The sequence below is a fragment of the Nelumbo nucifera genome, chromosome 8 (genome assembly GCF_055504915.1).
Source record: "Nelumbo nucifera cultivar China Antique chromosome 8, China Antique-T2T, whole genome shotgun sequence".
Taxonomy (NCBI): Eukaryota; Viridiplantae; Streptophyta; class Magnoliopsida; order Proteales; family Nelumbonaceae; genus Nelumbo; species Nelumbo nucifera.
In genome coordinates this window covers 29,381,857-29,453,945 of record NC_142656.1, presented here as the reverse complement: position 1 = coordinate 29,453,945, position 72,089 = coordinate 29,381,857, and the positions used below count along the sequence as shown (strand labels likewise).

Below are 72,089 nucleotides of genomic sequence, written 5' to 3'. Positions count from 1 at the left end.
GCCAAGTAGGCGATCATAGTTGGCTCGTGGGCTTCGTATTCCCCTATAACTTGGTTGACCACGAGCTGGGAATCGCTCTAGATAACTATGTGTTTTGCCTTTACCTCTTGTGCCAGAGCTAGCCCGGCTATCAACGCCTTGTATTCTGCCTCGTTGTTTGATGCCACAAACTTGAAGCGTATCGCGTACTCCAGTTTCGTGCCACTCAGACCGTGGAGAACTACACCGGCTCCGCTGCCCTATTGATTGAGGAGCCATCCACGTGAAGGATCCAGGGCTTTTCATCCCAGTTCGCACTCAACCTAACTAGGAGAGATACCAAACTGGGTGCAACCTCATGGGGCTCGGACTCAATCGGCCTGGGAGCACCAAGCTCACCCAAACTGAGGGTCTCATGCTCAACCGAGCTGAGGGCCTCGGAGCTGAACGTGCATTCAGCAAAAAAATCCGCCAAGGCTTGAGCTTTGATAGCAGTTCATGGCTTGTACTGAAGGTCGTACTCACTAAGTTCGATGGCCCACTTCGTCAATCGACCGAAGACCTCGGGCCAGAGTAATACTTGCCTCAAGGGTTTGTCGGTGAGGACGATGATGGTATGGGCTTCGAAATACGGATGGAGTTTGTGAGCCGCATTGACCAGCGCATAGGCTAGATTTTCTATCTCCGGGTAACTTGTTTTTGCTCCCTACAATATTTTACTAACATAGTAAATGGGTTGTTGGACCCGATCTACTTCCTTTACCAGTACCGAATGGACCACTTCGTCGCTTGCCGAGAAGTACAATTCTAAAACATCGCCCTCTTTGGGTCGGGTCAATACTGGGATACTGGCGAGGTATCTCTTGAGCTCGTCAAATGCGAGCTGGCATTCCGGGTTCGACTCGAACCCTTTGCCCTTTATTGCCTTGAAGAAGGGTAGGCAACGATATGCTGACTTAGACATAAAACGACTTAGAGCGGCTATTCTGCAATTTAACCTCTGAATCTCTTTTACTTTTTGGGGTGGTCTCATATCTAGGATGGCTTTTATTTTATCTAGGTTGGCCTCAATACCGCGTCGGTTTATGATGTACCCAAGGAACTTACCCGAGGTGACATCGAAGACACACTTATTTGGGTTTAGTTTCATGCTAAATTGATGCAGAATTTGAAAGACAGAATGCAGATCTTGTATTAATTTATGAGAAATCTGTGTCTTGACGACCATGTCGTCTACATAACACTCTATTTTTGTGCAACAACTTATTCACAAGCCTTTGAAAGGTTGCCCCAGCATTTTTTAGTCCGAAGGGCATAACCTTGTAGTAGTACAGGCCGAACTCGGTTACGAAAGTGGTTTTTTCCTCATCGGCTGGGTCCATCCTGATTTGGTTGTACCCGAGTAGGCATCTAGGAAGCTTAGCAACTCGTGTCCCAAGGTCGCGTCCAGTAGGCGGTCAATCCTGGGGAGGGGGAAGCAATCCTTCGGGCAAGTTCGGTTCAGGTCGGTGTAGTCAACGCACATGCGCCACTTTTCGTTCACCTTTTTTACCAGATTGGGGTTGGCTACCCAGCTCGGGTAATGAACTTCCCTTATGAAGTCTGCTTTGAGGAGCTTCTTGACCTCCTCATCGACTGCCCTCCAGTGTTCTGGGGCTAAGTTGCGTTTCTTCTGTCTAATGGGCCTAACTATAGGGTCAGTATCGAGCTTGTGAGTTATGAGCTTAGGGTCTATGCCGGACATTTCTGTCGCGGACCAAGCAAAAACATCTAAGTTATTGAGTAATGTTAGACAGTTTTGTATGCCCTTAGCTTCAATCAGAATGATGTACTTTATGAGTTTATTGTAAATGAAAAAAAGTGCATATTTGATTCACGTTCCCTCAGTATGTTTCTGTGTAATACCCTTAAACTGGACACTTAATGAGACTCGTGTTAGTTTAGAATGTTCATAGCCAGTGGGTCGATCTGGGGAGACCTATCCTAATAAGGTTGACACTGTGGTGCCACCAAGTCGGTTGGGGTGGCCTGTCTCAGCTGCCAGGGTGAGACCCTAGGCACATACAGTGTAGGATTAATTGAATCTTTGAACTGGACCAGATTTTCAGTATTGCCCTGGACCTTGGAGATTAATGGGCAAAACTGGAAAGTTACACCCGACCCCTACACTCGATTATGATACTGCACTAGGTGCCGGATTGGGCTGTCTTTGATGTACCAATCAGTGAGATCCTTAGCGGGGGTCAAAACCTAGGTATGTTGGGATAGTCTGAGAATTCATCTGAGTGGGTGATCATAGTGATAGGATCAGCCCCTTTGTTGGACAAAGGTAAGGATCGGGGATGCACTCTCACTGATGGAAACCAAGACTGCCGGCAGCCAATTTCATTCGTTGAGATTTGTTTTGCAAAGTATATTTTATATGAGATATAAAAGTATATATATTATGGTTTCTAAAATGTTTGCAAGAAGGTTTTAATTCCCGGGATCCATATAAGCAGAGAGTGCAACAATGTTCCTTGCAGCCGAGGGAGAGGTCCTCTCTTGTCGGGCAGCATATGATCATTATGGGTTGAGAGGTTAAGTGTAAGACCATTGAGGATAATACCTGATGGGCTAATCTTGCATCTGCCCACAGTCCCTGGGTGTTACAAGGTGGCTTGGCCCAGGGACCACTTAGGGTAAGTATTGGGCCCATAGAGCCCATTTGATGGGTTTCAGGGGGTGCACTGTCCATAACAGTGTATTCGGCCAGGCCTTGTAACAAAGGCTGGGCCGGACCCATGTGGCTGATGTGTAGATCAATGCTTGGGTCCCATGCCGTACAAGGAAGCCCAACTGGGCAGTAGCTAGGAAGGTTAAGTGAGCACATAAGCTTAATGGGCCTAAAGCCCATTTCGAACTAGACTTATTTAACAAGTTAAATATGGGTGAATTTTGAGATGGATCAGCAGATAGGATAGGGTATTAACCCTATCCACTCAGAGAGTCCAGATCTGAATATGATTCAGATTTAGAAACCTCCTAATGAGATTAGGAGAAGGCTGATCTAATCTGCAGATAAGATAAGGGTTTATCCTTATCACCTAAAGAGAGGTCTAATCCAAATATGATTTGGATCAGCAGCTCCTAATTGGATTAGGAGTTGATCTTTTAGGGTTACAAAAGAAGGAGGGGGCGACAGCCTTTAGAAGAATCACATAATCAGATCATCTTCAGAGCTGAAATCACAAAAGAAAGATTTTTGCAATCCCTGCAAAGATCTTTCTTGCCGCCTCCTTCCTACAACTGCCAGACATCTAGTTCGATCTCCAGTTGTAGGAGAAGTCAAGATTCGATCTTGACATCAGTTCTTTGAAAAAGAATTGACAGGAAGTTGTGCTCATGTGCCATCCTGCTATTTCTTGCGAAGGACAGAGTTCTTGGAGAAGAACACTACTGATTCTGTTCCATCCTACACTGCGCCATCTTCAATGGGAGCAGTCTTTGGATCCTTCCTTGGGCGTGAACACCTTCGTTGGGAGATATTATTTCTCCGTATCAGGTATAATCCTCTCCTACTCCTTTTGGTTCAGATCTGGTTTAGTTTATGGTTCAAGATTGATCCTTGAAAATATGATTTTCTAAATAGGGAATGCGATTCCCAGTTGAAAGGGAGAGAAAAGTTTTTGAAATTCACCCCTTTATTCCGCAAGATTTGGGCATCCATATGATGGATCTCTCATCCCTTCAAGTAAGAAGCATACCGGTTTGGATCGCAAGGGTTCTTCCAGGGACACTCCGACCTGAAGTGATCTGGCGGGGTCTCCTGTCGAGACAGGGATGGGAACAGTTCCCTCCGTTGGCGCAGCTCGCTCCTCGTTCTGTTCCACTGGTCATTCCAGTTCGAGGTCGCCGGTTACCTTGGCCTTTCCCTTGAGGGCGGTGACATAGCAATTACGGGACTCGAGCTGGTCGCCTTGCACTACCCCGATGCCAAAGTCCGTTGGGAACTTCCTGGCTAAATAATAAGTGGACACCACGACTTTTAAAGCGTGGGTGATCGGCCGACCTACTATGGCAATATAGGGGGAGGGGGTCGCGACCACCAAGAAATCATGACTGAGTCTTACCGTGCTGGGCCATGTGCCGACTTCCACTGGTACTGTGACCTTTCCCAAGGGTCTGACCTCTTCTCCGCTGAAGTCGACCAGCGGGGTGTTCGTGGGCTTCAAGTCACTCTCTCGGAACTGGAGTTTGTCGAAGGCCGCTTTAAAAAGGATGTCCGCTGAACTGCCGGAGTCAACGAGTGCGTGCCGGACTTCGAAGTCATTGACCTTCATCTTTATGACAAGTGCATCATCATGGGGGTAGTGAACCCCGCACGCATCATCTTCGGTGAAGAATATGGGGTCTTCCATCCTAGGCCGCTTTGGGGGATTTTGTTCTTCTCTGGCGGCCTCCCAAGTTGATGCCCGGATTGCTGCCGAGGTGCACCCTGCTACGATCGATCCTCCAACGATCACGTGGATTGTTCCCCAAACTGGTCTTTCCTCCGGGAGGCTGCTTCTCCGGTTCTACTGGCCGGTTGCTGGACTCGGGAGCGTCCCTACTGTGCTCTCCCTGCCGACCTGTCTTATTATTGTTATTATTATTACTGTGCTGTACAAAATTTCGTAGGTACCCGCGACGGATAAGTTCCTCTATCTCGTCACGGAGATTATTACAATGTTTCGTTTTATGGCCGTGGTCCCTATGGAAACTACAGTACAAGTTTTTATTCCTCTCGTTCGGGTTTCAGGTTTCCCTTCAAACGAGGTGACCACTTCACATACGGGGGCGTCTTTGATCGTCATTAAGATCTCGGCCTGCTTCGCATTTAAGGGCGTGTAGCCCATCCGACCTGCTAAGGGAGCTCGGAACGGATGGCTTGGCTTCATCTCCCGAGCTGGGTCTTTCCTTCTCCGATCATTTGGGTTGGAGGGCTCGCCTTCCCTCTTCCGTTTTTCGATCCCGCTTTCAGTCCTTTGGTTGATCTCCTCCTCTATTCTTATGAATTTGTCTGCGAGCTTGAGGAATTCAGCCACGGTCACAGGCTAGTTAACTACCATGTGCCACTTGAACTCCTTGTGAGTCACTCCCCTCTTGGCTACCGTGAGCTGCATCGCAGGGTCTAGGCGCGGTATCTGCAAGCACGCGTCATTGAACCGCTTGATGTACCTCCGGATGGACTCTCCTTCCCTCTGGACTATTCCGAGGATGCTCTACTCGGTTCGAGGGCACCGCTTGCTAGTAACAAAGTGCACGGTGAAGACCTGCATGAACTGGGTCCAGCTTCTTATTGACCCGGGGGCCAGGTTCCTGTACCAGGTGTGGGCCACTCCCCTGAAGGTGGTAGTGAAGGCCACGCACATGGAGGATTCACTGGCCCTGGCCAGGTGCATTTGGGACTGGAAAGCATCGACATGGTCATTGTGGTCAAAGGACCCATCATACTTGTATAGAAGAGGGAGTTTGAAATCTTTGGGCATGGGGACTGCAAGGAGTTCTGTTTAGAGGGGGGAAGGGATTGAGAGAATAAGGGGGGCAATTTTTACCTCGTCCGAGGTTGTTTCTTCTTTACCTCGGAGCTCGGGCAGGATGTGGGTGGTAGTTCGACGACTTCATCGGCATCTTCGTTGCTGCTTAGAAGGCCTGGTATTGGCATTGCTTGCCTCAGTGTTGCCAAGCTCGATGGGCCAGGACTGTTGGTAGTTCGCGGCCAGGACGTCGAACTGGTTCTTTGCGAGCGGGAGCTCGAACTTGGAGTGCTGAGGTGCTGACTTGGTCGGCAAGGAAGTTCCTGATCCGCCAGTAAGCTGCGAAGCGGGGGTAATTAGTCTTTCCCTCCTGACCGAGGATGTGGTCTGACTCCTGGAGGGGTGTTGAAGTTGGGAAGCTTCGCCCCGGTGAAGGCGCCCGCCCTGAGGGGAGGGCTTGACCGGCTTGGCAGTAGGGTGCCGAGGTGGGAGCTGTGGTTGGTTCAGAGGCAATTGGGGGAACTGCTGTTGGTAATGACACTGAGAAATGTGGTGTGGTACTTGCTACTGATGAAGCTGGTGTTGCTGGAACTACTGCACTTGGGCTTGCATTGCCCGCATGCACTGCATCAAGTCATCAAGCCGATTCTGGCCAATCGCCAGAGGGACAGCGGCCGATTCGGCGAAGGTTGTCTCGATAGGGAGGGGAAGGGGAACATTTACAGGTGCCACCATGCTTGGTGCATTGAGGCTAGGCATTCCGTCCGTTGATAGGGGGACGGTGAACTGTCCAATGCATACAGTGGTGGGCTGAGGGTGTTCCCCTACAGCATTCAAGTCAGCGTTGTGCCTGTTGCTACTGGAAGAAGCCATGGAAGCTAAGGTTTCTTTGAGAGAGAGAGAGAGAGAGTTAAAGGTTAGGGGAGGCTTTTTGAAGTCTTCCCACAGACAGCACCAAATGATGATGCGCGATCTAGTCAAGTCCTAGTTGTCGATTATCTCACCTCCGACAAAACTGAAGGTGCCTGAAACAAGGAAGAAGCTGGAGACTTCCGGGGAGGAACCCGGTTGGAACACTCCAAAGCTCAAGTTAGTGCTCTTGAGAAGGCAAGGGGAAACAATGGATTTCAAGACTAGAAAGTACAAAATATCACATACCCCCTTCTTTGGTAGATGGGGGCCTTTTATAATCACCATGTACACTTACTTCCATACCTCTACTAGTTCGGGTATCATTACCTCCGCCAGATCGGGTATCATTTCTTCTTCCAGATCGGGTGTCATTTCCTCTGCTAGACGCCGGTTCGGGTGTCATAACCTCTGCCAGTCGCCAGTTCAGGTGTCATAACCTCTGCCAGTCGTCGGTTCGGGTGTCATAACCACCATTGTCTTCCTTGTCAGGGCCGTCCCTGCCCTGTCTAAGATGGTGGTGGCAGGTGGCCGTTGGAGGGCGACTGTCATGTGTCGGACCCCTAATCAGTCAACCATGCCGCCTCCGTGTACGGGCTTCCTGGGTGTTAGGTACGGTTGTTCAATCAGGCGACTTGGAGCCGAAGAGGTGTGCGAGGCGAAGTCTTGAGTTCAGATAGAAGTGTGGCCCGAACTGCCCCGGGGTGGGTCAGCTCGGGTTTTTGCCCTTTGCGCTCCTTGTAAGGCTCAGGACTTCCAAGGGAGAGCTCGGGTTCTTCCTTGGGGAGCTCCAGTCGTGGGTTCCTCTTTTTTTGGGGGAGCTCGGGACTCCTTTCCTCGGATTTCAGGTTGTGGGCCTGCTGCCGTGCCGAGCTGGTGCTTCTACCAGGTCACTCTCAGTTGCTTCCACGTGTCGCGAGGCCAAGGGGCCGGGCCAAATCTTCCTCCATCACTTCCGATTCTCTTTTTTCCTCCCACGACATTCACCTGTTAACAATATCAAATCAGAAATAGGTGGAGAAGAATTAGTTTAGAAGTGAATATAGATGAAATGGGTTAGAGTGGCTCCTTCTAGACTCCAGCGTATGTGAGGCCATTGCTGATTAAGGCTCCAATTCAAACGCTTGAATCAGCTTCGCTGACGCAGTCTCCTAAAAGTGGCAATGCCAGAAGATGCCAAGAGGAGTATTAAAAAATTAAGAAAAGATACCAGCACAACAATGGTAATAAAGCAATGGAAGCTCCTAAAAAAAGTTTCAGCATATACAACCAACGCTGGCTTGCACAATCACAGCCATTGTGATACCACCGTTGACAATGTAAACCCAATAGAATGCTTCTGCAATGGAAAGGCTAAAATTGCGTTAGAAGAATTTATTAATTCGCACGAGTCCAAAATCAACTTCACACGATAGAATCATATGCTTCAATAACAAACGTTTGAACATCGAGTGCGGGTTTGAAAGGTCCTTACCTAGAAGTGTAGGTTCCAATGGAGAAGAAAAAGGGATACCAACCTTGTTACAACACTTGCCCTCCCATCCTTCGTGTTATTAAAGTGTTGTCAACGGTCCGGGTCTACCCAAATAAAACTAGCCATTAATAAAGGATCCAGTTCCAAGATTATGTCAAAATAATTAATTGAGTCGGTTCCAGTTCTCACCCCTCCCGAATCGATTCAAGCCCAAAATCGATTATTTTGTTAGATATTTTGTTTTTTTATAGTTTTTCTCTTATCATAGGCATAAAGTGTCAAATCTGATATATAGATACATAAAGGTTTTAACTTTTAAACATATAAATAATTTTGGATTTTTCTATCAATTTTATTAGCGATATATGATTAAAGTTTAAAAATTTTAGGTTGCAATTTAAATAAGAAAAGTTGTTTTTTTTTATGTTTAAATGGTTTGGTTTTTAACTAATGTTTTTGTTTCAACCTAAATTTTAAGTTTAAATGGATGGTTTTGGGTCTATGATTTCTTCTCGAGTAATGATCGGTTTGGGAGTGCTTCTACCTAGACCAGACCCGGATCCCACCCGTTGACAACCCTATCTTGAATGGTGGCCATTTTTCGGTCATGCCACCACTCAAAGCATGATGAGAAACAATCAGCCACTTATCCTAAGGAATTAAAATAAAATGTAAGTCAATTAACCATGGGATGTGTCCTATACTTACATTGTTATTGGAAACCAGAAACAATGATAAGGTGCAAGACTTGGCAATCGCATCCCCAAAAGTAGCAACACCTCGAGCAATCCAAAACTACACATATAAGCCGAGCAAATCAGTAACCCACACACCCACAAGAAAACACATAATGAATAGAATGTATATCTGCGGGACAAGGAATATTTCTTGTGCTGCTACATTTCATTACTTAACATGTATTTTCTTTTTTCTTTTTTTTTTTTTGACAAGAGGTCACTTTCATTAAGAACCTAAAGGAGGGGGTGTGCATGAGAGTATGTACAAAAAAGAAGAGATCCCAAAAAATTACAATGGAAATGTGTTAGCACTATACAATGAAGCTCCTATCCACCCCTGATTTTCCTAAACAAGCAGTCATACTCAATTCCCTAGAAACCCATCCAAAAGAACAAAATGTTCTTGAGTTTCATTGAGCAGGTGGGACAGAATCCAAGGAACCCCTGCTTGGTTAGCAACCCTTCATGTAGCATTTCTTCAATCACCCTCCACCGTAAAGGGTGCAGAGTGAATAGTTCTAGCCATCCTTAAGTTGTTTAACCCATAAAAAGAGCTCTGACTTTAGCTTCAACCACGTCTGGAAGGCCAATAGGTCCACTATAAGCCCACAATACTATTACAGCAAAGTTGGTTATGAGAAAACCCTACCCGAATTGACCTGATGAACTGGCCTTGGTTAGCCTTAGTGGAAGCGGCCTTGAAGTAAACCCCAAAATTCTTTTGAGGATGAGAAGAAATGAACCCAAGCACTCATGGTTACAATGGCCATGGTCTCACTTGACCATTGAGTTATTTAAGTGATTTGATCATTTGTTTTCATTTTAGTATTGGAATTGTATAATAAATAATGTAAAAGTTACTATTTACAAAAATTTAAACTATAGTGGTAAGTTTTGAATCATATATTAATATATTATGATAATCTACTTATTAAATTATTCTATTTAATAAAAAAAGATAATATAAGTTTTAAACTATGTATTATATTTATTAAAAATCAAGTTTTTTTAAAGAACATGTTTCATTTTATCTCTTTTGAATGGGAAGAGTGAAGAAAGAATAGGTTCCATGGGTACTGGAACCGACCCCAGAATCGCCAAGGCTAGAACTTACCCTAGAACTGACCTTCACAGGGTATGTTCTAATTCCAAAAACCTAGAACTGACCCCTACAAAGTAGGTTCAAAGTTCCTACATGGAACCAAATTGAACTGACCCATGCTCAACCCTAGGACTAAGATTGTTTAAGGTTGTCATGTGGTCTTAGTCCAGCTAACTACATGAGAACTTCCTAAGGCTTGAAGTTGAACATATATCACCTAGATCTTAGAAGTTATTGGAGAGTTTTTTGCTGCTGCCTAGGGTATTGTGTAACCTTAGAGATTGCTCAATAAAAAAGAAGACTCAAAAAAATCAATTACGTGCTAGGTTTAAGGCTTAGACCTATTTTTGAAGTGGCACTTAAGGATTTTGGGTTGCTTTCTTATCCCTATAGAGATCAACAACCTTTAGGAGGTGGTTGAGTCACCCTAGGAGTTGTTTTTATCCTTAGAAATCAACCAATATTGCTTAGTAGTTAACTAGTTGTGAGAAAAACTACCTTAACCTCTACCATGGAGTCAACCAGGAGTGAATTAAAGGTCCAAGGGTAAGGATTTTTAGCGACTGGAAGCATTGTTTTAAAAGGCTCTTGAGGAGGGTCTAGGAAAAAAAGGCCTGGCCTCAATAGCCCCATACCTCAATAGCGAGGCTTATACCTTTGGGCCTTTGGCCTCAACTATTTGGCATGCTAATCTTGAATATGAATGTTTATATGGGGGTAGAAGAGAAATTTAAGACAAAAAAAGAATGCCTTGTTTTGTTTATATTGGTGTATTGAACAAATAAATAAACATAAAAATAACAAATAAGTGCAATAAATGTGTAAGAAAATAGCTTGCTTATTGTTCATACTTTATTCTTACCCACTTGACCATTTATCCCATACTTCATAATTCCATACTTCTAAAGCACTATTGGTTCACATCTTCAAACTTATTTTATTCCTCTAGTTTTATAATTTAGGAAAAAACTACATTCGTAAGATTCTAACCCATGCAAGGTTCAAAATATGTATACGATATACCCCACATCAAGCGTACCATATCACATCTTTGGGGTATTACTATCTCTTTTAAGGTGTGTTTAAAGAATTCCTTGTTTAATAATTAAATAACATAAACCTAAACTTGCTGTGAAATTTTGAAGAAAAATATATAAGAAAAGACGTGCATGGGTCAAAGTGTTGATACTTGATACACCCCTTTTAGCATATTGGGGTGCATTGATAATTTGAACAATGACCCCATGTCTAATATATAAAACAAGATACAAAAGATCTTAATTTTATATTGTTCATGTCTTTTTTATGGCTTATAGCATTTTTTTCTTGATGCTTATGCCTCAAAATGCCTTAACGCTTATGCCTCGTCCCAGTGAGACCAAACCGTCTCATCCATACCATTAGCCTTTTAAAACATTGGTTGGAAGTATGACAGACAACACCTTTCAAATCACTACATCATGTTTGATGGAACTAATTACTTGGAATGGGTACAGTCAACCATGATGGCCAACCATTGGAGGTAGAGGAAAACTAGTAGGGATGGCAATTTTCCCCATCCCCAGCGGGGACCCGACTTCCCCGATCTGATGGAGTCGGGGATGGGGATTGTTTAGGCAGTGCAGGGACGGGGATGGGGATTAATAAGAATCCCCAATCGGGGTTGGGGTCAAGGATGGGGATTGAGGTCCCCGCCCTGCCCCGACCCTGATTATGTATATATATATTTATTATTATATTATTTATATTATTTATATTATATATATTAAATATATATTATTATCTTTTTTATATTATATATATCAAAACATATTTAAAAATTATTTATAATTTAAAATATTTATTTTAAGTAAATTTATTTTTCAAATAAATACTGTTATTTGTAAAAAAAAATTCAAGGATTCGGGTCCCCGTGGGGAACCCATCCCCGTCGGGGATTAGGGATGGAGGACAAAATTTATCCCCAACGGTGATCGACGACGAGGACGGGGGTTACTTTTATAATCGAGGTCGGGGACGGGGATTATGATCTCCACCCCAAACCTGCCTTGTTGCCATTCCTAAAAACTAGGGTATGTAATTGGAGATACAAAAAAATAATGCCGACTCCTGTCAAGTGGGTTTAAGAAAATTATTTAGTGATGAATTGGTTGTGTTATTCCATACAACCTCACATTAGCAAAAATTTGTGGGTGAAAACAACTAAGGAAATGTAGGAAATTATGAAGGAGACTTACTCTTAGTCTTTGAATGTTGCTAAGACTTATGAGTTGAAGAGTGAAATAAACAATCTTAAATAGGGGAAAACTTGTATATGTTTAGTTCTCTAGAGGACTTTATGACATGAAATTGATTACTTAGAGACAATTAACTGGGAGAGCCAAAAGGATTCTGCAATACACAAGAAGTTAGTGGAGACAAATAGGGTGTCTGAGTCTCTTGTTACTCTATCTCAGGCCTATTATCTACTTTACAATGAGAAAGTAGGAGGAAGGTTATGTTACAAATTTCCACCTATGAAATTAGTCTTAGCAGTAGTAAAAGCGAAGTATGATGGTGATAAAGAGAAAGATATGAGGAAGGAGGACAAGAAGGGAATATTCAAGGTGTGTTAGTTGTTACCATTGATGGACCATCTTCTACAAGTACAAGATCCACATACCTAGATGTTCTTTGTCTGAACTGCCTTGACTCAATTGGAAAGTGAGGCAGATATTTTAGGACCATCTCAGCAGTCAACTACTCACTCAAGTACAAGGGCTGTTACCTACCATGCTTCTTCCCTAGGCAATACTAGAATTTTTTTTGGTTATAAATTTGACTACATCTGACCATACGAATAATTTATTATCTTTATTTACCACCTATTTCTCGTCCTCTAGCAGAGATAAAGTATTTATTACTGATAGTTCTCTTGTTCCTACTTTTGGCAAAGAAGACATTAGAGTGTCTGATGCCATGTCTTTATTCTTTGTTCTTCATGTCGTTAAGTTTAGTACTAATATGCTTTCAACTAGTAGTATTACTAAGAATTAGAATTGCTCATTGACCTTTTTTTCTTGATCATTGTGTTTTCTAGGATTTGGTGACAATGAAAGTGATTAGGACTGTCCGTGAAACGAACGGAATTAACCTACTTGAGCATCCACCAAGAAGGCATAAAGGAGTTGGGAGGTCTTTTATTTCTCAATCTATGAGTAAGATTATGCCTTGGCATAATTGGTTAGGTCATTTATATTTTGTGTCTTTGAAGATTGTTTCCTAAGTTGTACGAATCAGTCCAAGTGTCAAGTTTGAGATGGAAGAGTTATGAATTGGAAAAGAATTATGGATTAACTTATTTACGTAGTAATAAAGGAAATACTATTCCTTTCGGAATTATGCAGACCAATGTTTGAGAACCATATCATATTATTGCTAGGGGGAATAAAGATATTTCCTATTATTATAATTTTTTATGATTATTCCTATTTTCTTGGATTTATTTTATGCATTCTCAAGATGAAATCCTTACCATGACTAGTCTCTTTCATCAAATGGTTTTAAACTAGTTTGGAATTAGAATCAAAATTTTAGATCTAATAGTGCAAATGAGTATTTTGAAAAACCATTAGGGGCATTCTTTTCCTAGATTTTGAGACGGGCGAAAGTTCGTTAATGGGATTTTGATTCCCATTGACCAAAAAACCCATGTTCTTTTTTTAGATTTATGTGGGGACCAGGGAAAGTTTATTTTCTTGGGATACCCATCTCCTAGGTTGGTAATTAACTTTCCCACCTTGGGGAAAGTTGCCAACACTTGAATGGGACAAAAATGCCCCTTGTAATAATGGATTTTTATGACTAAAATGGTCATTGTCTTATTTGAATGAAAAATAAAAGAACATGGGTAAATGCACTTACCCAGGTAAGTGTTTCCTAGGAAAGATTTACCCAGATAAGTGTATTTACCTGGGTAAATAACTTACCAAAAAGCGAACAGGGCTTTAGTCTCATATCTCCTTGAGCATGGAATTATCCATCAAAATACTTATCCCTATACATCTCAACAAAATAGAGTAGGTGAAAGAAAGAATAGGCACATCTTCGAGGTTACTAGAAGTATTATGCCATCCATACAGTTGTCTATCTCATCAACATGGTTCCTTCATGAGTCTCAAACATGAAAGCACCTTTTAACCTATTGTATCCTAACAAAGACCAATTCACCATTCTACTTAAGAATTTTGGGTGCACTTGTTATATTTAAATCCTCAGGCCTAGTCATTCTAAATTTGATCCTAAGGTAGTTAAATGCATCTTTCTTAGGCATGCACAACTCAAAAGAGGTATTGCTATTATGATCTTGTCTTTGGGACTCGTTTTGTGTCTATGCATGTTATCTTTTTTGAGTATGTGCCTTATTATCACAGGATTTCAACTCATGGAAAGAGTAGTGAATATGGTATCTTTTCTCTAGAAGTCTCATTACCTATTCCATTCACAGAAAGGGACTGTAGTGAAGGGAATTATCACAAGTTCAGAGAGTTGAGGGTGTTTCTCAAACGACAGTGGAGGCAAGTCGGTTCCGGTCATGAGCAATCCAAGCTAGTTCTAGTCACCTCCATGATACCAAATTCTAGTATTATAGTCCCTCTATCCACTACTATCATCATTGAACCTTCGTCTCCCTTGGATGACCTTGACCTTCTTATTGTAGTTCACAAAGGGAAGCATTGTTGCACCTCATTTACTGCTCATTTGCATCTCATGGTTCCCTTCTTATAACCATCTTCCATCATCATGTAACTAATTTTTAGCTTCCATTACTGTTGTACCCATACCCAAAATAGTACAGGAAGCCCTGGTGGTACCTGAGTGAAAAGAAGTAATGAGAATAGAGATGGATGCTTTCTTTAAAAGCAACACATGAGAGCTTGTAAATCAACTAGAAGGAAAATAACTAGTTTAATGTAGATAGGTGTTTACAGTGAAGTACAATGCAGATGACATATTTGGAAAATACAAGGCCCGACTAGTGACAAAAGGTCTTACACAAACTTATGGGATTTATTATTTTATGATCTTTGCACTAGTAGCCAAGATGAATACTATTAGAGTCCTATTGTCTCTTGCTGCAAATTTCTCATGGCTACTATTCTAAATGGATGTTAAAAATGTATTTCTCAATGGTGATCTACAGGAATAAATATATATGGAACTATCCCTTGGGTTTTATAATACAAATGCTAAAAAGATGTAAGTTGAAAAAGGATCTATATGATTTAAAACAATCTCCAAGGGCATGGTTTGACATTTTTAGACTTTCCTTAGAGAAGTTTGGATATGTACAAGCTCAATCACATCAAAACCTTTCCATTAAGAAGGTTAGTCCTTCCTTGATTTTATTTGCAATATTTGCTGATGATATTGTGTGGTGACTGGTAATGACATTAGTGATATTGATTCATTTAAGCAGTTACTTAACAAGGAGTTTGAGGCAAAAGACATAGGTGACTTACATTATTTTTTGGGAATTGGAGTGGCTAAAACTAAACATGGTACTTTTGTTTCCCAAAGGAAATATGTCCTTGACCTTTTAGAGAAAATTGGGAAATTATGAGTTAAGTGTTAGGTAGGGTATGCCCTTAGCTCCAATCAGATTGATGTACATGAACATTTATTTGTAAATAAATAAAGTACATTGTTGTTTTATACTCATATTGGTATGTTTTTTGTGTATTACCCCCTTAAACTGGACACTTAAGAGACTCGTATTAGTTTAGAAAGTTCTCAGCCATTGGATAGACTTGGGGAATTTATCCTAACAATATTGACATTGGTGTGCTACCAAATAGTTGGAGCAACTTGTCTCAGCTATTAGGGTTAGAGCTCAAGCACAGCCAGTGGGTGTTTGCAAGAAGCACTGAGCCCAGACCAATTTCCAATTATTGTCTTGGACCTTGGAGATAGATGGGAAAAACTGGAAAGTTATACATAACCCCAGACTTGATTATGGTAATACATTAGGTGTTGGAATGAGTTGCCTTTGATATGCCAACTAGTGAAATGGGGTCAAATATCTAGGCATGTTGGGGCAGTTTGAGAAATCACCTGAGTAGGTGATCATAGTGATAGGATTGGCCCCTTTGTCGGGCAAAGTGAATCTCAGGGTTTACAAACTATCGGCAATGGATTTCAATTGTATTTGAAATCTGATTTTGCAAAATGTATTTATATGTTATACCACTATTTTATGAAAAATGTTTGCAAAAGGTTTTAATCCTACAATCCATCTGAGTAGAGAGTGTGACACTGCACCTTACAGTTAGGAGAGAGGTCCTTCCCTATCAGGCATTATTGTGATCATTATGGGCCAAGAGGTTAATTGTAAGAGACCATTATAGGGTTGCTTACCCGATGGGCTTTATCTCGCATAAGTCCATTATCATTGGGTCTTCATAGGGAGGCTGAATCCAATGATCATTTAGGTGTAAATGTTGGGCCCAGACTGAGCCAATGTTGATTGGCTCAAGGGTTTACTGCCTTGAACAGTGAATTCGGCCTAACCTCTTTCAAAGGTGGGGCCAAACCCTCATGGACTTGTGTGAAACCTTTGTGAGGTCCCATGCTATACAATATCAGGCCCACAGTGTCCATGCAATACCTAGGGACGTGAACCTTTGAAGAAAATGGGCCAAAGGCCCATTACTTATAAGATTACTTAAGTTGTCACATGGCAACTTGTGGATCAAAACTGGGCATGGTTCTGAGTATGGAGCACATATTCTCTTAAGAGGATAATGCTTATCTCTTAAAAGAGTCCAGATCCAAATCATATTTAGATAATCTCCTAATTAGATTTGGAGAGTGCTCCATATTAAAGGGGTTAAGAGGAAGAGGGCAAATAGAACTTGTTCTCTTCACTCTCTTGCTCTCTCCTCTTCTCTCTTCTCTCTTCTCTCTTCTCTCCTAGAAACCCTATCACTACCTAGCCTTTTCAAGAACTGATTTTTATTAGTTTTTCCTAAAAAAAAAGCGTTGGAGAAATCAGGCTCACACATCCCATTTGATCCGAGCAAGTTGGATAGTAGCTTTGTTGAAAACATTGTTGTTGAACCGGCTTCTCCCATACACTACGCCATCTTCAATTGGAGGTGATTTTGGGACTGATATTGGACGTGAACATTCATTCTGGGAACTACGATTTGTAGTCTCTATGTTAAGTATAATTTGCTTTCAATTTGGTTTCAAATATTATCCGGTTCAGTGCAAGATCAATCCGAAAAATTCAATTTTCAAAATCATTGGGAAATCAGTTCCCGTGATGGGTTAGAAAAATTTTTGAAATTTGCCCAGCTATCTAGCATGGTTCGGCCATCCATATGATGGATTCTAACCATTCCAACATTAATCCTACTCATACACGTATTGAGTAGAATCATAAGATTAGTGTAGAAGATGGTGAACCTCTTTGAGACAAAGCTATGTTTTAGCGGTTAGTTGGGAAACTACTTTATCATTGTTTGACAACTAGATATTTCTTATGTTATTAATGTTGTTAGTCACTACATTAATAACATCTACATTAATGTTATTAATGTTGAGAGTACGGGTGGAAACAAATCCTACCTTCCATAAGCTATATATGTAAGCTAGGCTCGTGAAAAGCTCAACTTGGGTTGGTTTAAACCAAGCTTCGAGCCAAGCTTGAGCATACATACATACATACATACATACTTACTTACATACTTACATTTATTAATTAATAAATAATTTTTAAAATCTTATTTTTATATGTATTATAATAAATAATTTTTATAATTCTTAACTTTTTGTATGTAAAATAAAAAATATATATTTTTATAGGAAGCTTGGCTCACAATCGAGCTCAAGTTAAGCTGAGCTCGAACATATGGGCTATTAAGCCAACTCAAATTTGATCTCAAGTCTCTAGCTCAAATCAAGCTCGAGTTTAACATTCATTTGGCAAGTCAAGATCAAATACCTAGATACTTGGCTTGACCATGCTCAAATCTGTGGGGGTGGGTCTTATTTTTCAACCAATGGATTATTTTTAATCTAACGGTTGGTGTGGTCCTTCTTTAGGTTAAAGAGGGTTTTGCATATAAAAGCTTTCTTTTGTATGTAGGGTTACTTTTTTTTTAGAGAAGTTTACTCTTTTTCTTGTTGGAGAAAGAAAAAATGAGAGGAAGAGAAAAATGGTGCTCTTGGTGTAAGAGTAGAGTTTTTCTTTTATTTTTGTTCTTTAGGTCGAGAGAGAAAAGGGAGAATAGGTGTACATGGGTTAAGGGTTGGTTTGGGTTGCAAACCACAAGGTACCCGTATTATTTCTCATTTTCTTTCATAGTGAAGAAAAATTTTTGTCTTTCCTGTAGATGTAGGTAGTAAAGCGAACCACGTAATTCTTTATGTTCTTGGTAGTGCTTATTTTTATTTGTTTTTGCTTGGATTTCATTATTTTTTATGCTATTGAATTTTTCTTGGTTGTTATTTCAAATACTTTGTGGTTTTATCCTATGGGTAAATATTGTGAAGCCCCAGCAAAGTGGTATCAGAGCTCTCAAGTTGGTGTTAACAAGGTGTTTGTGAAATTGCTCAAGAGATAGTAGTGTTCTCATTTTCTTTCATAGTGAATAGTAGTTTCCGTCTCTCTTGTGGATGTAGGTGGTAAGGCGAACCACATTATTCTTTGTGTTCTTGGTAGTGTTTAGTTTTATTTGTCTTTGCTTGGATTTTATTATTTTCTATTCTATTTTATTTTTCTTGGTTGCTATTTAAAATATATAATTTGTGGTTTTATACTGTGGGTGATTGTCGTGAGACCCTAACAAAGTGTTATCAGAGCTCTTAGGTTGGTGTTCACAATGTGTTTGTGAAATTGCTCAAAAGATAATGGTAATAAAAGGTACAGGTTTTCAATTCCAGATTGAAAAGTTTGATGGAAAAGGTAGCTTTAGCTTATGGCAAAGGAGGGTAAAGGACAACCTGGTTCAACAAGGCTTGGCTAGAGCATTGAAGGGAAAGGATAAGAAGCTAGAAAACATAAAAGATGTTGATTGGGAGGACATCGAGTTAAGGAGTGTTAGTACAATTTGATTGCTCTTGGCTGATAACGTTATGGAGGAAGATTCTCCATCAGAGTTGTGGGACAAGCTGGAGAAAATTTATTTAGGGAAAAGCTTAACCATAAAGTTATATCTAAAGCAACAGTTGTACGGGACGAAGATGGTAGAAGTTGGGAATCTCTTAGAACACCTAAATGTGCTCAATAGCATCTTGGATCAATTAGGGAATGTTGATGTCAAGGTGAAGCAAGAAAGCAAGGCTCTTTTTCTTCTTACCTTGCTTCTTGATTCGTATAAAAATTTGGTGACAACATTTCTTTATGGGAAAGATACAATGAAGTTGGAAGAAGTCACTACATCTCTTATATCCAATGAGGTTAGGAGGAAGCCCAAGTATGACAGTTGGTAGGATTTTGCATTGGTTACATAGGGAACAGATTGGAAAGAGAAGTCATCTAACAAGGGATTTGAGAGTGGTAGGTCTACATCCAAGGCCAGGGAAAAGGGAAAAGTATAGTGTTACAAGATGCAAGGAATTTGGTCGCATAATGAAAGATTGTCCCACACGAAAAAGGGATAGGGATGAATCAAGAAGTGTGAAAATTTCATCGAAAGAATATTTTGATATATTCCAAGAGAAAACAAGTGTTTTCTCCTTGAGTGATGGATCTATGTATAACATCACGAGTGTTGGGACAATGGAATCTAAATGATTGATGGAGTAGTTTGCACTTTGGGTGGTGTGGCATTTGTCCCAAAATGCTTAGGATCTAATATCACTGAGGCAGTTAGATTCCAATGGTTGTAAGGTCTTTGTTACAAGTGGATTCATGAAAATCATATGCAGCCGTATGGTCCTAATGAAGGGAGAAAAATGCAAAGGTTCGTATTATCTGAAAAGGATAGTGATTCCCATGGCCTTGATGGGATGTTGGAAACAAAGTGCACAAGGTAATGTGACCACACTAAGAGTATCTTTCGCAGATAGAATGGAGACAAGAGCTATAAGTTTCTAAAGTACAAATGATGGTGAGAGGAATATTCTTATTCAGAGAGAGGATTGATCGAGGTCCCTCTCTAGGAATGAATAGGATTGTTGGCTCGGGTGTAGTTACACATGTACATTGGCCATTTTTTTTTGAACCAAGTGGAATTAAGATAGAGTGGTTTAAGTAATGAGTAGGTGGTGTTTTATAGGGCCAATAGTGGTTTGTGGTATTTGTGAACAAGTGGAGGCGCAAACAGTAGATATCCAAGGTGGTTGAAAAATAAGCCAAGATGGAGATTTTTGAGGTTGTGTCTTATTTTTTCAATCATTGAATTATTTTTAATCTAACGGTTGTTGTGGTCCCTCTTTATTTTAAAGAGGGTTTTACATATAAAAAGCATTCTTTTGTATGTAGGGTTAGGTTTTTTGGAGAGAAGTTTACTCATTTTCTTATTGGTGAAAGAAAAATGGAGAGGAAAAAAAGAAAGAGGGTGCTCTTGGTGTAAGAGTGGAGTTTTTCTCTTGTTTTTGTTTTTTGAGTTAAGGGAAGAAAAGGAGAACAAGTGTACATGGGTCAAGGGTTGGTTTGGTTGCAAGCCACAAGGTATCTCCCGTGGATGTAGGCAGTAAGGTAGAACCACATAATTCTTTGTGTAATTGGTGGTGCTTATTTTTATTTGTCTTTGCTTGGATTTCGTTATTTTTGTTGTTATTAGATTTTTCTTGGTTGTAATTTCAAACACTTTGTAGTTTTACCCTATGGGAGATTGTTGTAAGGGCCCAACAGAATTCACCCTTAGTTGAGAGGATCCTTGCAAAGATATCCAAGCAAAGGTATACTTTATAAGAATAATGGTCATAAGATACACAAATGCTGATTGGGTCTGATGTGTTGGTGATAGAAGATCCACCTCTGGGTATTGTACCTTCCTTAGAGGAAACCTTGTTTCATGGAGAAGTAAAACACAAAATATTATTGACCATTCTAGTGCAAAGGCAAAGTACAAATCCATGGATAATGGTGTGTGTCTGAAGTATTGTGGATGAAATCCCTTCATGAGGAATCGGAAATTGAGTATGAAAAACCTTGATATTCTATCATGATAATCAAGCTACTATTAAGATTTCTCAATCCAATACAGCATCATAGAATCAATCACTTTGAGGTGGATCGACATTTCATTAGAAAAAGAGTAGCTTCTCAAGAAGTTTCCTTTCCTTATGTTACATGTGATATGCAACTTGTTGATCTCTTCATCAAAAGTGTTGTAAGGACCAAGTTGGATACATGTTTTTGCAAGTTTGGAATGATAAATATCTATTCCCAACTTGAGGGAGGGTGTAGGAACACAGAACACTAATTGTTTCTCTGTGGTCCCATCTTATATTCATGTTCTTTATGTTCTAGGAAGCAAGGGTATACTTATCTTTGTAATTGTTTATTATAAACATATAAATGCTAATGATGGGGCAGCAAGACCACAACTTACTACACCCCTTTTCATTATCTCCATCTGTTCTTTCTTTTCTCTTCTCTTTTTTGTTATCTCCCATTTTTTTCTCTTTTCGTGCTTATTTCTATTCAAAAACACAAGTGGACTGTCAACACCCACATCCAAATCTTATTATTAGAGATAATGAATTTGTAAAAGGTCCTTTCTAAAAGTCCAATAAGTTACTTTTCTTGTGTGCCAAATGCAACCTTTAACCTATAATGGGAACATAAAGGAATTAAATTTGTGAGCATTATATTAGGGGATTAATAGAAGAAACCAAAAGTGGGCCTACACAGTGTGTATTCTCTTAATTCAAAAAATGAAAAATAAAGTTGGCTATTGAAGAGGATGAATAGACGTTGTAATGAGTAGACCAAAAAGGATAAGGGTAGAAGTAGCAAGAAATGATTTAAGCACTAATAATTTAACAATGGATAAGACTTTAAATAGAGCAGAATGGCAAAATAGGATTCATGTAGTCGACCCCATATGGTTGGGATTAGGGATGAAAACATATTGGATTGGAGTAAAATTGGAGTATATTTGTATCTGATCTGATAATATAAATCCTATATCCAATTGATCTGATTGGATATCACAAAGGCTAATTCAAATTAGAATCCGCTAAGGATGTTGGATATTCGAATCTGATCCAATTTGATTTAACTACCCATAGGTATATAAAATTTAACAAATTAAAAAACACAAATATTTCTTCAACTATTTTTATCAACACACATATATATACAACAATAAAACTCGATGTGACTCATGAGCATGGTATTTATGGTGAAAGACCAACATGATTCGATACTAAGGCAGGATAATGGGATTGAGGGGCGAACTGCCACCCCAACATGCTTAATCGCACAAGGTACCTCAAAACATGGCAAACCGGGTAAGGCCTAGCAGGTACCTTGTGCGATTAAGCATGTTGGGGTGGCAGTTCGCCCCTCAATCCCATTATCCTGCCTTAGTATCGAATCAAGTTGGTCTTTCACCATAAATACCATGCTTAATGGCACAAGGTACCTCGAAACATGGCAAACCGGGTAAGGTCTAGTAGGTTGGGAACGAGATCTGCTCCTCCCACAAGGGGTGCCTCACAGGCACATCCACCGTGTATTGGGAACATCTCCCATGAATAATAACTTATAAGTACGAGAGATGTTCCCAATGCATGGTAGGATGTGCATGTGAGGTCGGTGTGTGGCGCCCTGTGTGAGGAGCAAATCTGGTCTCAGCGGGTTGGGGACAAGGGGTTGGTGGCGTACATTTATGAAGGAAATTAATGCAACGTGGTTGCATCAAGACGGGAATTGTTAGTCACTAAACTAGAATAACGTGTGGGACAAGAAGTAATGATTTTAGATAAGGGGGATCTCTAGAGGTGACTAGGCATAATGGAACCTGGAATCCACATTTCTCTCCAATGTGGGAAAGGAGTTCAAATCTATGCCCCACAACGTCCCACAGCACATCTCCGCCTTGTATTGAGAACATCTTCCGATGATGACATCATCATTTCTGATACATCATCAGAAGATGTTTCCAATACACGGCGGGGATGTGCTGTGGGAGGTTGTGGGGCACAAATGTGAACTCAAAGGAAAGGGGGGTGGTCTCGGTTATAAATACCCCCTAGTGGACACAATTAATATCATTAGAGATGGGTAGGTAAAAGGGAGGTAAGAGGAAACTCAAAGAAAATACTTAGTATTCTTGTCTTGAAGGAGCATGGGCCTCTCCCAAATCGAAGTTAGACAAGAGCCCAGTCCCCACGCAAAGGAGCAACTAAGGTGAGTTAGTAATGTAGAAGGACCAAGCCAAGTCGACATCTTCAGTTTTGGTTCCAACAGATCTCTCAAATCTTTCCACATGTATTGAAGTAGGATCTCCGACCCTAACAATCTGATAGGGGGTATTTGAATCCAACAAAATAAGACTTGATTTGAATTCAGATTGGGTCATGGTCTAGTCCATGTTGCCACAATTAGATAATAAACTTCAAAAATAAATAAAATGCAAAAAATATATATAATAAATTAAAAAATTTGGAAACATTTTTAGCATCATATATTCGACGTATTAAACAATAATAAGTATGACAGATAAGAAATGCTTTTATTAATGATGGAAATAAAACTATTTTCCTATTTCCTCATTAAATCTCATATCCAAGGTATATTCTCTCATTAAATCTTATATTTAAGATATATTTTTCTCATCATTAAATTCTACTAATTAAATCCACAATATTAATTTTAATGATATAAAAATAAATATTTTGAAAAAATAATTTAAAAACAAACATTTTCTTCCTTCCTAGTGGTGGGTAAGCAATTCAACCATTTGGGATCGAATGGATTAATAAATAATACCATAATTAAATAAAATAAATTAAAATATATAAAATATATAACACAAATAAAAGAATTAGGCATATCTCTAATGTTGTATATTCATTATACTAAACAAAAATAAGTATGAAATGAAATAAGTATTTTTGTTAATGATAATAAAATGTCAAATTTAAAATCAACCTAGAAATGAAATGATGTCATAGTCAAATGATAAAGTTTTTAAGAATAGAAAATACAAAGAATCACAAAAATAAAAAATAGAAAAAATTTTGGGCACATATCTAATATTATATATTTATAAAATATTAAATATTGGGTACATCTCTAATATTATACATTCATTATGTTGAACAAAAAAAAGTATTATACATAAGAAATAATTTTTTCAATGATGAAAATGCAATACAAAATTTAATATCAACTTAGAAATCAAACTATTTTCCTTTTGGGTGGTGGGTTATGGTTTGGGTCAAATGGATTAATCGATGATATGATAATAAAATAATAAAACTTTAAAAATAAAAAGTACAAGTAATCAAAACAACATATAAAAAATTATATATTAATTATGTCAACCAAAGTTTAAGTGTGATAAGTAAAAATAATTAAATAATATAGATGAAATATATAAATTAAAACTGACCCGAAAGTAAAGTTATTTTCTTATCTAAATGGTGGGTCAATGGTCCAACTTTTCGAAGAAACTCATGATGTCATAGTTGAATAATAAATATTTAAAAAATATAGAATACAAAAATGAAAATTACAGAATTTTGTCGAAAATATTTGGAAACATTCCTAATGTTGTATATTCATCATATTAAATAAAAATAATCATTAAAATAAATATCATTTTTATTTATGACAAAAATAAAACACAAAATTTAATAATAATGACAATAATAATAATAATAATAATTGTTATTGTAATTTAAAATTTCCACATACAATGCACGTGCACATTTACTACAAGCATTTAAGTTTATTTTTAATCATATTGTTACTTTTGTTAATTTTCAATTTATATCTTAACTATGATATATCTAAAATTCAAGTAATTAAAATGAAAACAAATTTCTCACTTGCAACGTCCTTGCTTAATTAAAACTGGTCTACCAATTAAGTGATACAACTTACAAACCCAACAGTATTACGAGACGTTTGATGTTTGCTTACCAAGAGTAGGGGTTTCAAAAGAGTGGAACAATAGCTGTGTATAAATACATTTTGTATATGCACTGTGCATATTTGTACTCTCACCAAACACAAAATTTATGACAAAATTTAATAATAATAATTGTTTTTGTAATTTAAAATTTCCACATACAATGCACGTGCACATTTATTACAAGCATTTAAGTTTATTTTTAATCATATTGTTACTTTTGTTAATTTTCAATTTCTATCTTAACTATAATATATCTAAAATTCAAGTAATTAAAATGAAAACAAATTTCTCACTTGCAACATCCATGCTTAATTAAAACTGGTCTACCAATTAAGTGATGCAACTTACAAACCCAACAGTACTACGGGACGTTTGATGTTTGCTTACCAAGAGTAGGGGTTTTAAAAGAGTGGAACAATAGCTGTATAAATACATTTTGTATATGCACTGTGCATATTTGTACTCTTACCAAACAGAACCTAAGGCTGTGTTTGGAACTGATGTAAAAGGTCATTGGTGTAAAAGTATATCAATGACAATTACATCAACCTGTAAAAAGTGACAGTTTTGATTTTCGAAAAGTATGATGAGAAAAGAAAAGTTTTACATCGATTTTATCAGTGTAGTATTTACATCAATACGATGTAAAATCTACTTTAGATGAAGTTTTACATCGATTTACGACATAAAACTCCACTCCATCCAAACACCGACAAAACTGAAACAGAGTGAAATTTTACGACGATCTTGATTTACACTCATTCCAAACGCCGACAAAATTGAACTGGCGTAAATATTTACATTAAATGGGAGCCTAAAGAATGAAAATGAAATGGAAGGTCCATTTATTTCAAATCTGCCTGAAATTGATATCTAAAATGTGTCACCCCTGTAGGGATTTCAAATCTGCTCAAATCAAGATCTGGAATTCACCTTTTTCTGGTAAACAGGGAATCCACTTCATTAAGACTTGGTAATCTCTAGAACAAACCCCTCATTTAACAACATAAATTGTATCCAACCCTCTTTGAATTCCTCTCCACCCACCCCCAATCAAGGTTCAAAGTATCGATACATATCGGCCCGTATTGGCCGATATGTATCATGCCAATGGCTTCCCAATACGCCCCTACAGGGGGTGTATCGGGGTTCTGACCAGTTCAGGGGGTGGAGGAGCCTTAAACCGGCCCCCCCTGAACCGGTTTTGAAAAAAATAATAAAAAAAAGGGTTGAAAACACTATCGATATCGCCCGGTACACCCCCACCGGCATATCGGGCATATCGATATTTTGAACCTTGCCCTCAATCCCAACAGCCTTGTGCAAAGTGTCTCCACCTCATTAATTCTCTCTCTCTCTAGGATGCATCATTAGGCATATGCCTTCAAACCTTTTAAACTTCTCCTGTAGTCGTCCTTTCCTTCTTATATCCTTCTAATAAACACAAATCAATAATTTGCGATGGCTTTTACTTTTCGAGCTTTTATAGTTCCATAAATGTATGTAGAACTCATTATTGTATCCTTGATTTTGCCAAGAACGGTCAAACCAGAGCGTGGATCTCTCGCAAAACAAGATTTATCACATGGGCCAGAAAACCCAATCAAAAGTAAACACATCGTCGTTGCCACATCTACTAATAGTAGAGATTATTGATGTGTTTAGTTATGATCAGATTTGATTGCCTATTTACATATCTTGTTTGCACCATACATGTGCAGTGAGATTCTAGTGATGAGATCCCTTCAAAAAGGAATGCTTTAGGAGTTCATGGAGAGGACTCGCAAGCTGTCTTCTTTAAATACCCGAACAAATGAACCCTCTTAAGTAAAACACCCCTCCCATAGACAACTGACTTAGCAGGACTTAGCAGGTAGTGATCCCACATAACCCAGGACCCCAGATTTCAATCTGGCGACAAAAGAACACCCTTCCTATGGAGGAACAAAAAATAGAACACTGTTAGTAATCCAAGTTCAATCACCACTTATGTAATGGAATTCAAATCCAAATTTAGACAATGGGATTCTGTTTGTAGCCCCAACTGAAGTAGAGTGAACATGCAAAATCGATAATTGCTCTTCCAATATCATGAACTCCACAACCTCAAGAATCAAGATATCCCACTCCAAATAAATTAAATAGAAAAAAAAAAATGAATGCATTTATTAAGCCTTGATATATCTATCTCAAAAGTGAAATAGACTTGCCCTCGAATCATAGACGTACAGAATGGTGAGGTACTTGCGTTCACTGTGGTTCGTTTATTGCTGTGTAGAAAGAAGTTTAAATACACGGAATGCACTAATAATGAACTCAATATAACATAATCCAAATAGCTAGTAATTCTGCAGACCATATACTACAAGCCCTTGGCAACAAATGCTTTACATGTATCCAGATTATAACAATCTAAGATACTGTTGTGTAGTAAACCGAGTTGATGACAAACTAGCAAGATCATTCTCCCCTGATCATTAGAGATTGATACGGCACCCTCCTTATCTCCACAAATGTTGAAAATTGATTGCTCATTGGTTGTTTCCATGGTTCACCATCCATCTGCATATAAGAATGTTTCCATTCGCCACCTCTAACTTCCAATCTAATTGCTGCAGCCTGAAACAAACCACTGAATTTATTTTAAAATGCTTCTTTTAACAATTACAGTTATCAACTAATATATTTATGAAATAATTAAATCATCAGTAAACCTTTAAGATCATAGAAATTGAACTCTCTAAGTGAATTCATAGGCAATTAGCAATGTGGAATAACAGCTTGGTTCTAGTGCAGCAGAAGAACCGATTGTCATTACATGACATAATATAATTCATTTCATGGTGAAAGAATTGTACCATTTTTAATGATAGAACAAAACCGTGAATCTCTCACATCCTAGTAATCATGCAGCAGTAGAACCAATACCTAGGTAGTTCAGGGCCTCAAGGGAAAATGTAAAGGTAAATCTATGAAAAATGACGAATACCTAGTATCAGATCTGAGGCACTAGTAATAAGGTCTAAGGGTGCTGAAGCTGGTTCTACCAGTGGTGAGATTTTAAAAGTGAATGGTAGAAATGTTGTTTTAAGGAATGCGCTATTCATTTTCTTATAGGTAACAATATTTTATTAAACTCAAAAACAACAAATAATGTACAAAGCTAAGAGCTCAAAGGCCCTACATATAGGTCAGACTAGCCGCTTATCCCAAATTTATGGCATTACAGTTAGGCCCAAAACATTTGTTCTCCTTATTTAGTCAAAGCATCTGCCATTGAATTTGCTGATCTTCACGCCAATTGAAAGGCTAGAACTGCTCCAGTACTCAGCCAATTTATCCCCTTGGTTACTTGTCCATGCTGCTATATTGTGTTGCTGTTGTTCCTCAACCATTTAATTACAACTTTAGAGTCTCCTTCCATAGTAATATCTTTCAAATTCAGCTGTCTTGTCACCCTCAATCCTTGCACAACAGTTAAACATCTTAACTCTTATTAAGTTGTACACCCAATAGGTCCTGCAAACAATGCTATTTAAAGTAATGCATTTTATTGGTAATGATGATCTTTATAAATTTTGGAAAAGAATGAGATATGGTACAAGATGTGCCAAGCACTCCCTTTAGAACTTCAGGCTAGCATCAGTTTACATGACCCCCCAAAATAACTTCCTTCTATTGATTCCATTGTCTAGTTAGTGCATCTGCTAAGCTATTAGTTGATTATATTGTCCATCTAAATATTGTTCTCACCTCCTTAGCCAAAACGTTGTGGTTCTCTTGTTGTGTCTGTAGATCCAAGAGCAAAATTTCATTATTATTAAACTCACATTCAAAAATACTCTTGAATCCACTTCAACTAAAAGATTTTTATAATCAAGTATAGCCACTCTCAGCCTTTGCACCTCTGACTTATTGAGTTGCCATGGCCAATAGGCCTAAGAATAGATGGCCACAACATTCCCTTATCTATCTCTAAACACTCCTGGCTATACCCAAACAACTTGGATTACATAAACAACAATCATCAAAATTTAACTTGACAATATGAGCTGCTGGTGAGCTCCAAAAAGGGTAAGATTTAAGTGCTTGATGCAGATGATAGTCCCACTATTTCCTAACTTCGGGTAGTATTATTTAGGCCCCATTCGTTTTTTACCAAGTCATTTGCCTGGGTATATGCACTTACTTTAGTACGTACCCAGGTAAATGCATTTGCCCATGTTTTTTTGATCAAAAGTGTTTCCAAGGTAAGTTAAACAATATACCATTTTTACCCATAAATTTTCACTATTAGAAGGGGCAATTTTATCCCATAATGTTTTGGAAACTTCCCTCCGGGTGGGAAAGTTACGTATCCACCTGGAAGATGGGTATCACTTACGGTAAGTGATACCCAAGTGATACCCATGGGACTGAAAAGCAAACATGGGATTGTTAGTCAACAGGAACAACTTCCCCATTGTCCAACTTTCTAACCCTCTATTTACTGAGAAATGAACAGGGCCTTAAAGAGAATGAAACATCTTCATGAATTTACCCAACAAGCCACATTAACCATCACACTCCCTATCATTACTTCTTTACAATGAGTTGAATCTTTGAATATTCTAGCATCTCTTTCCTACCAAATAGATCAGAAAAATGGCCAGACATGCACATCTCCACATCATTTCCTCCCTTCTCTTGGAGGGAGAGAAAATTGACTTTGAAAAGAAACTTTCGACATAAGAACTTGGACTACTCCAACAAAAAAATAGATCAAGATTAATTTTATGGTAAATTATTTAAACCACCCATGTAGTTTCTGACAGTTGCTTTAACATCACCTGACCATTGACCTCTGCAAAATCCCCCCTCAACATTTGGGTTAAACTATAATCCTGTTCAACATGACAGAACTAAGCACATTGAGGTTGATAGGCATTTCATAAGGGAAAGAGTCTCTTCAGGAGAAGTTTGTTTACCATTTATCACATTAGAAGAGCAGCTGGCTGATATCTTGACCAAGGGAGTTCCCAGGGGGAAATTGACACACTATATAAGCAAGCCGGGCATGATTGACATCTATGCTCAGCTTGAGGGGGAGTGTAAAGAGACTGGGCCAAATGAGCCCTAACAGCCTTTCGTGTGATATCCTTTATTTTATCTTTTATTTTATGTTGATGAGCCTCGCTTAATGGGCCTATTATTTGTTCTTATTTTATTTTCTTTATGTAACTGCCAAGCTAGCCGCCTACTCTCCTCACTACTTATCATAGCATATGCCTGTGAAAGAGTAACCTCATCCCTGGCCAAAATGTTTTGTCTGATAATATCAAACTCAGGGTTGAGTCCAGTGAGAAACTCAAACACCCTATTTCTCTCCACTAGTTTTCTATACATTTCAGCATCCTTTTTACTCTCCCATACCACTGTCTCCATAACATCAATTTCCTGCCATAGGGATTTTAGTATAGAGTAATAGATTGCCACACTCTTCTCCCCCTGTCTCAGGTTCTTCACATCACTTTTCAATTTGTATGCTATGGCTACATTCAGTTTCTGTGAATAGGTCTCAGTTACACTGTCCCATATCTCCTTAGCCGAAGACATCCAGAGATAGTGTTGGCCTATATAGGGCTGCATAGAGTTGACTAACCATCCTATAACAGTATAGTTCTCTTGCATCCATCTTTCAAATTCAGGGTCTGTCTCTTCGGGTTTCACCTTGCTGCCTGTGAGATACCCGAGTTTTCCTCTACTACAAACATAGATTTTTATAGACTGTGCCCAAGCAAGATAGTTCGTCCCATCTAGCTTAATTGTGGTAACACCAGTCAAAACAGAATCTACTGAAGCAAGTCCAGAAACTGGCACCTGCTTGAACTCACTTCCGTATGCCTCCATTAATCAAACAAAAATCAAAGAACATAAAATTTTGACTATGTAAACTTACTTGAAGTCAAACCAGAACTTGGGTGCTTGAAAAACTAGGGTTTTGCTCCATCCAGCAGATGGGAGGAAGAGACAAGACACTGCCGCACCCACCAGACTAACCCAAACTCTTCCAAACCCGAACTGCCCTCCTTTAGCAATCACAAGATACCTTCCAAGCACAGAGCGCCACACCCAAGCTTCACCTTTCCTGGTAACCTCGAAAATCTCTAGTCGGCTAGGGTTTTGGGCAGCAGCAAAACAGCATCACTTCTTGGCAAAATCTGGCCAGAACTAAACTCTCCAAATCCTTCTACCAACTAGACAAGTGATTCTCTATACTATAGAGAACCTATCTCTCCATACACTCTTGATTTTAGAGTGTACAGGAACAAAGAAAAAAGAAGGAAGAGGAACTGAACCTTCTCTGATACCAAGATGTAAATCAGTCATCTAATATCAGGATTAAACTTAGTGATTAGCAGAATAGAACAGATCTGAATAACTGTATGAGAGAGGAAGATGGCGAAGAGAAGAGGTAAGAGAAGAAGAAGTCGAATTAATCACCCTTCTCCTCTAACCCTATTTTATTAATCTCTAAAAAAATTGATGATGACAAGTATACCCTTAAGTGGGCGGCCAGCTTGGCAGTTACATAAAGAAAATAAAATAAGAACAAGTAACAGGCCCATTAAGTGAGGCCCTTCAACATAAAATAAAAGATAAAATAAAGGATATCACACGAAAGGCTGTTAGGGCCCATTCGGCCCAGTCTCTTTACAATACTTACTGGCCCCTTCCATTAATTTGAGTACACAGTATCAAATTACAAGTTTACCCTTATATCTCTATCTGGCAAAAAATGTACAACAGCAAGTCCAACGCCAACCCATGTTCAACTTGAAGCTCCTCCCTTTCCCTATCTTAACTTCTCCGGTTTCTTTATCTCATTATATCTATTCTTCTCCCCAAGAACTGTGCATAATTACCCACTCGTCCTTGAAAAAGTGAAGCAGAAAATCCTATTACCATCAATCGATATCAGATTGTTTGCTACTGGCAATGACAAGTCGGCCCCAACCCTGAAATGCATCATAACCATCATTACCTTCCTGAGCATCTTCCCCGACACCATATGCTCACTTCAACTGTGTCACCCCAGAGGATGGAACACATTGCGAAGAGTTACATAATCCAGACGACTTAACCAAGTCATTGACATCCCTGAGTATATCACTCTGCCATTCCCAGCCGAGTCCATCTTGAACAAGAGGTTGTAATCATAGGGACTCACAGATCCCTCACACTAATACATGCGAGTTAGATATAGTAAAAAGTGTCCAGTCTAGAGTTTGTAAGAATCAAAGTGAACTCAGCCAACCAAGGCATGGCCAACTCACTAAACACCAATCATAAAAGCTCCATTACAGCGGCCTGTCAATCAACGAGGAAATATTAGAATTTCTTCTTGAATCAGAAGGCTACCTAAGACGGGAAGGACAATTTCCCCCTGCTGAGAGACACAGAAGTCCATCCACACCCACAAACAATCCCTCATCATTGTGGCCGCACCCAAGCACCACATTTCCAACTTTGGTCCCTCAGAATATAACCCTTTCCACAGAGAAATATCCAACAGTGCACAATCCATCACTATATGATACCTGATAGAGGCATAGCTGCTTGTCACAGAGTGACATTGACTTGGGCATGTGGCATGAACCTTAACCAAATGAGAGCAGATAGAAGAGGTTTTGTGAAGATTCTAGAAGAGTTTCAAAAGCCCCAAGAGGATTCAAGAGATCCCTAGAGTTGTACCGCTACACCCTACTTGAGGAATACAAAAAGTTCTTTGAGTTCCCTATGCCAGTTGCCTTTGTATGTTCTTGTCCCTAACTTGCCTAAAAAGTTCCCAAGTTTGTGGGTTCAGTTGGTGCAAAGGTGCCATTGCAAGTGCCACATATTGACACTAGTAGAGAAGGCTAGGTCCATGAAATGCTGCTCACTACATCCCAATGCATATATTCTCTGAGAGAGATGATCTGCAGGAAACACCACCAAGTGAACGAAAATTTTTTTCTGATCAAACACTGGATCAGCCTGTGTAACATCCAGCAAGGAAGGCATTGAATCCAAACAATGTCACTGCCAGTATCAAGCACAATGTAGACATTCTTACGAGGCAATGCCAAGTTGCCAACACCTAACCATGTAAATATTCTTTGCTACCGTGAGAGAGGTTAGAGATGACTGAACTACTGAATCCATCATTGTGTGACAAAGTGGTGTTTCTACTAGTAACAGGCGGTGCAACAGCTGCCACCGAAATGCTGGATTATGCTTTATATTGGGGATTGAAAGGTTATATTTCTGGGGTATTGGTTCTTTTCGAATTCTTTTCGGGCAGGGTGATACTTGTTTTGATGTCATGTTCTCAGTGGTTCTTATTGCCAGCTCCTATAATCTATTTTTATTTTGATGAAAAAATTTCCATTACTGTTAAGAAAAAAGTTCAATAGTGGCACCTGAGCAATATGTTTTGCAGTGATGAGCTCAACCATAACAAATGAAGCATGCCATCCTTGCTTTAAGCCAAAGACCTCAAGAAGGCCATCATCCACGTGAGCTTCAACAAAGCCTCTCTGAAAAGTACACAAATTTCAGTCATCTAAAACACACACACAAACACAAAGACAGAGTAACACTATTTCTAGCCAATATCAATTCATGGAACTATATGGTAATAACAATAAAAGGATTATCTGTTCCCTAGTTGTCTAAGATACTAGTCATGGTTTAGAAATACTGTATTATATTGGTAATATAACTTTCCATTTATATAGTAGCTCTGTTTAAAACCAATGACTCTATCGATAATTTAGAATTCATTACAAGGAGCTTGCCCCTGTAAATTCTCAAATATTAGATCTAATGTTTAGTTTCTAACAAGGTTTAATATCAGTATTGGTGGAAATGTCAGTTATCCAAATGTAGGAAAAATGAAAGAAATGTCATAAATATTGGAAATATTTTAAAAATTATAGACATGGTGGAAACATTATGGAATGTAGAAATATGGAATAACAAAAGAAGCATTAGGGCTGGGCTTGGATTTTCAGTCCTCGGGCTGGGATCGGGCCCAAGAAGTTGGGTTTTTTTATTGGGATTATAGCAGTTAAGGGCAACTTTTGGCCCTTAATATCAATAAAAGTAATATATTTAAAAAAATTTCAAAAATGGGTTAACTTTTTAAAAATAACATCAGTTAAGGGCAAAAACACTGTTCATCTTCTTCTTCTTGTAATCCATTCACCAGCGCTGCCGCCGCCGCCTCTGTCTCCCACCCACCTCCGGCAACGTTGCCAGAGACAGGAGGAGGTGGGCGGAGGTGGGTGGAGGTGGCAGCGTTGGGCAGACTAATGACCACCAGCGCCGCCGCCTCTGCCTCCGCCCACCTCCGGCAACTCTGCTGAAGGCGGAGGCGGAGGTGGCGGAGGCGTTGCCAGAGGCAGCAGCGAGCGGCAGACAGTGACGCCGGTGAATGGATTGCAAGAGGAAGAAGATGAACAGTGTTTTTGCCCTTAATTGATATTATTTTTAAAAAATTAACCCATTTTTGAATTTTTTTTAAATATATTACTTTTATTGATATTAAGTGCTAAAAGTTGCCTTCAAATGTTATTATCCCTTTTTTATTTTTTGGGTTGGGCCCGTGCCTAGACCTTAGGTAGCCTGAACCCAACCCAACTACACACATTCATACATACAAATGTAGTTATGTACATAAATGTAAATTTTGCATACATATTATATGTATATATATATATATATACACACACACACACACATACATACATACAAATACATATTTGTATGTATATACATTTTTATACATATTTACCAATATACATACATATTTGCATTAATGCATACATACATGTATAATTTTAGGGAGGGTTCATTAACCAACCCGAGCCCGGCCCGGGCCCAAGCCCAAGCCCAACCGAGTGCATCAAATTACAATGCAGGCTCGGGCCTTAAGCCCAAGTTTTAGGGTCAGGACTGGGTTGACCATAAACCCGCCCGACTTGCACCCCTAAGAAGCATTGATACAGCTTTTCAATTATTATCTTATTCCAAACCATCAAACAATTGCAAGAAACTTGGGCTGCTAGAAAAATAATACGCTACAAAGCTTTCCCTGTAGATTTAAAGAGTTAAAACTACATAATAGGGAGTTCAAGCAAAACTTTAATCTACACAAGTGCAAATGATTATAATAAATTAACCAAATAATCTATTAGACAGACAAAAACTAAGGTTTAATGTTACATCCAAAATGAATTATGAGCTAGCTCAAATTGGTCATCATCATCATTAACTAAGAGCAAAAGAGCTAGCTTCAAAATAATAGATACATCTTATATCACCTTGATATTCTAGCTAAGAAATAGAATATGCAAAGTAAGATTCCAACAGTTCACTAGATATATACAAGATTCTTTTCTTTTTCTTTTTTTCTCTCTTGAACATGATATATAAGGTTGGAACAAGTTTGTTTTAATCTATTGAACAAATTTGTTTAAATACATGGAATGCACTAATAATGAACTCAATACAACATCATCCAAATAGCAAGTAATTTTGTAGACCATATACTACAAAGCCCTTGGACAAACTAGCTAGTAATTTTGACGACAAACTAGCAAGACCATTCTCCACTGATCATTAGAGCTTGATACATTACCCTCCTTATCTCCACAAATGTTGAAAATTGATTCCTCATTGGTTGTTTCCATGGTTCTCCCTCTATTGTACATTATTCTAGAGTTGTTCTAGAGCATTCTCGTAGAATATTCTAGAAGATATTATAAGGATCCTAGCAATTAGATGTATGCAAGGTTCAAAGTATCGGAAATACAAGGTGTATCCGAAAGACAATTTTAAGAGACGTATCGGGATACGCTTTGGATACGTATGATACGAATGAAAAATCAAGATACACATAAATATGGTAAAATATATTACTAACTATATTTACAAATTTTATATGATTGTAAATAAGTCATTTAAATGTAAAAAATCATAATTTAATGGTTTATATAAAGTGTGACATATCGGGACACAATTAGTAACCGTTGAAAAAATGATGGAATAACTAAAATGTCAATGTCAATGTCAATTTTCAAAAACCAATATATTAATCTTAATATTTATTAGTATATAAATTTTAATAATTAATTCTAGCATTTATTAATAAAAACTTGTCACTCATTAAGAAAAGTGAAAATTTACTTAAAACTAAAAATACATATAATCATAGCAAGCAAATATGTGTGGCTCATTGGCAAACTTGTGGTCGTTAAAATTTAAAATCAAGTAACCAAAATTCAAATCTTGCTATAGCTAAAATTTGAAATTTTTACACTAACAAAATGAAATTAATGATAGGGGATCATTAATTAAAGTTTAAAGGAATTAATGAGATAATTTGAATTAGGCGCTAAAATTCAAATTTAAATTTAAATTTGCCTTGGAGTAATTGACTAATTAATGAAAGAGAAATTAGACTTAAATAAACAAAATTAATGAGAGATTCGGTATTAAACATGGATTAACGAATAACGATACAGATCTTAACTGTATCGGACTGTTTTGGGTTTGTATCAGACAGTATCGAGCCCATATCGGCCGATACAGATCCAAAACAGATCGATACGGGCTCGTATCGGCCGATACGTACGAAAAGAAACAGAGCATATGATTTATACACGTTCCGCGTATCGGATTCTTGTTGAAACGATACGTATCAGCCGATACGGACTGATACGTTGCAATATTTTGAACCTGGGATGTATGGCACTTCTAACGACCAAATCCATTCAATTAAGGTAGGAAGGCTATACAAGGAGTATTCTCGTTTGGAGGAACATCCAAGAAGTGTTCAAGAGTCATATCCCTACACCCTACTTTTTTTTTATCAATAACTATGGATTGAATTAATATTAAAAATATGAGAAAATTACAGGGCAAGGGGGCTAAACAATCTTTTAGCTCCCAAGAACAACCATTAAACATCAAAAGAACAAAAATTACAAGACAACCCAAAAAATAGAATCTTTGTTCACCCCTTGTCTAGCTAGACCATCTGCCAAAGAGTTTGCACTTCTTTTTACCCATTTGTATTGGATTTCCATGTCCTTAGTCAGCCACTTGAATTTCCTCTTTCATTTCTGTAATTCCAAAGTCTAAGACTATCCTCTTTCAGCCAGTTTGCCACCACTTCAGAATCTCCTTCTATGATCAACTTGTTAATATGCATATCCTTGATTCTTTGTACCCCTTCAAGAGATGCAAGAATCTCAGCTCCCAAAGAATCTCCCACTCCAACTGGTCCAGAATACATTGCTAACAGCTTCCCTTGTTCATCTCTTATTACTCCTCCTATCCCGTATAGCCCTGGATTGCCCAAGCTGCTGCCATCAAAGTTCAGTTTAACAAAGTCATGGGGTGGGGGGATCCAACAAACATTTGAGGCCTTCCTCATTGGAACAAGTTATGCTATCTCCTTCCACTTTCTTTACAGCTCATCAACTGAGAATTCTGCGAACAGAGCCAAGGTTTTCAGCCAATGTATAACCCTAATGTGGATGGCCTCCAGCATTGCTTCTAAACTTCTCTCCTTATCTGTAAATATTCGTGAATCTCTCCTCCCAAATAGCCCAACAGACTGCAGCCCTCATACACCTCCACATAAACTTGGCCCTTTTTGTTGGCTAAAACGGCATAAATGTGAATAGGCTTTGTACATTCGAAGGGGGGGATCCACCTGCACCCAAACAAAGAAGTACACCACTCCCAAATGATGTTTGTGAACTGACAGGAGATTAGTAAGTGATATCCAGACTCACCATCAGCTTTACAAAGAACACCGGTGAGGACAAAAACAACCATTGGGTCTTTTTCTTTGAAGTAAATATGTTGTGTTAACTCTTTCCAGAAAGGCTTCCCGACAGAAACTTCCAACCTTAGGAGGTATAGAATGACACCACACCTTTTTAACAAGGAAAGACAAGCCAGAAGAAGAAGAATGTGTGAGAGCACTATAGAAAGAGGCACAAGTGAAAGAACCAAAGGGGGTGAGAGTCCAAATTCTACTATATGCCTTTGTTGGCTCTAGGAACACCCCTTCAAGAATGGATAACACTGATGAGATACCATCAAGCTCTGTGTCCCTGATATCTATTCGCAGGCCCAAGTTCCAGTCGACCCTAGAAATAGAATTAGAATGAACAATGAATGAAGACACCAGTTCATTTTTAAAAGTGGAAAGGGCAAAAAGGCTTGGGAATTGGTCTTTTAGGGAGGAGTCCCCAATCTAAACATGTTCCCAAAAATTAATGAGATTGCTTGAGTGCAAGTCATACCTGATCCATGGAGAAAACAAAGGTAGAATAACTTTCCAAGGAGATGCTCTTGTACTCCTTGCCAGAATCCAAGAGTCCCATCCATTTGCTGCAACCCCATGAATACTTCCCATATCTTCACCCAAAGTTTGTCCTTCTCCAATGAGAACCTCCAAAGCCATTTCCCCAGAAGAGTCAAGTTCCTATCCCTACACCCTACTTGAGTAATACAAAGAGTTCTTTGAGTTCCCTATGCCAGTTGCCTTTGTATGTTCATCTCTAACTTGCCTAAGATGTTCCCCAAGTGTGTGGGTTCAGTTGGTGCAGACTTGTTCTTAGAGCCATAGTGTTCTCAAGTAGGAAGGCTGATTTGTGAAGCAGGGAGGTGCTATCACAAGTGCCACATGCAGCGCTAGTAGAGAAGGCTAGGTTCACGAAATGCTGCTGACTACATCCTGATGCATCAATTGCAAATGTGTGGATCTTATCTTTTAAAAGATGTCTTGTATTAAGAAACATAAATGAACAATATTAGTAAAAAGGGGGTTCTAAGCTGTACCCTAGCCGCCTATGCAAAAAGAGCAAAATTTATCTGAGTTATGTCTTGGTTGAGGTGCACCAAGAACACAAGGGGCTGCACCAAGGCCTAGGCTAGGCGCAAGCCTTTGCGCCTTGAAATGTGCCTTGCCTGTACACCTAGGCAGACCTTTTAAGTTTTAATCACTGATCCAGGGAGGTGCTAGCAAATAGGTTGGTTCTACCTGGAACCGATTGGAACCAACCTCAAACTGGATTTCATAAGGCTGGTTCAAATAGGTTCTCGGGTAGGGTCTGGTTCCAAATTCTTGGAACTGGCCCCCACCCAAGCCGGCTCCAGGGATGGGGGTTTACCCTACCTGAACCAACCCAGAGAACCAGCCTTGATTGGCCTTGGTAGAACCAGCTTAATTAACCTTGGTAGAACTGAAATTACCCAACCTTAGAACCAAATCTGCCTTAAAATAAATTATAAAATACTTTGAGGATGTGAAAAACTGAACCCAAGCACTCATGGTTACAATGATCATAATCTCATTTAACCATTGCACTTGCATATGGTTTCGAATGATGGATTATGTATTAATTATGTTTTATTGTTCGGGTCAATTGTGAATTGTATTCTATTTACATTGAGATTGTATTTAACTAAATTGTGGAATGTGTATGAAGTTCAATTATGGATTAGTAATAACTATGTGATATAATTTAGGTTGTCTGTGGATTATGTTTAATTTTCTGAGATTGAGTGACCATATGGATTTGAAATATGGAATGTTTAAGATAGATGGTTATTGAAAGGGAAAAAATAGAAAACAGCATATTATTATTCTTTTAAAGAACAAGTTCCATGGGTAGACCCTAGAACCAACCTTGGAACCAATCTTGACAGGTAGGTTCTGGTTCCAAAAATCTGGAACCGAGCCCTATAAGGTAGGTTCTAGGTTCTGCCTTGGAATTGAACCAAACTAACCCATGCTCACTCGTAGATCCAGGATTTGTTAAGAAGTAATGTGGTAATTTTAAGTGGAGAGGAGTCAAATTTCAAAAGAAATTGCAAGTGTTTAAGGCTAAATTGAAAGAATGGAACAAGGAGCACTTGGGTAGGATAAAGGAGGAAATGATAAACAAAAGAAAAAAGATAAAAAGAGTTGGATAAAAAGGAGGTTCAAAGGCAATTTAGGATGGAAGAAGTGTTCAAATGCTCTTTGAGGAAGGAAATGGAAGGAATGTTGCTCAAGGAAGAGATCTCTTAGAGAAAAAAATAAAAATTTATGAAAGTGATGGGAATACAAGGTTTTTTCATTCAGTTGCCAATGGGAGAAGAAAAAAGAATTTTGTGGCATGATTGGATGTAGGAGGGTTAAGAACTAATCAAGAGGAAAAAACATTGGTGGATCACTTCAAATAAATATATTAAAATCCCTTGAATAAGAGAATGATAGTTGAAGGATTTGACTGGCCAAGTTTGGAACAGGAGTACATGGAGAAAGGAAGTTTCTCTATGGACAGAACAAAGCCTCTAGGACCTGATGAATTCACAATAGCTTTTTACTAGGACTGTTGGGCAACTGTAAAGGATGATTTAATTCTAATATTCAATGAATTCTTTGAGAAAGGAATTATTAATCATGGAATAAATGCAACTTTCATTAGTTTGGTCCCTAAAAAAATTGAGGCACTTCACTCAAAAGACTTTCGACCTATAAGTTTAGTAACAGTTTTATAATATTGTAGCTTAGGTCCTGCCTTTGTGACTTAAGGTGGTGCTTCCTTTTCACTTTCAAGGAGCTTTTATCCAAGATAGGCAGATCACAAACCAGATTTTCATGGGAAACGGTGTAGAGGAAAGGAGAAGATCTGGTAGGAGACCAATGTGTAGGTTGGATTTGGAGAAAGCATGTCGCCCTGTTGACTAGGATTGTTAATTGAGGTTTGAGGAGGGTTGGTTTTGGGGAGCAGTGGTGCAAATGCATAAATGGGTGCTTATAGACATGCCACTACTCCATCCTAGTGAATGGGGTAGTGAATATTGATGACTGACAAGAAATATCAAGTGAAGGTTCAATGGATTCCAAGATCAGTTAACACTTGGGCTGACAATTTAGCTAAGAAAGTGGTTAATAGAAACCAACTGTTTGGGGCAAAGTCATAATAATCTATGGGGAGGGATAGCTTACCATGCTCTCATTTCTGTATAAATTGATGTAAATTTTCTGTTTATATTAATGAAATTTAACTTCTTTGTTGCTGATAAAAAATTAAAAAAATGGCAACCTATGTCCTAGCACTCAAACAAGTGGAAGTTATGTAGCCAATTAGAAATCTGTTCCATTGTATCCACGGAAATGGATCATCATTGTTCATAAGCATTCACAAAATTAAAATTATGTTATCATGCTATTAATAACAATTTTTAGAATATTAGAGACCACAGATTAAACGTTACAAAGATTTCAGAATATTTTTGTCTTCTTTCCTTTGTTATTCTTTTCTTTTTTTCTGATTGGTAACCAGAAACTTTATTAATTTGTGGGAAAGAATGAAGTATAATACAAAATATGCAAGGCATCCCTCTTAGATAATTAGTGTAGCAAGTAACTAACCCTTTACAAGCATTTTACATATGACTCTCTGGGAAAATGACTCCTCAAAAACAGTGATCTTCCGTTAGCCTATACCTCTCTCAATCATTTTTCTATTTCATTCTTCCTTTAAAATGATTCTGGCTGTCTACTGAAGCTTGCAAACTTGCAGTACTGAAACTTGGACCCAGTTTTCCCATGTCCTTTCGATCAATAAAATGCAACATTTTAACCATTTGGACACCACTTATGTGTCAGTTTTCCATCATGTGATTGAAATTCATAGATCCTTGAATGGTAGAGTCCAGATCTGCTATACTTTTTTTCCTGCACTTTCGTTCAGTCAGTGACAGGTGTTCCATTACATGTGGGGTCTCATATGTTTACGTATTTACACGTGTAAGGGCACACCTGTCACAGACTGAATGGAAGTGCAGGAAAAAAAAGAGTGCAGCAGATCCTGACTCAAATGATATGATGTTTTGTAGTCAATAATCTATGATACAAAGCATATGTTTAACCTTGGTAGAGTAGAGCTTCACACATGGCACTCCCACTTTTCTTATTTGCTTGATTTCCTTGAGCAATTCTTTCACTCATATTTTGGTATTTTTATAATAATTAAGACCTGGAAATTAATTTTTGGCAACCAAAGCATTTAATTTTTGAGTTTATTTCAGAATAGTAAACCTTCAGCAACACTATTCTATGGAAAGGATATACATAAGATTTAAATCCACATGCATATAAAAAGTATACCTTTTCCATATACTCTGGCTTTGGCTTACCCCATGGATTCCTCCCACTTCCATAGTTATGAAGATTTAGAGCAACTATTGCCCGAACACTGCAAGAAAGGAAAAAAGTTCTGGTTCAGTTCAACAAGAGGGATGGGGTTTTTGGGGAGGAAGGAAGGAAGAAAATACAGATAAGTCCTGAAAGGACTGAGATATTGCAACAGTGGCAAAAAAAAAGTACAGACCTAACCTATGGCATTTTTTGGCACAAAGTGGCTGTCAATATTTAAATAGGATGGTGGAGCCATGTGTTTCTCAAGGAGATGAATATGACACTAGGATAGCAGGAATATTGGAAAGAATCTAAAGCCACGTTTGGGAGTGCTCCTATGGTCTTTTTGTGCTTCTCACATTAGGGAAGCCAACAGCCAGTCAAAAAATCATTTGGTGAAAAAACTTCAAAGGGCCTTTTACATTAAAAAAGATCTTTGAAAAAGCAGGAAAAAAACTCCATTTATCTTTTCATATTTGCAAATTGCAATAAGTTATCTTGAACAAAAAAAAAAAAAAAACTGGAGACCAGTCAAACACTAAAAAAGAACTTTTTCAAAATGCCCATTTCAAACAGTGGTTTCAGAAGCACCGTTTACACCAAAAAATACTCCCAAATGCAGCCTAAAGTGTATATGAAGAATGGTTCTCAACTACAAACCCTTTAGAAGGAGTAAGTGGTGAATGGGAATGGAGTTGCCACTAGTTATATAGTGGTTCTGGAGGATGTGAACACTTTATTTGAGGGACCATCTTTAGCACTTTGTCAAAGATTATTAGAAAATGTTAGAAACTTCATTTTTAGATTGCAGTGTTCCATAAAATTAAAAAACTTGACAATTCAAGCTATCCAGTTCATCAAATCCTATCATGTTCAACTGTGAGAATTCATACTAGTTCCTGTATGCTATGACTTTTCTCAGTTTGGAAATTTGCTTAAGATAAAATCAGATGGTAACTCATTGAGAGATTCCATCCAGAAGGCAAAGGACTGGATTTGATAACTAATAAAAGATGGTGCACATGACTTTTCAAGTAGTAGTTTGTATAACCAAGTACATAGATAAGCCTATAAGGTCAAAGGTTCTCTAGAAAAAGATGGATCTAATATGTGATTCTTGGACATGGAACTAATGAATCCCCCCCCCCAATTTTTCTATCTGGTATAACTTTCCCACCACCAGAAAGAGAATAAAGAAAAAGGAGAAAGAACAACCACTGAATACAGGCAATGGAGTACCAAAAGGCAAACATCTAAACAAAAGTACTTTCTAAATCAATTAAAAAACAGAACTTAAAACAAGACAAAATAGAAAGAAACAAAACGGCATGTACCTTGAAGGGACTCGAATCTGCTCCCATTCTGAGCAGTTGACCTTCTTAATATGCAGTCGTAATATATTCTTAAGCCCTCTGTATACAATAATTTTGTGAATAAATATTGACAAAAACAAAGCGAGAAAAGGTCAAGTTGAATAACTTAACAATGCCTGGGTGAAGTTGTAAAGTAAAAGCAAAGCTAGCAATGTAAATAGCTCATATTGACTAGATCCAAACTAAAAACAACTAGAAGCAAAATCAGGAAGCAGATGAGCCATCACAAAACAGACATGTTTTAAAAGTAGATAATGCAAAAACTATTAATAATTTCTTCCAAGAAATGCATCTGCATCCGTAGAAAGTAGAAGGATAAAGCATAGCAATGCATTTTACAACAGTAAAACAAAAAGCTGAAGAATCAATAATCAAGTATAGAGTGAAATATACACCCAAAAAAAAGAATAAAGTACACATCCAAACCTTAAAACTGAAAATCTGTGATACCATGCAACCTTGTACTTGCAGAAAAGACGGTGTGTACACGTACAGAAAGAAATTAAGAACAGTAATTCAACCACACCATGCCATTCATTGAACTACAGACTCTGCATAAGATGACATAAATCCTCTCCCCACATTCATTCCATAGGAAGCCCGCCTGACTCATTGAATCCAGCTAACAGCTTTCATCCTTATAGTTTTTTTAGATAACTGATTAACTGTAAAAACTTAAAGAGTTAGTACAAAGAGGTGTCTAGCCTTAGCTAACCACCAAACATTTTACAGTTACAACTCCTTTTGAAAGACTTGACCCAAATACAATTACCCCCTTTCTATCCCTTGCCATGCCAGTACATTGACAAAACCACGTGCCTATATTACTGTTCCATACACAAATGATAAAGTTTGACTCTTTTGTGGCAACAAGGAGGAAGAAAGAATATTAATTCTTTCCAATCCAAAAGAAATTCTAGAGGAATGGAAACGAGACATATACCAGAGCAGTTGACTACTGAGTATAATGCAAAATTTTGCATAACAAGACTTCGCAAATTTTCAATTTGCACTTAACACAACCAGCATAATGAATACAGATAACTTGGAAACCATACGAACTTCAGATGCAAGCTCAAACTCTGAGTACGATGAAGAAATAGAAATGAAACAAAATTATACATTCTTCGTCATTAGGAGAAAGAATTTGAAATAAGCAAAACCAAAAGATAGGACAGCAACAAGAAGCTCAATGAAGATGATGGTGACAGTACTCACAAACTTAAGAAACAAAGAAATAAGCCCCGATGCATTATTCCAAGTTCAGAAGGATTACTACAAGAGAAAAAAGTACTACATTTTCTTATAACAATATTTACAAGAGCTGAAGATATAAAAATAGCATTCATGCATAAAACAAGCACCACTTTTAAGTACGAGATGTTCTTCTAGCCAACAAAAAGATTTCTTCAGGTTTTGGTTGTTTTTAAGTAAAACAAGTTTACCCATGTAAAATTTGACCAAGTGAAATCTGGCAAGAGAAATGGTGGATTAGCTTTTACCCACTTTTTACTGCCCCCATTTGTTTGCAGAAAGGGAAAATGCAATTGGAGGATTTCTCCCATGTTTATGCAACTATCCAAGGACCCATTTTTGCGGCTCATTTGAAAAATGGTATCCATATTGAAGCAGGTTACATCACATTATCTAGACGCTGCTATTACCCTTGCCTTATGATACAAGTAAAATTTTCTTTCAAAAGCATGAGCATTATTTTCACTTAGAGATGGAGTAATTCGGTAGTCCTACAGGTAACCTTTTACTTGTAGCACCAAGTACAATGGTATTGAACCAAATGACATAAAACCAAACCAAGATAAAATTTTCATTTCCTTCTGTTTTACATCAAAACAATGGAATTTAGTTGTTAAAAGGAAGGCAAAAAAATGGAAAATATGCTTATTCAAGCCGCAAAAAGCAATCATACAACCAAAGTAAACAACAGGAAGAGAACAGGAAAAGAATACGATCAGCTTTCAAGGAAGAGCCAGCTAACCTTAAACTAGGATCACTCATACAAGGTGTGAAGAACCAACCCTGAGTGCAACTATATCCAGAGTAGATCAACTGTGATAAGAGGATACTTGGTTAAAATCTTGCAAATCTAAATATTTGTGAATCCTTCACTAAATATCATACCTAGTGTAGAAGACCAACAAAACATATTGGGTTTCAACCATACCTTATTTGATATTGGACCTTGTGCAAGGTATGGTTTTTCATCACGTAGATGGTGGAACCCATAAGCAACTTGGGCATCCATCCCTGGTATGAGAGGAAATATAAAAATAAGAATCTGCATAAAAGGATCCAAGGACAGATAATGTAGTATTTTGGTAAATTGACTACTTAACATTTCCTATTACATATTTCCATTGTTATGGGCACAAAATATAACTATGAAATTTACATATTTAACAATACCTTATAACACTTAATATACTTTAACCACATGTTGTTTTCCTATAATATATAGAGAAATTCTGGTAAAATAGTAAATAATCAGATTATGCAATTCGTGGATGCCTCACACTAAAAGCTTGGTAGGACCCACCAGCAGACACTATACGATAAAATTAAGCATGGGTCCCACTTTGCCTGTAGGGAAAAGTGTATCAGCTATCAAACATATCAAGGCAGTATAAAATTAAAGTAGATGTTCAGGACTGCTATCAGTCTTAAACCCTAATGGATTTCAGGTACGGAAATAGAAGAAAAGGTATAGAGAAGAGAGGAGAAAGAGAAGAGAGAGCACTAGAACACAAGAGTTGAAAGGAGGAGCAGAATCTTAATGTTCTGCCGCCGCCACTTTATTTAGTATTTATAGGTTATGCTCATTACATGGAAATGACAGATATGCCCTTAGTATTTACATAACAAATAGAACAAAATAAAACTGAAATAAATAACAACTAAAATAACCAACTGACCACCAGCTAACCCTAGGATGACTAGAACACCTTCTACCCTACGAACACAGTGGGACCATAGCTGTGGGGCCCACATCAGTGTTCTCTACACTCCCCCTCAAGTTGGGAATAAATGTTTATCATTCCCAACTTGGAGAGATCTGCCTCTAGCTACTTCCTTGGTACAGCTTTGGTGAGGATATTTGCTAGCTGCATGTTGGATGTGATGTACGGGAGACACACTTCTTGTGATGAGACCCTCTCTCGTACAAAATGTCGATCAACTTCAATATGTTTAGTTCTGTCATGCTGCACCGGATTGTGTGCTATATTAATAGCCGCTTGATTATCACAATACAGCATAATGGGCTTCTCATACTCAATACCCAACTCCTCAAGTAGTGATCTCAGCCATAGAATTTCAGCCACTCCATTAGCCATTGACCTGTATTCAGCTTCAGCACTAGATTGGGAGACAACACTCTGTTTTTAACTCCTCCAAGAGACAAGGTTACCTCCCACAAGAGCACAATATCCAGAGGTAGACCTTCTGTCATCAACACTCCTAGCCCAATCAGCATCTGTATAGACCTCCACCTTCATGTGGTCATTGTTCTTGAATAGTATACCTCTAGCCGGGCATCTCTTCAAGTATGCTAATATTCTTTCTACTGCAAGAAGGTGTGTGGTTCTAGGAGAATGCATGTACTGACTGACAACACTAACTGCATAACTGATATCTGGCCGAGTGAGGCAAAGATAATAGGAGCTTTCCCGCTAATCACTGGAACATAACTTTGTCTTCAAGAGGCTCCCCACTCTCTGCACTAATCCTGTGGTTCTGTTCAATGGGTGTATCCGTAGGCTTGACACCTAACTTTCTAGTTTCCACCAACAGATCTAGAACATATTTCCTCTGAGAGACAAAGATCCCCTGTTTAGATCTAGCAACCTCAATACCCAAAAAATGACCGGGATCAACCTGCCTGCATCGCCTGTGATAGACTCTCAACTCTTGATCCCTCTGACCACCCTCACTACTGCAGCCCTCATCACCCAATGGAATAGGTAAAGGAACAGCCCCAAAAGTATTAACCCTACCCTCACTGCGCTCCCCCTGAAGAAAATGACCCAAATCCACACTCTCACTGCTCTCCCCCTGAGGAGAAACCCGAGAATAATAGGGTCTCCTCAAATAAAGTGACATCCATGGAGACAAACTTCTTCCCTGAGACAGGATCATAGCAGCAATAACCCTTCTGAGTTTGTGCATAACCAAGAAAGATGCATTTGGAGGCCTTTGGTTCGAACTTGGAGTGATGGGGTCCGAGAAGCTGAACAAAACAGGTACAACCAAATGTTTTAAGGGGAACAGAAAACAACTCCTCGTTTGGGTATAGAAGGGAAAAAGGAGATTTCATATCAAGAACTAGGGAAGGAACCCGATTAATAAGATATACCGCCGTGAGGATAGCATCACCCCATAAGCAAATAGGGACATTGGAGGTAAACATAATACTTCTAGCCACCTCCAAGATGTGCCTATTCTTCCTTTCTGCAACCCCATTCTGCTGAGGTGTACGAGGGCAAGTGCTCTGGTGGATAACCCCATGATTAAGAAGGTAAAATGCCAATGGCTTAGCAAAGTATTCATTTGCATTATCAGATCTAAGAACTTTGATCTTGGCATCAAACTGGGTTAGAATCATTTGGTGGAAGTTTTGGGTCAGGGCGAGAACCTCTATCGTGAACGCATAAGATAAACCCAAGAAAACCGAGTATGGTCATCAACAAATAACAAAAAATATCTGTACCCACCCATAGAAGGGATGTGATATGGCCCCCAAACATCAGTATGCACAATATCAAAAGAACTATTACTCCTTTTATTACTCAATGAATAAGAGTTTCTACAATGTTTAGCAAACTCACAACTTTCACATTTCAACTGGGACAACTCAACAGACTCAAACAAAGTAGGGAACAAACTCTTTAAGGACCGAAAAGACAAATGACCCAATCGGTTATGCTTTGGCATAACCGGACTCACAATCTGAGAAACAAGTGACTCTTATCCACTGACTCTTCCCGACGAGAACTCTCCCAGAGCAGATAGATCCCATTCGTCTCACGACCAGTCCCAATCACCTTCTTCGTCTCCAGGTCCTGAAAAACACATCGGTCAGGGAAGAAAGTTACTAAGCAGTTCATAAGTTTGGTAATACTACTAACTGAAAGAAGGTTAGTATCAAGTTTAGGGACATGCAAGACAGAAGACAAAGAGATGGTATCCGACAATTTGATGTCACCCTTGCCAGAAATGGGGACAAGAAAAACATCAGCAATAGATACTTTATCCCTACCAGAAGATAAATGATAAGTGGTAAACAATGAAGGCAAACTAGTCATATGGTCGGATGCACCTGAATCTATTACCCAACAAGGTTCAATAGTACCTAGAGCTAAGGTATGGTAGGCTAAAGCTCGAGTACCTGAATGTGCGAAAGCAGATGTAGCAGGGGCTGATGGTGACTGCGGTGACTGAGCTGAGTTCCCAACTTCCTTTTCCAACTGTATTAGAGCAGCCCGAACTGCAGCTAAGGTCTCTAAGGGTGTGCCTCTTGTGCCAGACGAGGATGTTGAATCAGTAGTCACGGCCACATGAGCATTACCCTTCTTGCTTCTCAACTTTGCCGGGACCAAATGAGGATGCAGCTTCCAACATGTTTCTTTTGTGTGTTTAGGTTTCTTACAATGCTCACATACCACATCCCTTTTATCTTCCTTCTTCCTGTCTCTCTCTGAATCACCCCCTGATTTGGGTTTAACAACTGCAAGGGCCGGTGTAAGAGGCTGAGGTTGCATCATGACTTTCCTCCTGGTCTCTTCACTATGCACTAAGGAGTATGCCTGAGAGAGGGTCACACTATCTCTGGTCAAAATCTGTTGCTGCACAATATCATACTCTGAATTCAGGCCAGCCAGAAACTCAAACACCCTGTTTGTCTCGATGTGCTTTCTATGGGTCTGTGCATATTTGGAACTCTTCCACTCAAGAGTCTCTAAGTGATCAATCTCATGCCACAGAGACTTCAAGGTAGAGAAGTAGACTAAAACCAGTTTCTCTCCTTGTTTAAGAGTATTCACTTCACATTTCAATTCATATGCTCTGGCAACATTAAGGGGTTGGGAGTAATTTTCTTTCATAACATCCCATATCTCCTTGGCTGTCTTTTCCCACAAGTAATTTCGGCTGATATGAGGCTGCATAGAATTACACAGCAATGTCATAACCAAGTAGTTTTCTTGGACCCACTTGATATACATGGGGTCTCCCTTGGAGGGTTCTTTCACATCTCCCAAGAGATACCCTACTTTACCCCTTCCCCCAATAGCCATCATGGCTGATTGGGCCCATTCCAAATAGTTTGATCCACCAAATCTTACGGTTGTAATCTGAAAACCTGTCTCAGAAACACCACCATAACTGCTGCTCCCAAAACTGCCTTCTGCCTGATTCTTAAACTCCATTTCGGTTAAGAACCAGTAGTCTCAAAAAATAGGGTTACTACAATCAAAAACAGCACTTGGACTATCAATCACAGTCAAAAAATCAGTATAGAACCAATCTGTATTCACGGTATATGTGCATGAAACAGGTATAAGTCTGATCTGAAACCAATTAGCAGACACAACAGCAACAGTCCGTACAGTTTTCACCCCTTAGAATAGTTCGAAACTCCCCAAAACAAATCTGAAAACAGCTTGGAGAATAATCTGATATGCTGAAGCAGAATTAGGGTTTTAATCAGTCCTTAAAAGAAAATTCTCAGCCGCACATTCCAGGCAGTACCGTACGGATAAGACTTGAGGAGAGAATTTAAGAAAAACTTCACAGGTAGATCACAAGGTTCGGCCCAACATTAGGGCTTGCCGCAGGGTTAAGACAAAACCCTAGAGAATAGAAGAAAGAAAACTCTAGAGTAGTCCGGCCGCCCTTTCTAGATAGGTCCAACCTATCTTCTCTGATAGTACTTCTCTCAGAAAATAAAAATTTACAAGAGAATGCTGTTCGCTGCCTTCCAAGGTTACCCGAACCCTAGCCTTCTCTAATTCTTCCTGATCACCAACACTCTGCAACCGTGGCAAATCTTCAAACAGCTGCTAAACCCTCTGGCGATCTCCAAGAATCAGTCAACGAACTCTACTTTCTCAGCTTCCAGCCTTAGATGGTTCTCATGTGATCGGCTGGACTAAACTCACATGAGAAACCCTAGCTCTGATACCAAGTAGACGTTCAGGACTGCTATCAGTCTTGAACCCTAATGGATTTCAGGTTCGGAAATAGAAAGGAATAGAGAAGAGAGGAGAAAGAGAAGAGAGAGTAGTAGAACACAAGAGTTGAAAGGAGGAGCAGAATCTTAATGTTCTGCCGCCGCCACTTTATTTAGTATTTATAGGTTATGCTCATTACATGGAAAGGACAGATCTGCCCATAGTATTTACATAACAAATAGAACAAAATAAAACTGAAATAAATAACAACTGAAATAACCAACTGACCACTAGCTAACCCTAGGATGACTAGAACTCCTTCTACCCTACGAACACAGTGGGACCATAGCTGTGGGGCCCACATCAGTGTTCTCTACAATTAAGAATGACATTTTCTCATACAGCCAGGGGGAGAAAAGAATTCATGAATACTATGTTGGCTTTGTCAATCTATGGATTGAATATGAACTAGTGCATTTGGGTGAGAACCCATCTGATTGTTGTGTTAAGTTTATGAAGAAACACTTTGATAACAGAAAGGTCATGTATTTTCTTATGCATCTCAGACCTGAACTTGAAGTGGTCAAGTCAAATATTCACAGTAGAGGTACCGTTCCATTTATTGATGTAATTCTTGGTGAATCATGCATGAAGAAACCAGACTCGTCACCCAATCCACCCTTAACAATAAGAAAGGCTCTATTGTTGATACTGTTTTCTTAGCCAGTAAGTCTAAGACAAGAAAGATTTACAATGGTTCGGTGCTATGAGTGCAAAGAATTCAATCATGTGATTTTCCATTGCAAAAAGAAAAATGTCTGCACTTATTGTAAACAACATGGCCACGTCATTACCTAGTGTCCAACCTAACCTCCCAGGGTCAAGACAGAAGATGGGTCAAAAAAAGGTTTATTAGGCATCTATGGAGATTTTGAGCAACACAACTTCTACCCAGTCAACCATTTCCTCACCTGTATCTACTAAAGGAGAGGCTTAAGGTGTTCTCATGGAAGAGCAGACACGTCAACTTGTATTCTCAGCCACTTCCCCTGCATTCTCTGCTATTGGTATGGTGACTCCTCCTATTATAGTTCTTCCCCGAGTCACTTATGGAACACTGATTCTAGAGTTGTACATCTTCATTCTTCTTGATACAAGACATCTTTCATAAAAAAAAAAAAAAAAAGAAACAAAACAAAGAGATCCTCTTTCCACTTCTTCCTCCTCCTCATCCCCTTCCTCTTAGGAGGATTATGCTTTCTTGTGCTCGAGAGGCTTACACCTCTTACATTTTGAACTACACCTCAAGCCTCTAGGCAGTGAAACACCTCGCATCACGCCTCTGTGTTTTAAAACATTGCTACCAGTTGTTGTGTTTCTTTGGTGGTCCTCTCATATCTTGGAAACATAAGAAGCAGTAGACCATACCTAAGTCCTCTACAGAAGCTAAATCCTGGGCCATGTCTTCAGTTTGTGGTGAGATCATATGGCTTAAGGTCCTAATGCATGACTTGGGCATGGATCATTCCTCCCCCATTCCCTTATTTTCTGACAACATGAGTGCTATCAAGATTGCCTCTATTCCAGTCCTCAATGAATGTACTAAACATATTGAGGCCGGCTATCCCTTAATTTCTAAGGCTGTCAATTGAGGCTAGCTATCTACTTCACTTGTAATCTCACTTTTTTCATTAATCAATAAATTCTGAACTGTTATTGAAAAAAAAAATATGTCTAGTGGAGCATCTTGGACTATATTCTCAGAAGAACGGGCTTTAGGATCAAGTGTTGGAGTTGGATATCATCTTGCCTAACCAAGGCTAGATTTTCCATCATCTTAAATGGCTCCCCAAAAGCATACTTTAGAGGAAGAGGTCCTCTGTAGGGGGATTCTCTTTCCCCCTTCCCCTTCATCATGGTCATAGAAGGCTTTTTCAGCAGATTAATCATGAGAGCAGAGCAAGGTGGCTTAATTGAAGGATTTAGATTGCAGCAGAATACCCAATCTATCTCTTTGTTACAGTTTGTAGACAATTCCTTAACTTTTGGGAGAGCAAAATCATCAGGTATGCTGCTATTGAGGTGTGTCCTTATGTGCTTTAAAGCTTTATCGGGTTTGAAGATTAATATTCACAAGAGTGAATTGATTCCAATTGGTGATGTGCCCCATATCAATGAGCTGGTAGAAACTCTGGGCTGCAAAATTGGTCTCCCTTCAAACCCAAAGAGATTTGGAATCCAATCATTGTAAGATTCCAAAAGAAATTACTAGGATATAAAAGAGAATATTTATTTGAAGGAGGAAAGTTACACTAATTCAATGTGTTTTATCAAACTTTTCAATTTATTTATCTTTCTCTGTTTACTGCCCCAATCTCAGCTATCAACCAGCGGGTAAATATGAGAAGAGATTTTTTGTAGGAAGGTATAAATGATACAAATAAGTTTTATCTTGTGGAATAGAATCAGGTTTGCACCACCAAAGATAAAGGTTCTCAAGATCATGAACACAGCCTTACCAGGATAGTGGTTATCGAGATATAGCCTTGAAAAAGAAATGCTGTGGAGAAACTTAATCACAGCTAAATATGGTAGCACTAAGTTAGACTGGCTTTCGAAACCCACACCCCCCACCATTACAAGTCTATCTGGAAGGGGATCATGAAAACTCATCGTCAGTTCTCCAAATCTCTTAAAGTCAAGTCTGGAAGAGGAGACAGGATTCTATTTTTGAAAGGCACTTGGTGTGGTAGCAGACTTCTCCCATCCACACATATTCAATTTGGCAGAACAGGAGACTGCCTAAGGATTGCTTCCAAATATCAGCTGACCAGGTGGTTTGGGTTCCCAAAATGAGGAAAATTCAGGACTGGGAGTTTCAAGAGCTGCTCTCCTTCCTAGATTCCATCAATAAAGTCCATTTGTCCAAATTCAGAATATCAGATCTTATGGTCTTCTAACATTTCTGGTCATTTCTCTGTTAGTTCTTCAATCAGCTGAAGGGGCAGAATGAGTTAGGTGGCCTGGAGATGTTTGGAGACCTGAAGTCCCATCTAAGGTAAATTTTTTCATGTGGACAACAGTACTGGACAGAATCCTCACTTCAGATCATATGCTGAAGTATAGAGTTGCAGTCCCAAATCTTTCCTACTTTTGTAATCAAGCAAAATAATCATTCCAGCACTTGATTATCCATTGTGAGCTCACATTAGTGTGTAGAACCACTTCTTTTAGGTGTCCGGTGTGCAAAGGCTTATACTAAGAGACCTCCCCACCTTATTTTCTGCATTACCTTACAAAGGCCTTAGTAAGAGAGGTTATCTTCTTTGGAAGATGGTTCCTTTTGCTGTCAGTTGGGAGATATGACAGGGAAGAAACCGCAGAATTTTCAAAAATGCCTCCATGCCAAAGAAGAGGTTGATCAGGAGTTTCTTCATTTTATTTTCTCTTCTGCGATCACTGAAATCAGATTATTGTAGATGATTAGTTTGTAATTACATCTAGATAGATCTATATATACTCAGGCCTTTCTGCCCTCTTTGGTATAGCTTTTGGAGGAGATTACTCCCAACTTCCTCCCTAAAAGTATTTCCTATTCTTCTTTCTCCTCTTTTAATTATTCTATTCTTGGTTCTTCCCCTAACCATAGTTGCCAAGGCAACACCTAGGTGACAAGGCACCCATTCGGGTAACCTTGTTTAAATGCCAAGCTATTTTGTACATGATGCTTTGAAATATTTTGTATATTCTTTAGTTTTGAGATTATAATAATAAAATAATTGTTATTAAATTAAATTACTCATTTTGTGGGTCTTACTATTATTTTCATATTTGTTAGGGTTCAATCAACACACATGTTGGTGTATGCTGTCTTGAACCCTCAAGAACTTTAAAACCTAAACCGACAAGAAAGGAGGAACTTAAAATTTTGTCCAATCAACGAATTCTTTTCTTCTTTTCCTAGGACAAAAATAGAGATACAGACCCTATATTTTCTACTTTTCTTTTATTCACTCTTTTTCTTCTCATAAATATGTTGATTTTATATGTTTTATTTATTTTTTTATCAGCAAAATTTATATTATTATATTGATTGGAAGTGAATAAGTACAAAAGTGCCTTCACAGTACTGTCAGTAAATAAGCTGATTTACAAAGAAGCCCAGTACTAATGTTGTCTTACAGCCCCTTGTTTTTCTAGGGAGTCAGCTGGCCCATTTAAGCTCCTAACCCATATGAACGCAGAATTTAGGTCCTTTTCTATCCTCGGGTCCATGGGATATGTCTATTATATCTTGCCCAAAATTCTGCCTTCACCAAATTTGTAGTACCCAATGGCCCTGAATATAAAGCCAGTATCCTACTCTCCAAGATTCTAATTGCATCCCTATTCCTGCCAACCCCGGGTTGATTTTATATGTTTTAATATGAAGTTTATACTTTTTTATGAAGGTTATAGAGAATTATAAGTGAAAGATTGTTGTTTGTTGCTATGGAACCTAGGGACTTACCCTAGGATTCATGGTTTTCATTAAAAGGAAAAAAAATGCCTAGGCAACTAGTTGACAAGGAGCCACCCTGTCACCTAGCCTCAAACTATGTCCTTAACCTATTCCTTTTCTATTTTTGATAAGTAAACAAAGTATTTATTGAATATCAAGGAGAATAGGCATTGCAGCATCCCACAGAGAGGCACGAGGTGTTACCTCTCACACAAAAATTTAATAAGCTAGTAATAAATATCAACTACAACTGAGCCCAGTACAAACTATCCCAATTTATCCTTGTTTAGCTAACCCATCTGCCATAGCATTAGCTGTCCTCCTAACCCAAGAGATTTTGAAGTTCATGTTTCCGGTTAGCCATCTAAGCTTTCCCATCTCATCGACTCATCCCCAAAGCACCAAATTGTAGACTCTGGATCCTTCAGCCACCTCAGCCACCCTATTACCACCCTTTCAGATCCCACAACAAGACAAACAAAGAGACTTAAAAAGACAAGCACAAGAAAAAGACCTTTCAGATGAGGAACCCAGATACATCTATCCAGTTTGAGAGAATCCAAGCAAACATAATCAAGAAGTTGCAATAACCCACTCAACTCTACCATTTCAACATCCCTTAAACCTCTTCAAAAACCAAAATCCCAATTATAATTTGATGGAAGGATAGGAGGAATGATAAAGTCCGAAATACACTTGTTTTTGTACAAAGAAACTGAGTAAAGGGAGGGGTACAAATCCTTAAGAATTGAAGAACAAACCCAAAGGTCTTTTACAGTCTCCCCAGAACACACATCATACTTGATGAAACTAAGAAACTGGTGAAGAAACCCATGAATTGCTTTCCACGATGAGGCAAGGGTAGCTCATTTAGACACTCTTGCATCCCATCCAAGGTTCATCCTGCCATGAATTCTAGCTATCACCTCATGCCACAATCTGTCTTCAAAAGCCACCTCCAAATCCATTTACCTAAGAAAGCTAAATTCTTATCATTTACATTACTCAGCCCCAAGCCTCCCTCCTTTGGATATCTCTAGTCACAATTTCCCATCTCAACAAGTGATCTTTTTTATCCTCCCCTAGTTCCCATAGGAAATCCCTCATTACCTTCTCAATCTTCCAAACCTCCTTCTGTGGAATCCTAAACACTGACAAATAATACAAAGCCAGGTTTGCTAGAGTTGATCTAACCAGAGTAATTCTTCCAACCAAAGATATGTAATTCCTCATCTACACTATTAGCCTTTTTGCACACCTTTCTAAAATCGGAGATCAAAAACTACTCTCCTTGGGATTAGCACCTAAAGGAAGACCCAAATAGGTCAAAGGCCAACTAGATATGAAACACTTAAGCCTCTTTGCAATAGCCTCTAATTCTCTACCCTCCAAGTTCATCCCCACAATACAACTCTTTTCAAAATTGACTTCGAGATTTCAGACAGCTACAAATTTCTTCACCAAACCCTTAAGGTGCCCTACCATCCTTTATTCACTCCCTTCACAAAAGATTATGATATCAGCCACAAATTGGAGATGTGACTACAATATTATTGCAACCAATCTTCCACCCCTAATCACCCCCTCCCTATCCACCTTGGAAATGAGTCTAAAGACATCCACCACTAGAGTAAATATAGGAAAGGGGGTTAGGGGACCCCCTACCTTAGGCCTCTGCTTGCCTGAAAAAAATCCCTCATCACCCATTAACCAAAATAGAATAGTGACATGATTTCAAACATCCCCTTACCCATTTGCACTATCTATTACCAAAACTGCAATTTCTCATCACCTCAATCAAGAAATTCCAATCCACAAAATCATAGGCTTTCTCCAAGTCCAGCTTGCACACAAAACCCTTACGGTTAAATCTTCTCAAATCTTCCACACACTCATTGGCAACAAGAATTTGGTCAGATATCTGCCTATCTTGCAAGAAAGCACTTTTTGCTTCAATTATTTGCCTTTTTCCCTTTTCAATAATGCAAATTTTAGACCCAATAATCAAACTAGAGTTTAACAACAATTACCAATTTTAACTTGTTCAATATGTAAGTCAAAAACTCAAAGCTAAGAACATTATAAATAGGAAATTAAAAATATCGTCTACTAGAACATCATGTCTTTACAAAGACATATAAGGAAGTGAATAATGTTATAAATAATATGCATGCAATTTGAATACTCATTCCATCCACTTAATGAAGACCTAAACCAAATCAAGAAAAAAGAGTACTTATTAAGTCATACCTACGCTAAAATAATTATAAAATACTCCCTCAAAGCAAGTTTGTTTTTCAGGCATCTCCCCCTCAACAACCAAATCCTGCAATGTATAAATTTAGTTACCAAAAGCTCAAATAATATTCAATTAATAATAGCTTGGACTTTATAAGTTTCTCCAGAAATAAGCTACAAGCATGAAATCTACCAAACAACATAAAACAATTTAATTTGACTTGCTATCATGAAGTTTAACCAGTATAAATTTAGTTACCAAGAGCTCAAATAATACTCAATTAATAATAACGTTGACTTTATAAGTTGCTCCAGAAATAGGCTACAAGCATGAAATCTACCAAACAACACAAAACAATTTAATTTGACTTATTATCATGAAGTTTAACTAATATTCAGACTACACTTTATTGTTAGAGACAAATTAAACACAAAGGGAAAGACAGGAGAATCTGTAGGGGTGCATTGGTATAAGAACAGCACCCAAAAAAATTGAAATCTATATTTAAAGGGCCACTTTGTCCTCTCATAATAACTACCGAAAAGATACAAGTAATCTAGTAATCTAGTGTTCACTATACATAATACAATGGTGCTCCCAAAGTACAAATAAATAGAAAAAAGATGATATTATCCCTCATCTCTTCTACACTCCCCCCTCAAATTGATGCCAAAGAATAAGCATTAGTCAATAAAAAAAAGTATGCTTGGCTCTAGTCACGACTTTAGTGAATAAGCCTGCCAATTGAAGTCCTAAGGAAACATGAGGAAGTGTAATATGACCTGCAAGGAGCAGATCTCTAATAAAATGACAATCAACTCCAATATGCTTCATGTGCTCATAAAAGATCACATTGGATGCAACCTTAATTGCACTAAGATTATCAACAAAGAGGGGAACTAAAAAAGAATGATCAATATGTAGATCATGTAGCATGGCTTTGAGCCAAACAATCTCACTACAAACAAAGGACATTGCCCTATATTCAGCTTCAGTGGATGACTTAGAGACAGTCTCAATTGTTTCTTGTGTTTCCTAGAAATAAGAGAATCACCAAGCAAAACACACCAACCTGTAGTAGATCTCCTAGTGTTTTAGCATCCAGCCCAATCAGCATTAACATAAGCCAAGAGAAGGGATGATAAGGAAAAGAACAAAATTGCCATGACCATATCTAATAATATAATAAATTGCCAATAAGTATGGTTGATGGGGAGCGGAGATAAACTAACCACCTGCATGGCATATGAAATATTAGGACAAAGTCATAGTGAGGTAAATCAAGCTGCCCGCTAGCTAACAATAGAGTAGCATCTGTGAAGAAACTCCTTGATGTACCATATTACTGTAGCTCTTATTATATTGTATCTTACTTTATTATTTTCTCTTCAGCCCTGCAAGGGCCTCTCTATAAATTCTTTAATATCTGTTTCCCTACAAGGGCCTCTCTGTAAATTCTTTAATTTCATTATCTATATAAAGGACCCTTGGGGTAGGGTCGTTGCATCCATTTTCTTCACCCCAGAATTCTGTATTCTCTGGGTTTGTTGACATGGTATCAAAGCAGGTTGCTCTGTAATTCCTGTTCTTTCTTTGCTTTCTCGTTGGCCATATCAGGGGTACTGTTTTCTAGGTGTTTCAACTGTACTCTCCAACTCCAATCCTAGTTCTCTGTGGAGGTTTCTGTCCGGTGTTAGGGCTGTGCCCAGATCTGTTTTTTTCTCACTCAGAAAATCTGTGGGATCTGAAAAGTCTTGAGGGAGTTCTGACCTTCTCTCTTGGGCGGCAGCAGCCTTCTTTCTCCTACTGTGAACTGGTTGCTCCAGGGTGGCAGCAGCCTGGCTTCTTATGGTTCAGTTTTGAACAGCAGCAGACTAAGAAATCTCAACAGTCTGGCTTCTTTCTCCTTCAACAGCAGCAGTTTTGAACTGTTTTTTTGGTTTCTTATGCTTCAGACTGAGGAACTTCAACAGACATAAGGTCCTCTCTTCAAGCTGATCTGGAAAACTTCTCATTTCAGGTTGGTGTATCTCACTATTGTCTTAATCGACTACTATCAATCCTTGGAACCCTAGTTTTGTGCTACCCTAGGGTATTTTCTTCTCTTGGTTATCAGTCCTTGGTACCCTAGTTTGTGTTGCCCTAATTTTGTGTTGTTCTGGGTTGCTTATTGGAGGATTTTGATTCTTCTATACGGTTTCTTGCTGAAGTTGCTCTGGATTGGTGTTGCCTGCATTTCATGCTTCAGCCCTGATATTATTTTTTTTTTTGAGAAATACTGTGTTCAAATGAAGTAAACATCATTGGAAGTGATGATTTGTGATTCAAACTTTCCCCCTCAAACTCTTTGTCCCTTGCTAAAACTTTCCTTATTCCTAAACTTACTGCCAACCTTATTTCAATTGTTCAAGTAGTTGATGAAGACCACATTCTAACATTTTCCTTTTATGGTTGTTTGATTCAAGACCAGTGAACTGGGAAGGTGAAAGGAAAGGGGCGTAGGATGGGCCACTTGTTTGTGTTGGAGTTTGAGAAATCACAATCAGCATCATCCTCTACTTATTTGAGCTCTTCTACATTGAGTCCTGTTTTGAGTCAGATAAACTATGTCTAGGATTTGTGGCACAAACGTTTGGGTCACCTAAATTCTGAAAAATTTAAATATTTATTTGTGTATGGTTTTATTAAAAATAAAAGTCCTTCTATGAAACCCTTTGCTACATCTTGTGTTTCTTGTTGTTTGAGTAAGAGTCGTATTTTACCATTCACTCACTAAGCTGAACATGCTACTTCACCTTTTGTGATGTTTGGACTTCACCTATTGTTTCTCAAATGGGATACAAGTATTTTGTGTTATTCATTGATGACTATACCAGGTCCACTTGGATCTACTTTCTCAAACACAAATCAAAAGTTTTTCCAACCTTCCAGTTGTTTCATAACATGGTTCAAGTTCGATTTCAAGCAAATGTGCAAACCTTATGCTCAGACTCAGGGGGAGGATACAGTGACAGAGAATTTCTGGTTTATCTGAAACATCATGGCATACAAGTCCAACGATGCTATCCAAATACTCCTCAGCAAAATGGTGTGGCAGAAAGAATGGCCACATTCTTAGTGTTGTAAGGACTCTTCTACAAGAGTCACATGCGCCTCCCACATTCTGGGTAGAGGTCGCTAGCATGACAATGTATCTGATCAATTGTATCACATCTTTTGTTCTTGCTAACATATCTCCTCATCAGAAGATGTTTGGATCCCCCCAGATCTTTCACATCTTCATGTCTTTGGGTGTCTATGCTTTGTTCATCTTCCTCCTCGTGAACATTCAAAGCTTTCAGCTCAATCTATCATGCGCGCTTTTATATGGGATATAGCCCTAACCACAAGGGATTCCATTGTAATGATCCCTCAACATGTCATATTCGTACGTATTTTCAACCATGTAAAACGCAAAACCTCTTTTTTTCCTCAATTGCATTACTTCAAATAGATAATGTGATGTAAAACATCTTGCATTCTTGATTCAATGAGCCGCCTTTATACCAAGCCCAAACAAGTCCGTGTTTTTTTTGGTAAGAAACAAGTCCATGTTAGGGTCTTAGATTCTTAATCCTTCCACAAAAATAATGATTATATAATTTTAATTGCCTTTTAAGAAGATATTTTATTTAAGATGAATGAATGAACAACCCCATATTTGCTAATGTTGTTCATTCATTCATCTTAATAAAATATTTTCTTAAAAGGGATCCCCCACCCCAGCCATTAGGTTCAAAAAAAAAAACAAATAAAAAAAAAATTTGAAAGTGTTATGCCTAGGACCTAGGAGAAGCGCATACCTTAAAACGTGCCTCGCCTTAGTGCTTAGGCACACCTTTTAAATCACTGCTTCCCCCACAATCCACACTTCCACTCTTCGGGCTTCTCTAATCTTTAGTGCCACCAGACCTCTAATTCTCAACTCCTTGAACAACAAATTCTTCACCTTCACTCTTACAGTCCTCTACTTAGCTAGGATTTAACTTCAAACCCCAATAAAGTTTGCACAATATGTCAGCTCATCATCTTGCATATTAATTCCCGCCACTCGCTCTCCATTAGGTTGACTATGAAATTAGAGATCTTTCCAAACAGAAAGATAACTCCTTCAAGTTCCTAAGGTAGTTATCATTCCCATCTTCACAAAAAAGGATCAAGTCATCTGCAAATTGAAGGTAACAGTAGTCTCCTGCCTCCGCGCTCTCCAATCTCTAATCTTCTTATTAAGATCAACTTTTGTTATCAACTTATTCTAAACATCAGCCACCAAGGTAAACAAAAATGGAGAGAAAAAAGAAAGAACTCTTGTTGTTGGGTAAATGGCAAAGAGACAGATCACTTAGAAGAAGAAATAAGAGAGAGAAAGAAAGAAGGAAAAAGACAACTTATTAACTCAGTTGTCCCTTTATAGATTACAATTTGGACTAGGAAACTGACCCAAAAACAACTTCTAACTGCTTTAAAACTAAAACAAATCCATTGGTGACCCACAATGACACTTAGATAAGAATTCCAATTCCTAAACAACTCTAATAGCACTTTCCTAATCCCATTAAAACTAAATTTAAAGACATCAGGAATTACTAGAAATTATAAATTGTAAGTTTACTAAACATAGTAATTATGAGAAGTGCAGAAGTTATCATAGATAGTAATTTCGAGACAACATTAAAATTCTAGGGAACTTATTCCTGAACTCCAACATATTCAATAAAAATTGTATCATAAGTAGACATCCTTTTATTTTTCACCAGCTCTTCTCCCGTAGATTTCCTTCAAGAGGAAAATGAGGCCAAAAGTCTTTTGTCGAGACCATTTCTTCCTTCTCTTCAGATCTGTTAGTTTCTTTTTGAGCTTCCAAAGAGGCTCAAACTGATTTAGCCAAGTGCATGCTCCTGTATCACTCCCCAACAAAATATAATTCTTTTCCCATGCAGCTAATTTTATTGAGAATCTTTCAAAAACTGGGTTCCAAAAGCTATTGATCTTTAGTCTTGCAAAATATGGATTCAAAGGGCTTTTTGTATAGTGACAGATGTATGTCTGAGAGATTTTTGTATCGTAGAGCTGATTGTTTATGGTTCATGTGCGCATCCCCTTATGCATAAAATAATTTTTTGACTATTAATACAATAAAAATTACCTTTCACTCAATAAAAAAGGAGCCTTTATACTTCAAAGATATTGAAGCCATAATAAAGTCACTTTCCTTACAACTTTAGGGTTCACAAGTTGTCCATTGACAAGATTCTGGTGTCAATAGATATGGCTTTTCAATTTCTATCTAATGAGATTAAAATCCTTTGGATCAGATGATAATGTGGGGCAGTTATGTCTATTGCATGCATGAGGTGCGAACTTTTTGTTGATATGTAAAAGGTGTCAATTGGCCACAGGATTTCCATCTTTCTGTTGTGTATTTATTAATCTATCATCAAATAACAATCCAATGTGATATTAGACATTAAAAACTAAACAGTTCATCTACAATGCACTACATTCACAATGACTAAACATTATGAACAAAAAGATATACACAACAAAACAGCTAACAAGTACAAATAAAGAAAAAGCTTCCACAACCTGATCAAGAGTACACTCTTCTGTATGCCTCAGAGAATGTGGCAGGTCTACATTTCCTCCAGCTGGCATCGAAACCAAAACATGCCAACTATGACAAGATAAAAGTAAATTTTCATAATATTGAATCGTTGATAAGTTTAAACATCATAACAAGAATTGTGAAGTGTTAAGACCCAAATATACTAAAATCCGATCTGGAATGCCAGATGGCTCTTGTATATAAATGAAAAGTGAAATAAACTGTAACTGGTACACTGATACAGGTAAAGGTGCTAAACGAATCATTCTGCTCTTTTCTTTTGATACTAAGTTCATGGACATTTTTATGACACAATCATCATTTTACAGTTTATTAACTCAAAACAATGTCCTTTGATCAGTTCTCTAGCAATCTAAGAACAGAAACTCTACCAATAATTTGAACACAATGTGTCCCTTGGAGTAGAGATATTTGAAGTGTTCATTTCGTTGCACCTATTTCTTTATAGTAACTTAGTAAGCATGATAATAGTCTTTTGATAGCAAAATCTATAAGGGCTCCTCTACTGTGTATAAAGAGCTTCTTCATGTAAGCTACCAGGCAAAGAGTCATAGCCCTGACAATCTGAACCGAGATTTAAACATGGTTGTATGCAGCCCAGCCAACTTCGAACCAAACCAGGCTGCTCAAGGTCAACTCGGTTTGATACCCAGTCCCAAATAACTTAATGGGTTTGTCTTCCTTGCAAAGAAACCTGAGCCCCCCCCCCAGCAGAAAACAAGAAAAAATAAATAGAGGATCACATCATTTTATCAGGAGGAAGTCAGGTGACCACAAAGGTTATGGTAGGTGGCGGTGACACTTGTGTCAGAGACAACTCCCATCCACATCAACTTGGTTCCCAAGAGAGGATACCACCTAAGTCAGCGAGTCTTAATACCAGCTCCAGAACCAACGATGGTTCTGATCATGCATGAAAGGGAGGGCCAGTTAGAAAACTAAGAGGAGGTTAGCAACTTAAGCCCTATTGCAGTGGTGCCATTGGGTGATCAGCCAGCAGTAGGTGAGGCATCAACCGTAGCTTTGAACAAAATGCACCTCAATGGAATGATGGGGTTCAGTTTGAATAAAAGAGAGTGCTTGAAGAGAAAGGCAGGACGGGTAGGTAGAAGAACAGGGAGGGAGTTACTCAGAGTTAAATTGGGTCTTAATTACAGTGCAGGGTCAGTAAACAAGGGCAGAAAGGAGGGAAGAAAGTCCTATAGATAGATCTGTGTATGTTAGAGAGAGAACGAGGGCATTAGCCTCCTAAACATTTTATTAGAGAGGTTAGATCTGTGGCTTCCAAAGTGAAGATCTCATTCATATGGATTCATCAGTTATAGGCTCAGAGATTAACCAACTCACAACTTGCTAGCAATTAGTTTGGCGGGGGAGTAATGGGGAAGAATGAGATATCTTCCCAGATGGTCACGATTTAGTGTTGTGGGTTTCAGGTTTTGTTATATCAGATGTGGCAACTGGTACTAGTGTAAAGTTTCAGGTTTTGTTATATCAGATGTGGCAACTGGTACTAGTGTAAGGCCATATTTGAGTCCTTATTAAGGATATCAATGGGCCAGGTTTGGTACAGGTTTGGCTCGACTCTGACCCAACCCGACTAAACAAGGATAGAATGCTAAACCTGATCCAACCCATCTCACATATAGAACCAGTGATTTAAAAGGCATGCCTAGGTGAGGCACATTTTAGGGTATGCACCTCGCCTAGGTTCTAGGCGCGGCCCTTTCAAAAGGCACACACCTGGTGCGCCTGATGCGCCTTGCACCTCAGCACAGGTGTGCCTTTTGAAAATTCCATGCCTTTTGAAACCCCTTATTTGCTAATGTTGTTTATTCATTCAACCTAATAAAATATCTTCTTAAAAAGCAATTAAAATTATAAAATCATTATTTTTTTGTGTGAGAACTAAGATATTAAGACCCTAACATGGACTTGTTTGGGCTTGCCTCGAGGGGCGTGGCACAAAGGCGACGTAGAATCAGGAATGTAATATGTTTTACATCACATTAGTTACTTGAAGTAATGCAATTGAGGAAAAAAAGAGGTTATGGGTTTTACATGCTTGAAAATGTTTTATATGTTTGATTTTATTTTTAAATTTTCATTTGAATACGCTTTACATGTTATGTATGTGTATTTTAATTTTAGATAATAGGTTTTTTAAAAAACATTTATTTTAAAATTTAAGTTATATTTTTTATATTATGTTTAATATTTCTTTTATTATTTTTTGGCATTTTTTGAATTTTCTGACACTTTTTTATTTTTAGCATTTATGTGGCTTGCTTCAGAAAAGCACATGCCTCGCCTTGTGCCTTGTGCCTTGTGCCTTGCACCTCAAGCGCAAATTGGCCCCTATTGGCCCCTGCGCCTTTTTTGCACTTGTGCTTTTAAAACACTGTATAGAACATATATACTCAACCAAGACTATACATACAAACATTTCAATTCTGCAATGCCAACAGATCAGGTTTGGCATGGATTTACCTTTCAACCTGAACGAACCTAACCCAAAGCCCAATTAATGTTGACCCAATCCAAACCCGATAGTGGTAAACCTAAAAACAATCTACTGATATCCCTACTTATTCTCAAAAGGATTTGATAATCATATTATCTTTACTCTTATTTAATAATATTGTTACATTGCCATTGAAGAAAAGATAAAGAGGGCTGGTCAAGGAGAAGATATTTACGGTGTTTCTCATCATAGAGAGCTTTCACCTCATCTTCAATAAGTGGACCACCTAATTGGCCACTTTTCCTTTTTTTTATTGGTTTAATATTTGTATGCTGTAAACAGCTGGTGTCATATGGTACAAACATTTTTCAGAACTAGTTCATGTAATATGATGTGATTTTCGGTGCAAGTCTTTAAATAACATCCAGGGTTCCTCTATAGACAGGAAACAACAAAGTTGAGGTTAGATATTACTAATTCCGGGAAAATAAGGGAGAATTATTTATTCTAACCTACAAAGAGAAATTACCTATCAAGACGGCAAACTGAACCTGTAATAGCCTTAGAAAGAGACATCTTCACAGCTGATTTCCATGCAAAAGGAAATGAACCACCCTGAAGAAATATACAAGACCATTAAGTCAATAATGTAGTAGAGCAGTTATATTGAGAATTCCATGTAATCTAATTCTTACCCAACCAAAACTCCTCGACAAATCATTGCCAGTACCAAGCGGAATTATTCCTATTGGAGGAACTGGTTCTCGATTCTGCCTATAAAGTTCTCCAAGGCTTCCGAGAACCCAACCCACTGTGCCATCGCCTCCCGCAACCTGCACAGAATAATCTTAAGCTCTTCTCAAAGCAGGAATATTTTCTGACAAGCAACCTAGTATCTACATTAGAATCTCAGTAAAATTGCAACTGTCCACTTTTGCTTGCATGTGAGTTACAATATCCTAATATGTATTATTTAAACATAATACTGATAATTACATTTAGGTCAGTCTTCACTGGAACAAGTGCCAAACACAAATAAATAAATGGGGTTTGTAAACTATTGAAAGTAAACAAGGCAGTAAGAAGCACAATTGAGAGAACAGGTAGGTATTTTAAGGAGTATTAGAAAGTACTTATTTCAAATGGAATCAAAATGATGGTCAGAAAATGTGCATCGTGTGAAGATGCAACCCAAATTGCTTACAGTGGGAGGCACCCTGATTAAAAATTGTCAACTTTATATACTTATCTGTAGATGAAGAACCTCCTATCCTTAGTTGGCAACACAACATGGGTGTCAGGAATTAACAAGGAACATTAATGATTTGGAAGAAGTACTTATATGACTGAAGAAGAGAACCAATAGATGCTCTCTAGCACTTCTGATTTATGAGGCGTGACACAAGAATCAAATAGCAGGCATGCAAGGCCCATTATAGTGAAATCATATTCAAATCTCTATCAAATGAAATGAAGGAGGATCCTTTCCCAGTGGAAGTCGCTGGACTTCTGGCATCCCATCAAATGTTTGAACAGCCTTCTTGTATAAACCAAGTACTGCATCAACATTTCAATTAGATGTTGCTTGCAACAGCAAAGGTTTCAGACCCCAAGGATGGACATTATGAAATATATTACTTTTCTCTCTATGTTATCCTTACAAAAGAAACATAAGCAACATTTATTTGGAGACAAGAATTTCTTGTTGATAAGATGGTAAGAAGATGAAATTAAAAAAGAAACATTGCATTTTATTGCCCTCAGTAGTTCAATCCTAGTTAAGTTTGCAAATATTAGGTCATTAAGATATTCAAAATTATTTTTTCATACTTTGAAGCATGTTTACTTTTCATTTTCATTGTCTTTACTGACCAGCTTTTTCTTGCTTTTTTTCATATACGAGGCCAAAAGGGCCAAAAGGCATACCCCCTCTATATTGAAAAATCAATACTATATCAAATAATACTAATAAAAGCAACAACAACAACAATAACAATAAGTGAGCAATTGACAAACTCAAGCCAACATACCACAACCCTCAACTTTGAACGAATATCTCTTGCACAATGATCACCAAGGTCAGCCAACTTCTCCAAGCAAGCTAATCCATACTGCACAAATTCTGTAGGCTTCACAACTGAAAGATCAAAAACCTGCATTACATATGATAATATGAAATTTTCAGACATATTACTAACATAAAGTTCCTAAGTTAATATAAATAACAAAAGAGAAAACCCACAGTCAATTTGAAAACATGTAATCAACTAGCAAAAATCAACCATGAGAAAATACAGGAAATCACCATTTTGCTGAGTGAGAAGAATAATGAAAAGTAAGAGCACTAACTCATGTATGGTCTAAATTTCAATCTGCATCCTCTACAAAAAAAGGTAGTATGGAGGATAATTGAGAAAAAAGTTCATTCGGATATCAATTTTAAATTTCAACACGAATATCAAGGCATAAAGAAATTTTGGAAATGTGTCAAATATTCATAAAAAAAAAAAAAAAAATAGAACCTTAAACCAAAACAGGCAAAATTTTTGGTTGAAAACTTGAAATCTTGGAACATTTTGACATTTATGAAATTGCTTGAAATCAATTTTTTATCAAAAATAGAACCTCGATTCAAGACATTGTGGAGTGGCAAAGCTGCATCCCCAGAGGGTTTCCCCTTGACCTCTTTGAATACACTTTAAGGCGTCATCAAGGAAGATTTCGTGGAGAGTTCTGACGTAAAATAAATTTCGTCAGCATAACTGCTTTCAATCGAAGTTGTTATTAAGACCCTGATAAATCCTGGCACTACAACATAGTTTGAGCAACCAGCTGAGAGGGAATAAAAAGCTATTATACTATCCAGCACCACAATCATAAGCGAACACCACTCTTTCCCCTGAATAATAGGATCTCTTCTGGCAATCTACGAAAATAGCAATCGCTATCTGTCGACTAGAATCACTATAATAGAGGTTTGATCCTATTAAATAAAAACCAAATTCACCAATTTTCCATTCGTTTATAATCACAGCATATTACTGCTGTAACCTCATTGTAGAAGCAGAAATTCTGGATGCTTAGAGCTCAGCACTTAGCTAGTCTCTTTTCTGCTTACTATTAAACACAAAAAAGAGCACATAAAGTGGCTCCACGTATGCACACAATTCTCGCTTAAGCAATCAAAAGTGATTCAGCTCACAGACACAGGTTCTTACAGTTCCCAAAAGAAATCAAAAACCCATCTTCCAGCGAGCCAACCAAAACCCTAAACTGAATTCACAAAACAATGGAATCTTTGAATACTTAACCTGTTCTTGACCCATCAGCTCCTGAAGCCTCCCCTTAAGAATCGGCCCATACCGTCCCCCACTCCTCGAGTTCACGAAAACAACCATCGGCGCCTCCGGTGCCTGCTCGTTCCCACTCCCAGCGTGCCGGTCGCCGGCATTCGGGTCCTTCGACTGAATCGCGTTTCGCATAGCAAGACGGAGGTACTCCGGTATCAGAATCCTTCTCTTTAAATCCTCCTTATCGATTCGAACCCCCGATAAACCACACCCTTTCAACGAGTCGACAAGCGACGATCGTGCTACTATCCGAGTCGACTCGCCTCGATTCCCCGACGGTGAAGCCATCTCGCCGTCTCTCTCTTCCCACCGCGCCATTTCGCTGCTTTTAGAGTTTAGACCGAAATTAAAAGAACCTTACACCAAGAAAATAATAAAAAAGACAAATTCGGAAATATTTTACCTCTTTTTTATGAATTATTATTACTATTTCCATTTTTTTAATAATAAAAGGTAATTTCGAACTGGAGAGAGAGAGAGAGAATGGTTTTCGTCTTCTAGAAGGAGATTTTCAGAAAGCGTAGCGGTGGGGACACGGTGGTCCGGCCCTGGAAATTTTTCTCAGGCAAATGGATGGCTACTTGGATTCCGAGGAAGACAAGACTATTTATGGGAATGCCCTTGGAGTTCCGTTTATTTACGAAAATACGTCTGTATAATTAGACACTACTAAGATTCTGAATTGTACTAACGTACGCTTTTAGCTTTTATGCACATTAAAGATGCATGGAGAAGGAAATAATTAAAAAGGGCCCAAACACCATCATCCTAATCGATACATCACGTGAATTTGTTTCATCCACTTTTTTTTTTTTTCCTTTTTAGTAATAAGTGGGGAAAAAGAAGTATTTATTCCAAACAGCAAGGACATGTTTAGAATACTAAATTGCTTTTTCGAAAGGAGGGTAGTAATGGTATTTTAAAAACGATGTTGTGGGACAAGACAGGTCCAAAGCAATCACGTGTTTAGTTATCTTTTAGGTTTATAGGTGGTGGTTTATTTGTGGGACGAGATAGGTCCAAATGTTTTTAAACATTTTTTATTTTTCTTGTTTGTTTGGTTGGGTTTTATTTTAAACATTTTTTATTTTTTATCTCAAATTAATACCCGTTAAAGTGTGATACTCAGCATTTGGTTTCAAGAAATATTGGGGTGTTAGGAGAAATAAGAATTTGGCATTTCTCCCTACGCCCCGCCCCATACACAAAAAACCAAAACATTTCAGTTTTTTACCATTTATTTAATAAATAGTGAAATCAAACAGTTGTTTTATTTTGCTTCATATATAATAAACGTCAATACCCATGTGGCGGCCTTTTTTCAATAAATACCAATGGAATCAAACACATAATTAGTATTTATTGAAAATAAGTTTAGGCTTTGTTTGGCATGGGGCATCTTGCCTCTCTAAATAGGCATTTTTAAGAACAGTTTTGAAAAAGCGTTTAAAATCCACTTGGTAAGAAATTTTTTCGGAGTGATTTTTCTAATTAAAAAGAAAACACTTATTTGACAAAATTGTTTAATAAAAAATGGACTTTTGCCAATATAAATATTGTCTTCCATTGTGTATAAACATAAGAAAACACACATGTATAAACACCATGTGTGTAATATTCATGTTTGGGTAGTTACATTTGTTAGTTTGGTTCCATGGAGACATCAAATCATACCTGATTTGTCGCAAAACCCATTATTAAAGGTGTTTGATTCAAAACAAACAACAACAAAAAATAAAGAAGGATAATATGGAGTTATGAGAATCATTCAATCAGTTTTTTCAATGAAAAAACAGGAAATATGGTTGGAAAACAAACATACATAGTTGTAGCTCAACCCTGCTGCTGCAAGTGGTGAGAAGTGAAAATGGTATGAAAAAGTGAGGAAGAATGTGGGGCGAGGGCTTTAGAATTGATAAGAGCATTTTGAGTGTTAAGAAAAGTTTAAATGGGCAAAACTGGGTGGGAAATAAAAGAAGTGCTTCTTGAAAATGCAAGAAGCCAAACTCACCCATCAACTACTTTTTCCGTGGAAAAGGCCTGCATCCTATTTTTGGGTTCTAAAACGCAATAAGTACTAGAAATACTTATTTTAAGTCATGCCAAACATGGCCTTATTTCATGAACAAGCACTTTTGGGTGTTCATTTTATCAAGCCAATAAAGTGCCTATCGGTGTGGACCTTATCTTAAAAAAACACTTATTTCAATGAGCGCTTAAAAATAAGCATTCACAAACATAACGTGGACTGGGGTACTTCAAAATGGAAGAATCAAGAGGTTGAGCCTCTGGGATTAGTGGTCGGCATTCTGTATCATTGGAAAAGATTCCAATCTAACATTCATTCATTAAAAGTAGGAATGTATTTGAAAATGAAAATGGAAGCAAATTTGGTTTCTTTCACATTTTTTGCATTCAAATGGTATCAATTTTTTTTATATAAAAAATGCAAGTAAATTTTCAGAAATTGGAAACAAACTTTACTTTGAATGAGCCATTTTTGAAGAAACAAACTTTACTCAGTGCCCATTTGGGAGGGCTTTCACACAGTTAAAAAGGATTACAAGCACAGAAAGAACAGGAAACAAGAACAGAAAACCCAAAAAACAGAAAACAAAGAAACCCACAACCAAGAGAGAAAAAGAGGAAATGAAAACTAAGGAGGTCTATCAAACTTCAAATTAATACCTTCAAAATTGAAAAGAGGCCAAACAGCAGGCTGACAGCACTCAAAAGACCAGAGACTGAGACATACGAGCTTTAATCAAATTAAGAGTCACTTAAGACAATGGTTTTTGAACCGTCATTGACCCGGATGGTCAGACCGTTTGACCCGATAACTGTTCAGACAACCGATTTCTAGTCAAAAATCATTGAACCGATCAACGATCTATTGACCCGGGCGGTCAAACTGTCAACTCGTTCAATGGTTTTGACCATTTTATTTTTTTATTCTTTTTTATTTTTGTTGTCAAAACAGGTTGTCTATTTGAAACGGGCAGTCAAACCATTGACCTAGAAACCAATGACCAAAACAGTTCTGTTTCCGGGACATTTTTTCAAACTATGCTTAAGACTAATAAATTTACTATACCAAGGTATTTTACAATAAGGCTGCAATTTCTAATAACCAATAAGCTTCAGCAAATTCAGCAGATTTCACCTTACACAGACCCCAAAGCCACTTCTAGCTTTGCAAGACCGTCCCACATGAAGCTATGTTTGATGAAATATTCAGAAAATCGACTTTTCAATGAAGCTAGTTTTCAATAACTGTAATGTGGCTAGTCAATGCCAT

At 38.2% G+C, this 72,089-nt stretch overlaps 1 protein-coding gene, 1 long non-coding RNA gene and 1 pseudogene across 2 annotated transcripts; all 3 read right to left on the bottom strand.

Moving 5' to 3' along the window:
- Nucleotides 1-26,919: 26,919 nt before the first annotated feature.
- On the bottom strand, nucleotides 26,920-69,212 carry LOC104586711 (diacylglycerol kinase 4-like). Its single transcript, XM_088893904.1, has 13 exons — nucleotides 69,195-69,212; nucleotides 68,753-69,113; nucleotides 67,472-67,594; nucleotides 66,137-66,274; nucleotides 65,971-66,056; nucleotides 62,938-63,025; nucleotides 57,324-57,399; nucleotides 45,571-45,653; nucleotides 45,385-45,455; nucleotides 43,350-43,427; nucleotides 41,986-42,073; nucleotides 33,224-33,340; nucleotides 26,920-27,401 (listed from the first exon to the last, which is right to left on the bottom strand). The coding sequence occupies exons 2-13, from the start codon at nucleotides 69,107-69,109 to the stop codon at nucleotides 27,243-27,245; spliced, it is 1,464 nt and encodes a 487-aa protein (XP_088750030.1). The 5' UTR covers nucleotides 69,110-69,113; nucleotides 69,195-69,212; the 3' UTR covers nucleotides 26,920-27,242.
- LOC148789810 (aspartyl protease family protein 2 pseudogene) lies at nucleotides 27,414-33,215 on the bottom strand (annotated as a pseudogene).
- LOC148789809 (uncharacterized) lies at nucleotides 35,225-41,978 on the bottom strand. The gene is made up of 2 exons (XR_016079778.1): nucleotides 38,126-41,978; nucleotides 35,225-37,969 (listed from the first exon to the last, which is right to left on the bottom strand). It is a non-coding gene; the product is annotated as an uncharacterized LOC148789809 (long non-coding RNA).
- Nucleotides 69,213-72,089: the final 2,877 nt, after the last annotated feature.

Bases quoted from the DNA above. Each gene is read 5' to 3' on its own strand.
- LOC104586711 (XM_088893904.1), bottom strand. From the start codon at position 69,109: ATGGCGCGGTGGGAAGAGAGAGACGGCGAGATGGCTTCACCGTCGGGG. The intron at 57,400-62,937 runs GTTGTGGAAGCT...TATACATTGCAG, and splicing joins AAGAGTGTACTCTTGATCAG to GATTTGGTTGTTGAGGGGGA. The intron at 27,402-33,223 runs GTGCCACTATTG...GGTTTGTTTCAG, and splicing joins CTGCAAAACATATTGCTCAG to GCTGCAGCAATTAGATTGGA.